The 60,948-nt window shown below is 42.3% G+C and overlaps 2 protein-coding genes and 1 long non-coding RNA gene across 3 annotated transcripts; 2 read left to right on the top strand and 1 right to left on the bottom strand.

Moving 5' to 3' along the window:
* Positions 1–3,397: 3,397 nt before the first annotated feature.
* On the top strand, positions 3,398–25,847 carry LOC124151734. Its single transcript, XM_048397307.1, has 6 exons — positions 3,398–3,712; positions 9,204–9,495; positions 9,911–11,482; positions 18,257–18,366; positions 23,140–23,431; positions 23,846–25,847. Exons 1-6 carry the CDS (start codon positions 3,650–3,652, stop codon positions 25,501–25,503), a joined length of 3,987 nt encoding a protein of 1,328 aa, XP_048253264.1. The 5' UTR covers positions 3,398–3,649; the 3' UTR covers positions 25,504–25,847.
* A 4,366-nt stretch (positions 25,848–30,213) lies between these two features.
* On the bottom strand, positions 30,214–34,754 carry LOC124115012. Its single transcript, XR_007221705.1, has 3 exons — positions 34,676–34,754; positions 31,015–31,105; positions 30,214–30,343 (listed from the first exon to the last, which is right to left on the bottom strand). It is a non-coding gene; the product is annotated as an uncharacterized LOC124115012 (long non-coding RNA).
* Positions 34,755–41,547: 6,793 nt separating this feature from the next.
* Positions 41,548–42,726, top strand: LOC125381097. The gene has a single exon (XM_048397306.1). The coding sequence runs from the start codon at positions 41,896–41,898 to the stop codon at positions 42,724–42,726; it is 831 nt and encodes a 276-aa protein (XP_048253263.1). The 5' UTR covers positions 41,548–41,895.
* The last annotated feature ends 18,222 nt before the right edge of the window (positions 42,727–60,948 follow it).

Below are 60,948 nucleotides of genomic sequence, written 5' to 3'. Positions count from 1 at the left end.
GTCTGCATGAAGTCAGGTCACTATGTATGCATGAATTCAGATTACTATGTATGCATGAAGTCAGGTCACTATGTATGCATGAAATCAGGTCACTATGTCTGCATGAAGTCAGATTACTATGTATGCATGAAGTCAGGTCACTATGTATGCATGAAGTCAGGTCCCTATGTCTGAATGAATTCAGATAACTATGTGTCTGTATGATGTCAGGTCACTATGACTGCATGAAGTCATGTCACTATGTCTGCATGATGTCAGGTCACTATGTCTGCATGAATTCAGATAACTATGTGTCTGTATGATGTCAGGTCACTATGACTGCATGAAGTCAGGTCACTATGACTGCATGAAGTCAGGTCACTAAGTCTGCATGATGTCAGGTCACTATGTCTGCATGAAGTCAGGTCACTATGTCTGAATGAAGTCAGGTCACTATGTCTGCATGAAGTCAGGTCACTATGTCTGCATGAAGTCAGGTCACTATATATGTATGAATTCAGATTACTATGACTGCATGAAGTCAGGTCACTATGTATGCATGAAGTCAGGTCACTATGTATGCATGCATTCAGATTACTATGTGTCTGTATGATGTCAGGTCACTATGTCTGCATGAAGACAGAGATAAGGCATCACAGAGAGAGAGAGAGAGAGAGAGAGAGAGAGAGAGAGAGAGAGAGAGAGAGAGAGAGAGAGAGAGATAAGGCATCACAAAGTAGATAGTTAAAACCGTAAGGGTTATAAACCTGTGTGGGAAATAAACGCGAAAACGAGAAACGCAATACGGATATTTTTGGCCATAAAAGCAAAATTAGCGGACCAAGAGGTGCAAAATGAAGTTATACTGTCAGTGACAAATTTCCCGGATCAAAATGATCACAATAAGGATCACAAGAGCCTGTCTACACAACAACAATGTTGATGTTCTCCCCTGGCCCACCAGATCCCCGGATTGAACCCGATAGAGCACCCTGTGGGATGAATTGGATAGACGGCTACGTCGACGTCAGTCACAGCCCTAGACGTTGCAGCAGTTGGATTTTGCGTTGCAGGCCGAGTGGGCTACCATTCCCCAGGATGTGATTCGCATACTCGTCTCTTCCATGAGCAGGAGATGTCAGGCCGTTTTCGATTCCAACAGGGGACACACGCGTTATCGATGGTAGCTGACCTTCACCTTCGACTTTTGCTATGTACCGATAACTGAGATTACTACAATCACCAAGTGTTCTTTCCAAAACATTCTGGCTCAATACCTTGTACGGTTCCTCGTATAAAAGTATTTTCCTACCTCACAAAATCTGGCTTTGCGTTTCTTTGTTTGAAGGGTAAACCCGACTCAGTACAAGACTATGGGTAATATAAAAAGATAGTTAAACATGTATTGGTAATATAAGAAGATAGATAACCCCGACTCGGTAATACAAGACTATAGTATATGAACTTGCCACAGTGGGGACACTGCAGCACGGATGTCTTCACCGAGACGCATTCTAGTCATGGTCATTGTGGATGGTACACTTTCTGAGGGAGTTGATTGTTCACGGCTGAGTAAGCCCCAGGGATTTGGCCTACATATATCAGGTACCCGCTACAACCAAGGTGTACGGTAGTCTATCAAGAAGACGGGTATGCTGCCCCACCTGTGTGACAGTGAGAATATTCACGCTGGTTATTTGTGGAAACATTTCATCACATACAGAGGTCAGTGGGAGTTTATGAATATGTGTACTATACGGCTATTTGTAATGCGTGAGAACGAAGCTTCGCTTTTGTGCTGTCTGTTGGCACGTCAATGATATTTCTGCGGGTAGTATTATGGAGCGGTATCTAGTGAGAGACATGAAACTATTGAAAAGATAGCTGCAGTCGACGCTATATATATATATATATATATATATATATATATATATATATATATATATATATATATATATATATATATAAATGAGTGAATGAGTGAGTTAGTGAGTATGGTTTTACGCCGCTTTGAGCGATATTCCAGCAATTTCACGTCAATATCGTCGTCACACCGGTCTCACAGTCACGACACACGTCATAATGTAATTCCTACAGTCCTATAGTTAACTTCCGTTGTGTTCATGGACTATTTACAGATAATACTGTTGGGGCAATGCCGAGTACAGTTGTTACACTTTAGAAAAGTTGGTTTGTTCATTATTTATTTCCTTACATATTTCCTTATTTATGCTTCACTGAACACCTTAGGAAACCCGTGAAGATCCGGGGTAGAATAGATCTTCCGCAAACCATGCTTGCTGTTAAAGGCGACAATGCGTGTCGTAAGAGGCGACTAACGGGACCGGGTGGTCAGGCTCGCTGACTTTGTTGATGCATGTCATCGTATCCCAATTTCGTTGATCAATGCTCATGATATTAAACAACAAACATACAAACACCTTATCCTATTTCCGTTTTACGTATATCTGATCAGATATTAGAATTTTCATCTGGTAAGGCATCCATTAAGTTTAATACACTCTCTAATATCGATATATTCCGTGAAGATCCAGGTCAGATTTGGTCTTCAGCAACCCATACGTGTCGTAAGAGGCGACTTAGGGGATCGGATGGCAAGCTGGATGTATATCATCGTATCACATTTGTATATATCGATGCTAATAATGTAAATCACTGGATTGTCAGATTGTTTACATATAGCTAGAACATTGCTGAGCACGGCGTTAAACAACAACAAACATAACAATACCAGGGATATACAAGTGTGACCGACCAATAAACTGTGTCTTACAAACGTAACGCAGAACAGTAAATGGGTGCCCTTAAGATGTTGTCATGTTCGTAATCACGGCGGATGTGAGGTAGCGCTCACTGAGTGAGACAGCTGAGATGGGTATACCCTTAATAAACATCTTAAAGAAGATAGCACATTGATTCTGTCTTGACAGTACTTTTTTGTCACCGGATACACGGTGTGCATATATGAGTAAGAGGTTACTGTTTTAACACCAGAACCGCAACTGTTGTGTAGTGGAAAGAGCGTCTACCCGGAGCGTGGATGGTCAGGGGTTTGGTCCCCTGACCCCGCCGTACCAAAAGACGTTACTTGTTGTTAACTTGCGAGGTGCTTTGCCTAAAGGGGAAAGGACGGCTCAGAGTCCGTATACTATGTCTGAGTGTGGCATCTATGTTAACCTGCGCATGGTATCTCAGTAGGCTAGCACTTGGGCATGTAAGTCTGGAATAGTACACGAAGCCACACACACATGTGCATGCACCCTGCAATATCAGTAAAATAGTTTTCATCGCAGCGTTAAACCCAATTTCACCTCCCCTCCCCCCTAAGATACACCATGGTTGATTTACAAGTGTAAAGCTATTGAATGGCCATATATACACGTAGAGGCATAATATATGATGTAACGTATCACATTTCAGATGGCGACCTCACAAAAGGGAAACGAAAATTGTCTGACATGTGTCATATGTCACGAGATGTTTGACAAGCCCTGTACACTTGTGTGCAATCACACCTTCTGTCGGAAATGTGTCATCAACTACACCAAGACCAGACCAGAAGCCATCAGTGCCAAGTCCCTCCTCTGTCCATTCTGCAACAAGATGACGAAAGTGTCTGCTCCTGAGAGACCAGTGGAGAAGTGGGCGGATGACGTCAAGTCTATCTTTGTCATCCAGGGACTCTTGGACTCGTTTGGTCCGGATTCTACAGGTAGATTATATACAGCCAATACTAAAACAAAATGTGTGTAAGGCATTGCCCAAAAATATACAAAACAAATTCCCATCATCATCTATATATATTTTGTGTACATTATTGTAAAATGAATCAGAGTGTGTCAAATGGGGTTTAATCCCGGGATGTTCTGGAGAGTTCACTGCGTATGCATGCTTTTAACTACAAGTATATTTTTTTCTCAAGCCCAGTTTGTTAACTACAAGTATATTTTTTCTCAATCCCACGTGTCACACAGCTCAGTGGAATGAGAACAACATCTGTCTAGGTTTTTATCCATATTGATTCTTTTGAGCTGGTGGTTCACGATCATGATCAATCATTTGTCACAGTAGAACATGCCTCACTTATTGTATCTATTCTGAGAGAAGCAAAGTAGTCACAGTAGTAGTAGAAGTAGTAGCAGCTGTAGTAGAAGTCGTAGTAGTAGTAGTAGCAGCAGCAGCAGTAGTAGTAGTAGCAGCAGCATTAGTAGTAGCAGTCGTAGTAGTAGTAGTAGCAGTCGTACTGGTAGTAGTAGCAGCAGCAGCAGCAGCAGCAGTAGTGGTAGCAGACGGTGTAGTAGTAGTAGCAGCAGCAGTAGTAGTAGCAGCAGCAGTAATAGAAGCAGTCGTAGTAGTAGTAGCAGAAGTAGTAGGAGTACTAGTAGTAGCAGCAGTATTAGTAGCAGTCGTAGTAGTAGTAGCAGCAGGAGTAGGAGTAGTAGTAGTAGCAGCAGCAGTAGCAGTAGTAGCAACAGTCGTCGTCGTCGTAGTAGTAGTAGTAGTAGTAGCAACAGTAGCAGCAGTAGTAGTAGTAGTGAGTTGGGTTTTAACGCCGCTTTGACCAGTAGGTTTCTGAACTGTAGATTCGATGTTAAAGTATAACTCACTCACGTTTCAAAGAAAATTCACATTTGACCGAACCGAGGTGCAAACGGAACACAACTACGTTATATTTGTAACACAGTCGATAGATCTGAATATATGTGATGATGATGAATAATGATTTTAGTATTACTATTCGTATTCGTAAATTCGTAAATTCGTAACTATATTGTAATCATTGCTTCTTACGGTTTTTAACAGCAAGTCCGTTTATTGCTTTTTCATTTCGATGTTTTCTCATGATCTTAATATAATCATTAAAAAAATATACTGCAAATAAATATAACAAATTCATATTTTGAGAGTTACATAATTTATCTGACGAGTTATGCCCCCTCTTGTTGTCACAACTACCTACTTTTAATGATAAATCTGGTTCAAGTCAGAGAGGAAACACAGTTGGGAACATTTTCATCATAATCCCTTTCCACATGAAGGGTATTTTATCCTAGTTTCGTAGAAGTCTCTTGGCTGTCATGAGCTGCTATGATGTCATCGTTGGAGTCGAAATGGGCTCCAGCTGGAGCTTTATTCAGATGGAGGTCTCAGAGCCAGATCAGGACAATAAGGTGGATGCTAAGGAGTTCAAAGCCACATTTGTGGATTGTTGCCATGGGAATGACTGATTTGTGCACAGGCGCAGTGTCCTGGTGGAAGAACACACCCTTCCACTGCGTTCCACGTCTCTTAGTCATAATTTCATCCCGCCATTGCCTAAACACGTAGCACGTTATACTTTGTTTATTGTTTGGCCTTTTGAAAGATAGTCCCTATGATGACCCTCAGCTTCCCAGAACACGGAGGTAATATGCGATGTAACAGTAGTGAGATAAACTCGTATGTTAAGTAGGGATACAGTTTCACTCAGCACTGTCAGCGGTTTGAAGTCACACGATAACTATACTCACCGCCAAAAGAAACGCGAGCCATAGAAACAGAACGAGAAGTATGTACATTGAGAAGAGATGTGAGACCTAGCGATATACCCTAGCTCCTCGATATAAGAGCTTTATATGTCTTGTTATCTGGCTTATATTTTATATATCATATAAATAATCAACAGATGGTAGCCGATTGTTTAAAATTGGCAAGCGTCATTGTCATTGACTCAGGTTCGATATGGCACACACGGAACACTAGAGTTTCAAGGTGAAGATCATCTGTTCTCAATATCTTGTATGGCCACCATGAGAGTCAAACACTGAGTAGCATTGTCGTCCCATGGAAGCAGTCAGATCCCGAAACCTTAGTTGTTTCTTTTAACCAAACATCATTGCATTGGAATTCCATTCGTTTGCAAGAGCATATGATTCTGGTGTATGCTTAGCTGTCATATCCGTAGTACTGCAACAAATTGTCAATTATTTGATGCCTAAAACTCTGTTAATGGACCATTCTAACAACCCTCCATCATCTACAACTTGGTCTGATCTGCTTGGTCTGAGTCCTCCTTTCCGTCGTTACGGTATTAGGATAGTAACGAGGTTTCCTTGCAGCGTATCGAAAAATAACCTTTGTAAAACAGTAAGTTTGATAGGGATCGGTTAAAGGGGTTAAGGGTCATAAACCCTTTTATGAAGCCTGAATACAACAACCAGGTGGTCGTTGTAGAGAGGAAATCTAAAAATGATTAGTCATTTGATCATCTAGACAAAGTAACGATCAATTAAATCTGCGAAGTTTCATGAAAATTCGATAAGTATTATTTTATAGTGATAACCCTTAATGTAATTTTTTTTATCTATCACTTTTTACATTAAGAGTTGTAACAAGGGTGAACCCACAACCCTTAATGTAAAACATTTTTACATTAAGAGTAATTTTTACATTACGGGTTGTAACAAGAGTAAGCACGTGACCCATAATGTAAAATTATTCACATTAAGAGTAATTTAACCAAGTCACCCGATCCCTTTAGTCGCCTCTAACGACAAGCACATTCGCCTTTTACGGCAAGCATGGGTTGCTGAAGACCTATTCTACCCCGGATCTTCACGGGTGGAAATACACGAAAACAGAATAAAAATTGCGATAGCGCCGAGAACAAGCGAAAACAGCCGAAATTTAATCCTGTATAGTGTTCCGTCCATTTTTCTGTTACTTCCTGCTCATCACGTCTCTGCTGGTTCCATCCACATCATCTAAAACAGAAAACTTTTCAAGACTGATATCCCTATAGAAAAAGAGAAAAATATCTGCACATGTAATTTATTTCGGTTAAGAATACAACTCATTCAAGAATGCGGTGATCCTACTAAGGTCTTCCAGGCTGAGGGCATCCATTGGCATCTTCCTTAAGAGCTCATGAGATAAACGCGACGACAAACAAGCATTTCCATAGTCATAGGAAATCTCAACTAAAAGTAAGCATGTGTTTATGAATCATTTACCCATAGTGACGATACCAGGTGTTTGCTAAAAGCTGAGTGTATCCTGCCCAACCGATGATACCCATCACAAACACATGCAAAGGTAAGTCAATTGTTCAACTTAACAAACACAGGAACATATGGTACAAGGCAAAATAGGGAATTGCAACAGACATGTTTTTTCCCATGGATGCGTCAAATTTGGAAATACCCTCCATTTGTCTACCGTAACCTCTTTATGGAAGCTTTTGTTGTTTAGCGCCGCACTCAGCAATATTTCAGCTACATGACGGCGGTCTGTAACTTATGGAGTCTCGACCAGACAGTCCAGTGATGGACATATGAGCATCAATCCACATAACTGAGATACGATGACATGCATCAACCAAGTCAGCGAGCCTGACAACCCGATCCCGTTATCCGCCTCTTACGACAAGCATAGTCGCCCGTTACAGTAAGGATGGGTTGCTGAAGACCCATTCTACCTCGGATGGTCACGGGTCTGTACGTTGTGGCCCTGATCAAACAACAAATGACGCTCTTTGAAATCTTCATAGAAAGAGCATGCTCGAGTATACCTCAAAATAAGTGTAATGTGGACACCAAAGACTTGAGCAGCTTAAATATTGCTTGACATAAAAGGGAAAGTTGGCCATTGGAAAGTTGAAGTCATCCCTCTTGTCATGCAGTACATACTACATATCATGTAATATTTGTTCAAGGAAGGACTATGAGAAGATTTGAGACTAGACCCACATGCTGCGGTATCAGTTGGGACGTACTGTAGCGAGAGTCTACGTTATTTCGCGTTCAATCAACGGAACTTGCACCTCATATGTTGTGAAATGTAGTAGGCTGGTGCTTCTGGCATATTGCTCGACATAAAGGAGAGTTAACTACTGGACAGTTGAAGTCATCCATTTAGTCTTTGTGGAAAATGTTTGCCACTTTGTCCGGATTAACGAGGTTTCACGGCATACAGTTACGTTGAAATGTGTGTGAATGTTGTTTTGCATCTCAGTCACCAATATTTAAAGTATATCCTGGCAGCCAGGAAACGCTCTCTCTACTAGACTATGGAGGCGGTATAATTCTTAAGTGTAGATATTGCACAGAAGTAGACTTTACCTGTCCAGATGGGGGATATTCTGTCACGGGTAAGCACTTTCCCTCTACACCGCCAGTGAGTGACACCCATACGGAGAGTGGAGGCTGTGCAGTGATGCTGTGGTAAGACAGTATATATCATTATACACTTATATCATAGAAACGAGGATTAACTAAGTTGTTGTGGTAGTTTTAATTTTCCTGTTTTTCGAAAGAGTAGCTTTATGCATTTGGCATAACAGACTTAGTAATGGGAGTATTAAGCAGCCCCGTCTGAGGTTTTGGAGTTTGACCACCGCTTGCTGGATGATCTCAAGGATATCCGATCTTGCACATTTTCATTATAGTCCTGGGAATATGTTTATTAACACACCGCCTAACTCGAGAAAGAAATAGTTAAGGGTGACCCTCGTATATAAGGCCAAGTTATATAAGGTTATTCGTAAGGTTTCTTTGTCATTGTAACTAATTCCGCTATGTATTTAACTAAAAGCAACAAAACACTTTCCAAAGCCACAATAAATTTCTGACAAAAGCAGCGTCCACTGTACGGTTCCGACTGTATTATGAACAGTTGTTTATGAATCACTATCAGATAGGGAGGATTCCAGATGTGCGCGGGAAGGTGATAATGTCCTACACCACTGGTAACATCACAAACACATGCAAAAGCAAGTAAATTGTTTACCTGAAATAAATACAGGAACTTTTGGTAAAGTCAAAATAGGGAATTGCATCTGACAGTCTTGTCACTGATGCATAACATTTTGAAATGTCATCCAAATGTGTACTGTAAAACTTTCTGAAAGCTCTACTGAGGCTTAGAATGTTGTAACCTTCATTAAACCACTTTTGAGCAAGAATCGTATGACGTGAATATACTTGGATATATATTCATGTCATGAGGGTCATTTATAAGGGGGCGGTCGGGGAGCCTAGTGGTCAAAGCGTTCGCTCGTCACGCTGAAGACCCAGGTTCGATTCCCGACATGGGTACAATGTGTGAAGCCCATTTCTGGTGACCCCGCTGTGATATTGCTGGAATATTGCTAAAAGCGGCGTAAAACCATTCTCACACATTTATAAGGTATATGTATTGTGTAAACTGTTCTTCAAATGTTTCAGATGGGGACCTCTCAGAAGCTAACAGAACATTTCCTGACCTGTACAATATGCACAGAGGTGTTTGATAATCCCTGTACGCTTGTGTGTAATCACACCTTCTGTCGAAAATGTGTCGTCAACTACACCAAGACCAGACCAGAAGCCATCAGTGCCAAGTCCCTCCTCTGTCCATTCTGCAACAAGATGACGAAAGTGTCTGCCCCTGAGAGACCAGTGGAGGAGTGGGCGGATGACGTCGAGCCAATCTTTATCATCCAGGGACTCTTGGACTCGTTTGGTCCTGGATCTAAAGGTACAGTAGTAGTTGTGTCTCAACAGGCTGCAATCTAATTACCTGAGATTTGATATACAAAAAGTAAATTTAACTGAGAACTGTACCTATATGTATTTCTGCACAGGAAGAACAGTATGTTTTAATGTGATACTTGTTATTATTGTTGCTTCACGTTTGTCCATGGTGTTTTTGGTGTATTTGCCGAAATACATCCTCATCTTACATGGTGGCAATGTCTGCAGTAACAATATCATCTAGTTCACATGAGCTGTGTAAATATTGGAGAAGAACTTGGACAGATGTAGATTCAACAAATAACATAGAAAATACATTGTAGTGAAAATAGAATAATTGTTGAAATACACCACATATAGATGGCTCCTCTTCTCCTCTCACTACACACACCACATTGAAGATTAATATACATTTGCAGATACAGCCTCCTGCAGCTACTGTAGGGAGGAAGAGGAGACAACTCCAGCTGTTGTTTGGTGCTCGGTCTGTGATGAGGCACTCTGTGACAAATGTACTGGAGCTCACAACCGGATCCCCTCATTACGGAAACACAAAGTCATTGACCTCTCCGGCGAGGTCAAGGTCAGAAGAAGAAACAATGTGACATGTAAAGAGCACAAGGACGAAACTATCAAATATTTGTGTAAAGATTGTAATAAAGCTGTTTGTCAGACATGCTGCACTATCTACCACAGGAAATGTGACTCGGTCGTCACACTCGAGTCGGAAATGATGGCTGTGAAGACAGAGCTGGTGAAGATGAAAGATACTTTGTCAAGGAGAAGACACAAACGAAACACACAGGTGCAGAAAAAGAAATCAGTGATGGCAGAAGAAATACGTCAACATTCACAGACGGAATCCGATATCAAGTCTGCAAGTCTGAAGGCAATACAAGGGATAAAACTCAAGGAACAGAAACTTTTGGATGAACTGAAAGAGATGTCAGACAAACACATCGGACAACTGGAGGCAGACATTAAGTCAGGGGAGATGTCAGTACAGATGTACCAACAACAGGCGGAGCTGATAGACCAGGCTCTACAATCTGAGTGTGACATGGATGTGTATGAGATGTATCAGGGATGTGAGGCGGATGATGTGGAGGCTGTCAGAGACGCAGATGTGAAGGAGAGAAGAAGAATAACCGGGGTCACATTCAGACAGGACACGGACAAGCTGAGTAAATCTCTGGACGGTCTACAGCTGGGTGAGATAGACATCCTGTATGAGGATGAGCTGGACCTGAAGGCTACTCCTGTGTTACACGACACCATTAACGTCAGAGTAGCAGGCGACAGTACCCAATCATCCCCGCGTGACGTGACAGTGATGGTGGTGAATGACACGGATACAGTTGTAGTCACCGACCACAACAACCAGAGTGTGAAGTCCTTCTACATCAGGAATAACCAGACACGTCACAGTAAACTCAGTCTGCGTGGTCGACCATGGAATCTGACAAAGTTGACACACAACCAGGTGGCCGTCATTGTCAGTAAAATCAATCAGATCGTAACAGTAGAAGTCAACCCTGACCTGGTGCTGCTGTCAACCATCACAGCCAGCAAACGGTACATGGGGATAACGTCCCTGACACCATCAACACTAGCAGCTAGTTCCCAGTCTCCTCCCTGTGTTGATATCCTGGATATGGCGGGAAACGTGCTGAGGTCAATCAGTCCATGCCACAACCGTAACAACATCTTACAATATCCCAACTTCCTCTGTACCACGAGGACAGGAAACATCCTGGTGTCTGACGGTGGAACCAAGTGTGTCGCGTGTCTGACCCCCGAGGGAGATGTGGTGTTCACCTACAGCCCTACAGGATACACAGCACTGAAGTCTCCCCAGGGTATCACAAGTACCAGCACAGGTGACATCCTGGTGACAGACTACCTTCTACACAGAGTCATCCATCTGACGGAGTCAGGACAGTTTGTCAGAAGCATACCGCCCCCAAAGGACGGTATCAAAAACCCCAGGGGTGTGTGTGTAGACGGACATGGCCACGTGTATGTTTGTCTAAATAGCGGAGTTATTAAGGTGTTTACATGTAAACGCTGACAACGTGTGTTTGTGACATATATATGTGTATAGAACTCTCTCAGGTTCCTGTCGTCTTTAGGAAGGAATTCATAAAAGCCCAAACTGTATGATACTGATTATCCGCAAGTTGCCTTATGGATAACGAGATGTAATTTAGTCTATCTCAGAGCTGTTTTTTGTGTTAACCTGTGTGGGGTGTGTCAGAACCTAGAAAATTTGAAACATTGCAAACCCAAAGTCATGGCATAATGAAACGATGTATTTTTTTGTGTGAAAATAACTTAATGTCTGTAGTATTCTTTTCCCCGTTGACGGTCATACATGTTTTGATTTTACTTGTATGTGTTATAAAAATTTATGTTGATAGACCTGAAATTGGATCTGTATCAATATATTTTTAAAGTTCTGAAAGTTCTGTTTTGGACTTTCCATGTTTCTCTCAAAATACATCAACATAGTGAAGTAATCAGGATTGCCGAGACGCGTGGTGGACGGTCATTCATTTTTTAATTTTACTTTTACGTGCTATTAATCAATGTCGATAGACCTGAAATTTGATCTGTGCATATATTTTTAAAGTTCTGCAGGTTCTGTTTTTGACATCTGGTAATTTTAGAAACGGCTTCTATTGACATCCACAATGATTCATACTTCCATACTGTAAGAAGTGAGTCAGTATGATTTTACGCCACTTTAAACAGTTGTTCAGTTATATTACGGCATGTTATCTTCATGTGGAATAAGAGCCAGAAGTGATAGAGACCTGAGACATTTATTAAGTTTGTCAAACCCACCAACCCATGATCGTATGATTCCAGTACGCTTTGCACAGACAACCCCTGTCTTCCCCTCGCATTATCTTCTCCTCCTCACTGACAGACACCCCTGTCTTCACCTCGCATCACCATCTCTCCTCACTGACAGACACACCTGTCTTCCCCTCGCATCACCTGTCTCCCCCTCACTGAAGAGACACCCCTGTCTTCCCTCGCATCACCATCTCCCCCTCACTGAAGAGACACCCCTGTCTTCCCTCGCATCACCATCTCCTCCTCACTGACAGACACCCCTGTCTTCCCCTCGCATCACCTTCTCCTCCTCACTGACAGACACCCCTGTCTTCCCTCGCATCACCATCTCCTCCTCACTGACAGACACCCCTGTCTTCCCCTCGCATCACCATCTCCTCCTCACTGACATACACACCTGTCTTCGCCTCGCTTCACCTTCTCCTCCTCACTGACAGACACCCCTGTCTTCCCCTCGTATCACCATCTCCTCCTCACTGAAGAGACACCCCTGTCTTCCCCTCACATCACCTTCTCCTCCTCACTGAAGAGACACCCCTGTCTTCCCCTCGCATCACCTTCTCCTCCTCACTGAAGAGACACCCCTGTTTTTCCCCACGCATCACCTTCTCCTCCCCACTGAAGAGACACCCTTGTCTTCCCCTCGCATCACCTTCTCCTCCTCACTGAAGAGACACCCTTGTCTTCCCCTCGCATCACCTTCTCCTCCTCACTGACAGACACACCTGTCTTCCCCTCGCATCCACTTCTCCTCCTCACCGACAGACACCCCTGTCTTCCCCTCACATCATCTCCTCCTCCTCACTGACTGACACACCTGTCTTCCCCTCGCATCCCCTTCTCCTCCTCACTGACAGACACCCCTGTCTTCCCCTCGCATCACCTTCTCCTCCTCACTGACAGACACCCCTGTCTTCCCCTCGCACCACCTTCTCCTCCTCACTGAAGAGACACCTGTCTCCCCTCGCATCCCTTTCTCCTCATCCATGACTGACAACCCTGTCTTCCCCTCGCACCACCATCTCCTCCTCACTGAAGAGACACACCTGTCTTCCCCTCGCATCACCTTCTCCTCCTCACTGACAGACAACCCTGTCTTCCCCTTCCCCTTCCTCGCATCACCTTCTCCTATCACTATCTCCTCACCACTGTCAGACACTCCTCGCCTCTATGCCTCCATCTCCCATCTGGGATTTGAAGCCACGATAATAGGATCCTGATAGGCACTCCTGACTTACGCAGCTCTGCATATTGTGTTTAGTAACTGTATTTACAGTGTTTGAGTGTTTGAGTGGTGATGTGATGTCCATGGATTATGATTTCTGCTGCTGTTGCACGTGCGCCAAGCTTCGTCGAGAGCTGATCGTAACGATACGAGGTTCACGACTCTATCCAATTACGTGGGGACCTAAGCGTGTACTTTTGAAATCGCTTGCAAGTTTTAAATACACGATAACTAGAATTTATATTGAACACACAATGCCATTTACAAATGTAACATATTTGGAAAAACACTTTCTTAATTAAAGTATAGATTCTCATACTTTTTTTAGTTGAGTCCCGTCCGGGATTCCAACCCACACTGCCAGTGTTATCCCAAATATATTTGGTACAAGGATTTATATGTTTAACCGATCCTTAGTTTCTTCTCGTCAAAGGTTTATCTAGCTTTTTTAAACGCGAACATTGTTACAGGTAACAGGCTGTAACAGGACATAATGCATATCACGTTCTGAGCTTTTAAGGATTTTGGATATTGGAAATGATAAAATAGCTAATTTCACTGTGACGTGTCGCCGTATCCGAGGTCAACTATTACACGTCATCAAATCATACTAATCGGATTCTAGCCACGCTGGAGACACATGCTCCGATAACATTAGTAATCATTCTCTTGATTGTCAAATAAGAACTTTAGATCAGTCTATTCCGAGTAACAATGAACCGAAATGTTGATTCAAGATAAAGTGTAATTGATAGCCAGCTACATTCTTAAACAATAATGGAGCTCTTAAACAATGGAGGACGTCACAGATATTTTTGAACCCGTGGATCGATTACACTGAACCAGGTTCTATCTGGATTAACAGGGTATTACGGTTTACAATTACTGCCTGAATGTTGTTTTACGGCTCAGTCCGCAATATTTCAACTGCATCTTGGCAGCCTGGGCCAGAGAAATCAGTGATTGACAGCATGAGCAACGATGCATGCTGTTTGGACACGGTGCCACACGATTGGCAATGTCAAACGTCATACCCCCCTCCACCCCCCACCCCACCCCCACCCCCCATCTTCAGTAGTCGGCTGGTACAAGAATGGTGCACTAGAGATCTACTCAAACTGTGGAAGATCAAATTTACTCTCATGATCGCACAAAGTGTACTTCGTTATAATAACCGAAGAAGTATTTATTGTAGTAGGACGACAGTACATATCAACCTGGTAAGGCAAGGTTGGGCAAAAAAAATTCCTCTCCACATCTCTCCGAAGAGTCCCACAAATGTTCGATTGGCTTCATGTCAGGACTTTTGGTTGGTCGGTTTGTTGTTTAACGCCGCACTCAGCAATATTCCAGCTTTATGACGGCAGTCTGTAAATAATCGAGTCTTGACCAGAAAACCCAGTGATTGATATCATGAGCATCGATCCACGCAATTAGGATCAATGACATTCATCAACCAAGTCAGCGTGCCTGACCACCCAGGCGACAAGCAAAGTCGCCTTTACGGCAAGCATAGGTTGCTGAAGCCCTATTCTACCCCGGATATTCACGGTCCGGACGTTTAGCCGGCCAAGGCATAACATCCACTTTGTTAGCTTGCAGGAAGTGCCGTGTGATGCGTGCGGTGTGATTTGTGGCATTGCCATGCTGAAACGTCATGTTGGCGTTGGCGTTGAGGTAAGGGACACCATGCTGAGCAGGAATCTCGCCCCTGTAGCGCATCGCATTCATATTGTTACTAATAGGAACAAGAGCTGTGCTATGACCGTGTGCAGTTCCAGCCCAAACCATTCCGATCCAGTTCCTTAAAAACGATCTCTGTCAGAAACACAAGCGCCAGCATAACGTTCATTCATCCGTCTATACACCCAACGTCGACCGTCACCTCTGGAGAGTGTAAAACAGGATCCGTCACTACAGAGCACTCCCTGCCATTAACGTCGAGTCTAACGCAGACGTGCACTAGCCCACTCTCGACGTTGGCTAGAAACTGGCCCAACGTATGGCCCCTGGCTCTCAGACCATATTGTCACAGCCGATTGCGAACAGTTTGTTAAGTGCAGTCACAGTTGATGGGAGAAAACGATTGCGTAAATGTGACGTCCCAATATAGCGGTTTATAGCTGGCGTTGTTAGACGTGGACGTCAACTCTCGGACTCCAGTTGCATTGTAACGTTCCCTCGGACGTTGTACTGGCCTCACGGACGCACCAACATGTAATGCAACGTCTGCAGTACGCATGCCTACTTGCAACATTCCGATGGCTCTGTCACGAGTGTATCTGGGGATTCTTGGCATTTGTTTTAAAGATAAACGTAGGAAAAAGAATGTGTTTTCCGGTGTTTTCTCGTGTGTTCTAATAAGGCACCCTAACATTCATGCATACGTATTTTACTCGTGCGACGATCGTGCGTTTCGCATGTTTACAGGATTTGGGTTGTTATTGTAATAATGCCGTTATTTCAAGGGAACTGTTCCATGAAGAAATTATAGGTTTGCATAATATTAGCTAGATCATAATTTTGTTGGTAGGTGTGACTGTGGCAACGGTATGGCCATGTCAACGCGAACTGAGTCCAAATGTTTGCATGTTACTGCCTGGGCGAGAGAGAAAATGGAGCTGAACCTTTGGGTTTCGTAACTCAACATGAAAGATTCTCAGTAAAGTTCACCAACATACAGTTGACGCTCCTGGAAGTCAGCTTGGCAGGCCCATAAGACGATAACGAACCACTTCATAAGTATGTTCCTTCTTTACTGATGATAATAACTATAACCATAGTAAATTTTGCTGCATAGATTAATATTGACATATCCTTATCATTGTACTGCATCAGATATTCTTCTAAACTGTCAGCGAGTGAATAAAGTGTGATCAGTTCCAAAGACCTGCAATCAAATTAACAAATAACTAGCACAAAACTGAAGGTGAAAATATTTAATTTGCATACCATTTCTTAACATACAAAAGTGCTCAATTAATACAATGTGTACACGGACTTCACAGAGACGTGCTGGCCATAATAACCAAGATCGAGGAGCAATGAATTATGACATCTGAACATAATTTATTCCGGTATGGTAACAAATTTATACAATTTCATATCACCGATTAAGAACACTAGTCATGTGGCATACAACCGATTTACCAGATGGATCCATGGAAGGCTAATAAACATTATCGTCGTCCTATACCATCATGTGTGGTAACTGCAATTAGGGAATACTTTCCATCTGAAGAAGTGGCAGAATTCAAGTACCTTTGACCACCTAAATACATCAATCACTTATGATTCTAGGTCACACATTAGACACTTATGATTTCAGTTCATACATCAGACTTATGGTTCTACTGACAGATAATGTCTGAATGCGTCTTGTGAGATATAATTTTGCCTTAGGAACTGCCACTATAGTTAAGAAGAAATGTCAAAATTATTTATAAATACATGCACAAGATTATGTGTCGACATATTTAAACGAGGATAGTCCAGGTCAGAGCTGTGGACATATTCTCACAATGTTATTTATTAGATTCCCTGAATCATAAATCTCATAATATCCCATCAAGATCCAGGCTATTGCATGTCCATTCGATTGCGATAAGTACCATGGATCAACTGGACATGATTGCTTTGATTAACAGGATTACGTCAGCAAGGTTTTTGTCCAATCAAAAGGTCAGCATGTAATTTATTTCGCAAAACTGGATTTGTCTCCAGATATGTATGTGCAGCAGTGCAGAGTGAGAAGGAAGCCATCAATCATATTGAGTTGATACGGTATCCTTCCATCAGCCATACAGGCCATGTGCCATACAGCTTATAACAACATAGGATATGCATGACAGGACCACAAATCCCCTGCCTTCTACCTATCAATATGGACTGTTCCACACAGATCATTAACTGTGTTTATGTTTAAGTTTGAATTATAGGGAACACCAGGATTATAATTATGAATGATCTTGTGCTAATTCATTTCAGATTGTAAGAAAACAAATTGTAAATCAGAAAAGTAATTAATAAATGAGTATGGTTTATTCAACATAATATTATAAATAAGAAACATGTTTAACAAGAATTAATAACATAATTCAACATTCAACGCATTAATGAGTTTCCAAGCTTCAATACGTGACCTGCAGCATCAAGGAACTGGATTGGACTTGTCCTTCCTTGGGTCAGTTGATCTTTCAGTCTCTGGAGACTATTGTCAACCTCACGGTAGACCAGCTTTCTACTTGGTTCAGGTGCACCAAGGTTGATCTGCGCCAATTTCACCTTGTCAGCTTTCTCAAGTATCTCAAGATACAGGGTGTTTATCATAATAGAATGGAGATATGATGGCCTTGATAATTGGAAGAAGAGTATCTGTTAATATTTGTCTGAAATGATTATCCAAAGATCACTATGAAACCTAAAATGGTTACAATTACGGAATTAATAAATTAAAATTTGATTCTGACCAGAACAAATATATTGAATGTTAGAATAGAACACATTCATGACACCTGATACTTCAGATTTAGTATACATTCGTGTTTAAATGGCATTATGTAAGGATAATGCTCAATTCGTATCCTTTTTAAAAACCCTTTAACAAACTTTTGACCCAAGATAACATATGACTGCCGACGCACATAGACATGTCATGGACTTTGTACTTTGTGCACAGTGTCCCACCCAACTAGCGGGGATCACACAGGTTGTCATTATGTCCACGTGAAACACGAGATATTCAGACAGTTCTCGGACTACGGTTACCAGAATCTCATCACAAGCAAGGTAATGTTGTGTGCAGGTGTATTTGCCTCGTGTTTTCCTGGCTGGGGCTGGGTATCCAGTGTGTCAGATCTGTCTGTAATGTGCTTTGTTAGGTAAATGCGATCTAACTTACACATTACACCCTGAGTTGACTTCATATTGGGTAACATGTTTCTTGATATATGCCTGCAGTATAAGCACATGTGTATCTTGTCAACTAGATCAGGCCATGCCACCTTGATAGCAGTGACAGTATTGTTGTGTTATATGTCATGTAGAGATGTGTCTGTGTACACGTCTGTGGGGTACATGGCAAACCCGGAAGTTAAACCTGGGTATGGATATAGAATAACTGGGTCATGATAGCGCGTTAATGATTGTTCTGGTTAAAACACGACCACTGCTTGAGTGGTAATACAAATATCATGGGAACGTATTTACTGCCATGAAATGTTTGTTAGTGTATGTAATGTTGTGAAACTATTTGTTTGGCCAAGCAAAGAGTTCAAACCGAAACCTGCTGTAATTAAAACTGAACAATTGGAATTTACAGGAATCAAATCTTCGTGCAAAACCTCTTTATTCATAATCACGTTGATATTAAATGACTCATATATCAGGTAAAACATCATCTATGCCTTGCTTGGACTATTGTAACGGTCCCACAAACAAGTTCAATTGATACTGCAGACGTGAAATTGATGTAGCTCTCGGTATACCATCCTATAGTAATGCTGTTTTTCGTGGGATTATCTGTTGAATAGACATCGTCACAGCAGTTCCGGGTAAAACTGTTCCCCAGCAACTCATGTTTCTTGTAACATGCGATTGAATGGATTGGGTGGTCAGACTCAGTGTCTGCGTCACCGTACCCCGACGTGATATCAACCACTGTCTGATCCAGAATGAATAGATCTCCAGGATAGAACTCGGATATTTTACTGACTGTTGTTAAGAAAACAACAACCAAGAAACAATGTTTGAAATTGCCTGGCCATCGGGTTTGAGAAAGTTGTGCTTTCAAATATATATTTTTTACTTATTATTGATACTGAAAAGCCAGTAGAATGCAAGATTTTTACAATGTAATGGAAGAATGTTTGCTTACGGAAAAAGTAACTGTGCTTCATAAAGTTTAGTAGAATAGTTTTATTCTGAAATTTAATCATATCTTTCAACACATACTCATGAAGGTCTTGATTCAATTTAAGTACGGCGCACAATTTGGGATGTTTCTGTGTTTGTTAGGAGTATGATACTAACACAAGTGATTTTTTGGTAATTATGACAGCTTATTATGAATGTTTAGCTATCGGGTGGTCATAAAAACACTTTTGTTCAACCGTAAATAACACTTACGCAATGCCACGCCTTGCTGAAAATCACCGTCTACACGCCGTGTGTATGCTGCAAACAGGAATGAAGAATAACGAAGTTGTCAGACACTTTAGTGTCATTCGAAACACAATAACCCCTCTTTGGAGATGTTATCTACAGTAGGGCAACATTTATGACTTGCTACGGGCGGGTTGTCCACGTGTGACGCCACCTCAACAAGACACCACAATCGGTTGGTGCATCTAAGGAATCGACACCAAACTGCCCCATTCAGAACACGGAAAATACTTGGTTTGAGATTAAGTAGTGGCAGATCCGTAAGCAATAGGTTGAGGGAGCACAACGTGCAGCGACACGCTTGATTTTGCTTCCACGTCACCGTCAGGCACGCCTTGGTGTAGATAGCATCTGAAGTTCAGACAACAAGACTGAGACAGTATTCAATATTATCACAGTTATATCTCCAAATGTCAGCTTTTGTGGGAGAAAATCGTGAAGTTATACATGTTTTAGACGTTTACCAAACCCACGATCACGGGTATGTTGTTGACAAACCTAGAAACACACTCAGGACCAAACTGGGATTCCTACGATCATACGACATAAGGGACACATCTCCCGCACGGCGAATTGCGGCACCTAACACGACTGGGCCATGTTCCACTAAACAATCAAGTTTAAAGTCCAGATATTATCATACCTAGACGACTTCACATGTATAAACATGGACATCATTTTCACCACAGGAATCCTATTTTGTGAAATATACATCAACTTTCCTTTTAACTGAGTGCTGTTGTATTAGCCGAATGCCTTCGTGTCCATGGTATATTGCCCCAAAATATACAAAACAAATCTCTATATATTTTGTGTACATTATTGTAAAATGAATCCGAGTGTGTCAAATGGGGTTTAATCCCGGAAATGTTCTGGAGTGTTCACTGCGTATGCATGATTTAATTATTTATTGTTTTCTCAATCCCAGTTTGTTAACTACAAGTATATTGTTTTCTCAAGCTCAGTTTTTTAACTACAAGTATATTTTTTCTCAATCCCACGTGTCACGCAGCTCAGCGAAATGAGAACAACATCTGTCTAGGTTTTTCTCTACATTGATTCTTTTGAGTTGGTGGTTCACGATCATGATCGATCAAGTGTCACAGTAGAACGTGCCTCATTTATTGTATCTTTTCTGAGAGAGGCAAAGTAGTCGCAGTAGTAGTAGTAGTAGCAGTACTAGGGGTAGCAGCTGTAGCAGCAGTCGTAGTAGTAGCAGGAGCAGCAACAACATCAGTAGTAGTAGTAGCAGCAGCAGTAGTGGTAGCAGTTGTCGTTGTGGTAGCAGTGGTACTAACAGCAGCAGTAGTAGTAGCAGCTGCAGTAGCAGTAGTAGTAGCAGCAGCAGTAGTAGTAACAGTCGTCGACGTCGTCGTAGTAGTAGTAGTAGGAGCAGCAGCAGTAGTAGTAGTATTAGTGAGTTGGGTTTAACGCCGCTTTGACCTGTAGGTTTCTGAACAGTAGATTCGATGTTAAAGTATAACTTGAGCTGCTGAAGTATTGCTTGACATAAAAGCTAAAGTTGGCCATTGGAAAGTTGAAGTCATCCCTCTTGTCGTGCATTACATACTACATATCATGTAATATTTGTTCAAGGAAGGACTATCATAAGATTTGAGGCTAGACCTAGGCCTACATGCTGCGGTATCAGTTTGGACGTACTGTAACGCGAGTTTGCGTTATTTCGCGAGTTCAATCAGCGAAATTTGTACCTCATATGTTGTGAAATGTAGTAGGCTGATGCTTCTGGAATATTGCTAGACATAAAGGAGAGTTAACTACTGGACAGTTGAAGCCATCCATTTAGTCTTTGTTGAAAATGTTTGCCACTTTGTCCGGATTAACGAGGTTTCACGGCATACAGTAACGTCAAACGTGTGTGAATGTTGTTTTGCGTCTCACCAATATTGAAACTATATCCTGGCAGCCAGCAAACGCTCTCTCTACTAAATCATGGATGCGGTATAATTCTTAAGTGTAGATATTGCACAGAAGTAGACTTTACCTGTCCAGATGGGGGATATTCTGTCACGGGTATGCACTTTCCCTCTACACCGCCAGTGAGTGACACCCACACGGTGAGAGAATGCTGTGCAGTGACGCTGTGGTAAGACAGTATATAGCATTATACACTGAATGCTGAATGGTTTATCTGGGTATTGATGCGTATAGAAACACGAGCACATTGCAACTAGTCATCTTATTTATCAAGTATTCCCTGTTGAGGTTATTTACAACTCTCTGTCCAAGATCACAACCGTAGGTCGTGTGTGGTTTGTTAGATTCATTCATATACAGATCATGACGAGTCAACGTTAATCGATAATTAAGTGTATTTGTTGTCAACAATGTGTGTGTATTAATACCCTGTACTGGTTCATAGTCACCACAATCTCCAGTGTGTCACCTGCATACCTACATTCTGTTTACAACACGGAAGTCAGTCGTCTACGTTCGTTATGGTAATGAGGGCCAGTGACCCAGTAGGAATATGGCGGAAGATATTTAAACGTGTTTCGGGGCGGTCGGGTAGCCTGGTGGTTAAAGCGTTCGCTCGTCACGCCGAAGACCCTGGTTCGATTCCCGACATGGGTACAATGTGTGAAGACCATTTCTGGTGTCCCCCGCCGTGATATTGCTGGAATATTGCTAAAAGCGGCGTAAAACCATACTCACTCACTCACTCACTCAAACGTGTTTCAGGGCCTAGACGAGTCAAGAGAATGTCTCAAAAACCGGTTATGATATCAAACCGTTACACACTTAAGAATAATTAAGACTTTGCAGTTGAAAACTGTACGATTTTCACTTATATCATAGAAACGAAGATTAATTAAGTTGTTGTGGTAGTTTTAATTTTCTTGTGTTTTGAAAGAGTAGCTTTATGCATTTGGAATAACAGACTTAGCATGTGGAGTATTAAGCAGCCCCATCTGAGGTTTTGGAGTTTGACCACCGCTTGCTGGGACATCTCAAGGATATCCGATCTTGCACATCTTCATTATAGTCCTTGGAATATACCCTTGAAATGACCCTCGTATATAAGGCCAAGTTATATAAGGTCATTCGTAAGGGTTCTTTGTCATTTTAACTAATTCCGATATGTATCTAACTAAAAGCAACGAAACACTTTCCAAAGCCACAATAAATATCTGACAAAAGCAGCGTCCACTGTACGGTTCCGACTGTATTATGAGCAGTTGTTTATGAATCACTGTCAGCTTTCGCTCGTCACGCCGAAGACCCGAGTTCAATTCCTGACACGGGTACAATGTGTTGAGCCAATGTATGGTGTCCCCCACCGTGATATTGCTGGAATATGGCTAAATTCAGCTTAAAATCACACTCACTCATGAATAAGGTATATGTATTGTGTAAAATGTTCTTCAAATGTTTCAGATGGCGACCTCTCAGAAGCTAACGGAACATTTCCTGACCTGTACAATATGCACAGAGGTGTTTGATAATCCCTGTACGCTTGTGTGTAATCACACCTTCTGTCGAAAATGTGTCGTCAACTACACCAAGACCAGACCAGAAGCCATCAGTGCCAAGTCCCTCCTCTGTCCATTCTGCAACAAGATGACGAAAGTGTCTGCACCAGAGAGACCAGTGGAGGAGTGGGCGGATGACGTCAAGCCGATCTTTATCATCCAGGGACTCTTAGACTCGTTTGGTCCTGGATCTAAAGGTACAGTAGAAGTTGTGTCTCAACAGGCTCGATCTAATTTTCTGAGATTTGATATACAAAAAGTAAATTTAACTGAGATCTGTACCTATATGTATTTCTGCACAGGAAGAACAGTATGTTTTAATGTGATACTTGTTATTATTGTTGCTTCACGTTTGTCCATGGTGTTTTTGGTGTATTTGCCGAAATACATCCTCATCTTACATGTTGGCAATGTCTGCAGTAACAATATCATCTAGTTCACATGAGCTGTGTGAATATTGGAGAAGAACTTGGACAGATGTAGATTCAACAAATAACATAGAAAATACATTGTACTGAAAATAGAATAATGGTTGAAATACACCACATATAGATGGCTCCTCTTCTCCTCTCAATACACACACCACATTGAAGATTAATATACATTTGCAGATACAGCCTCCTGCTGCTACTGTAGAGAGGAAGGGGAGACAACTCCAGCTGTTGTTTGGTGCTCGGTCTGTGATGAGGCACTCTGTGACAAATGTACTGGAGCTCACAACCGCATCCCGTCATTACGGAAACACAAAGTCATTGACCTCTCCGGCGAGGTCACGGTCGGAAGAAGACACAAGGTAACATGTAAAGAGCACAAGGACGAAACTATCAAATATTTGTGTAAAGATTGTAAGAAAGCTGTTTGTCAGACATGCTGCACTATCTACCACAGGAAATGTGACTCGGTCGTCACACTCGAGTCGGAAATGATGGCTGTGAAGACAGAGCTGGTGAAGATGAAAGAGACTTTGTCAAGGAGAAGACACAATCGAAACACAGAGGTGCAGAAAAAGAAATCAGTGATGGCAGAAGAAATACGTCAACATTCACAGACGGAATCCGACATCAAGTCTGCAAGTCTGAAGGCAATACAAGGGATAAAACTCAAGGAACAGAAACTTCTGGACGAACTGAAAGAGATGTCAGACAAACAGATGAGACAACTGAAGGCAGACATTAAGTCAGGGGAGATGTCAGTACAGATGTACCAACAACAGGCTGAGCTGATAGACCAGGCTCTACAATCTGAGTGTGACATGGATGTGTATGAGATGTATCAGGGATGTGAGGCCGGTGATGTGGAGGCTGTCGGAGACCCAGATGTGAAGGAGGGAGGAAGAATAACCGGGGTCACATTCAGACAGGACACAGACAAGCTAAGTAAATCTCTGGACGATCTACAGCTGGGTAAGATAGACGTCATGTATGAGGGTGTGCTGGACCTGAAGGCTACTCCTGTGTTACAGGACACCATTGATGTCAGAGTAACAGGCGACAGTACCACATCATCCCCAAGTAACGTGACAGTGAGGGTGGTGAATGACACAGATACAGTTGTAGTCACCGACTACAAAAACAAGAGTGTGAAGTCCTTCTACACCAGGAATAACAAGACACGTCACAGTAAACTCAGTCTGCGTGGTCAACCATGGGGTCTGACAAAGTTGACACACAACCATGTGGCCGTCACTGTCCTGGACATCAATCAGATTGTAACAGTAGAAGTCAACCCTGACCTGGTGCTTCTGTCAACCATCACAACCAGCAAACAGTACTTGGGCATAACGTCCCTGACACCATCAACACTAGCATCTAGTTCCCGGTCTCCTCCCTGTGTTGATATCCTGGATATGACGGGAAACGTTCTGAGGTCAATCAGTCCACTCCAAAATGGTAACAACATCTTACAATGTCCCGACTTCCTCTGTACCACAAGGACAGGAAACATCCTGGTGTCTGACGGTGGAACCAAGCGTGTCGTGTGTCTGACCCCTGAGGGAGATGTGGTGTTCACCTACTACAGCCCTACAGGAGACACAGCACTGAAGGATCCCCAGGGTATCACAAGTACCAGCACAGGTGACATCCTTGTGACAGACTACCTTCAACACAGCGTCATCCATCTGACGGAGACGGGACAGTTTGTCAGAAACATACTGACACAACAGGACGGTATCAAGGACCCCGAGGGTGTGTGTGTAGACGGACATGGCCACGTGTATGTTTGTCTCAGTTGGAAAGGAGTTATTAAGGTGTTCACATGTAACCACTGACAACGTGTGTTTGTGACATATATATGTGTATAGAACTCTCTCAGGTTGCTGTCGTCTTTAGGAAGGAATTCATAAAAGCCCAAACTGTATGATACTGATTATCCGCAAGTTGCCTTATGGATGACGGTGTACTATTCAGGATATCTCAGTCACATGCATGTCTCACAGTACACGATACATCAACTGTGTTTTAAAGACATCTCCGATACGAGACCTGTCCATGTTACTCTCTAATACATCAACATACTGAAGTAATCAGGATTACCAAGACGTGTGGTGGACGTCATACATTTATTGATTTTATGTGTACATGTTATTAATAAATGTCGACAGACCTGAAATTTGATCTGTGCATATATTTTTAAAGTTCTGCAAGTTCTGTTTTAGAAACGGACTTTGTTGAAGTTAAGTAAAACAGTGAATCAAAAGCTTGAAACCCTTTCCATATTCACAAGAAATCTCTTCCGAAAGCATTTCTTATAAGTCAAGGTAAATAATCAAGAAATGAACTGAATTCAAAAGTTACTTCACCTCAAACTCAACAAGAAGAAGAAATAAAACTGTTATCAAAAATATAATTTATTTTTAAGTTTTTGAAAAGTTAATAGCCACCAATCTTGCTGCGGACAGCCACTGTTCGTCACACCAAGCATGTTAATTCTGCAAGCAAACACAACGACCACTTTTGCAACGTATTAGGTATCCAAGCCACAATGGCTGAGAGCTCTGTTGTAATTGTTGGATTTATTATTATCATTATTTCCCCCCGATTTTTTGTTGTACAAGGGACATGTCAACAGTCAGAGTTATTTCTATTATCACCATATACAATCAGCTCACTACGTACAAGGGGTAATCTATTCTCACTATAACATTTATATTGATGTGAATTTCAACTTAAAATCCTGTGTTTGAATTACAACAATGATAAACTGCAGATGTAAAACGTTTAACAAATCAATTCTAAAACTGTACAATAAGATGACATGTATTTACACAATATATAAAAGAGACAAAGCTGAGTACAAAAGGAGGAAACATGACATCAATAATGTGACTGCAGGTGTATAACAACACAAAACCCACATTTTCTCTGTGTGACCAGGAACATTGTTTTATTTCATCTAGCTCCTAGACCCGGAGGTAGAGTCCCTGAGTTATTATTTCAGGGTGACGATGTTACAGATTTATTTTCTTCTTTTCTTCGTACCAGGCAAAGGTCAGTTGAATCAGATATGCCCGATGGTTATTGGGGATCTGGCACTATGTACAGCCCCAGTGCTTATTTTCATTGACCTGTTTAAGTCCGTACATTTACACGAGGCCTGCGTTAAGTCTCAACTCTCACTGAGAGGAAGTATGTTACTTCAGAACTACACAGGTACAGCATGGTCTTGAAGCACGACTACATATACTACAGCATACCACGGTACTCGTTGCTAGAGATGTTCTCGAGGGAAACAAAAACACAATGTCAGCTGTTAAATATCGAGCAGTTATTCTCCTCTGGACCCTTCCTACAGATCTGAAACTGTGTTTGTATATGTGCAACACTGAGACAGAAATATGTCAACATCAAAGTTGTGTATCACATCACATGGTTACATTATGCATTCAATATTATCCGACTTATAATATCTCTATTCTGTGATGATAAACACCCCAGAGACATTTGCCGCCACAGCTTCGTTTCAGTTGTGACATGCCCGTCCACAAAGACTCCTAGGCACATACTCTGTACAGGACATAAAGGCACAGTGGCGATTTAGATAAAAGATTGCCTTGTCTCTAGCTCACCTGATCTGTAGCTCACCTGGATATGTAGTCAACAGTTTAAAATGTTAGCAACGAAGATTTGGGAGAATTTAGGAGGATCACATTTAGCAGTAACAAGAACAAAGATCTGATGTTCATGAGATATCCTGCGAACCGCGATTCCAACCCCAAATCATGCGCAGCAACACTACACACGAATTCCGGCACCTGCGATGATTGCGACGCATCCCCCCCCCCCCCCCCCCCCCCCTCCCCCCCAACGTGCCCCGACAGCCTCCCACCCCTGGTGAAATATGTGTGACTTTCATAGAGGTTTATGTGTAGCACCCACGAGAAATATATACATTAGTATATAAATATAGTTTTGGAAATCCTCAAGAGGAATTTAGCAATATTCCAGCAATATCACGGCAGGGGACACCAGAACAAGTTGCCTAGCCTAAGTGAGTGAGTGAGTATGGTTTTATGCCGCTTTTAGCAATATTCCAGCAATATCACGGCAGGGGACACCAGAACAAGTTGCCTAGCGTGAGTGAGTGAGTGAGTGAGTATGGTTTTATGCCGCTTTTAGCAATATTCCAGCAATATCACGGCAGGGGACACCAGAACAAGTTGCCTAGCGTGAGTGAGTGAGTGAGTGAGTATGGTTTTATGCCGCGTTTAGCAATATTCCAGCAATATCACGGCGGGGGACACCAGAACAAGTTGCCTAGCGTGAGTGAGTGAGTGAGTGAGTATGGTTTTATGCCGCGTTTAGCAATATTCCAGCAATATCACGGCGGGGGACACCAGAACAAGTTGCCTAGAGGTCAAGTAAGAGATGACACAGTTGACTAAACAGACCAGCTTCATCACACTTTGTCAACAATAGTCAAGCTGTAAAACTTGCGTCAATGAAGGATGGAATCTTGAAGGTTGAAGAGTGGCCACCTTCATCAAGTGTCACACTTTCACAAGAAGGACATGATAGTTTAACTGTTAACTACATTATCACAAGTATATAGGAAATAATTTAAAATTGCCGACAACCAACAAAACCATGAACATGTAGATACGAGACATGATACTGTAAATAGTGTTTCTTCTTGCACAGGCGAAACCAGCTCATATGCATTAAAAGATAAATAAAAACAGATATTCCGATAAACAAGAATCAATGTATATACATATTAAAAGAATACTAATACCTTAAAAGAACTACATAACCCATCCTACTTAATATTATATTAAAAAAGATATTCACTTATTGATAATAATATTTCAATCTTATGTTTCATACTTTGTCCTATCCTATCAAATAAAACATGTTTGATGCTCAGATCCTTCACTAGGGGGATGTGTCAAAAGTTCTCACACTATTTCCAAATCTGAATGTTAGTATAACAATATATATACCCTCTATGAACTGAAGAAGACGTATATTTACCTCGAGAATCGATAGAATTGGATATAACACATGAGAATGACTGAATACAGCAGAACAAAAGGACACATTGTGATAATGAAGGTCTCACTGAAACAATAAGGTTCATGTTTGGAAATGATGAGCATGCTTTTGACACCCCCATTTATTATTTACAAATGTTTCATAAAATATCACATGCTTCAGTGGGGAATGAAGCCTTAAATATGGACAGCTCTTGCACAAATAGTCTTAAAAAAAATCCTGTACAATAGTTAGGATCTTCATCGAGACAGACGGCGATCTTGTGGAGCGTCACCTTTTCTTGCTCGTCCGGGGGCCTTTCTTGTCCTCCTGGAACCCAAGGAATAGATTCATATGAAGCACATGACGCAGGTTGTGTGGGGACAGGCTGTGTTCATGTTTACTCTGCTGCAAAGTAGGTCTGGGACGGGTAACTCGGGTACTCGGGTCAGGTGGGTAGTGAGGAGGACCCGGGTACCCACAGGACTCCCCGGACCTGTTGTTAGTCCTGGATATATTGTTTAATGACAAAAATCTCTACAACTCTATGTTTAAACTACAAGTCACACATGTTCGCAGTTCTTCCTGACTACACCCATTCCTTCTAACTTTTATATGTTTGAATAAAGATAAAACTTCAATCAACTTCAGTGTATATCGTTTCATACGTGTATCTAAACACATTTTACCAGAGCTACAGTCAAACTTTTCCCAATCTTGAGACCTACAGCGGGTACCTGGGAAGGGTCGGGTAATAGGGGATGGGTACCCGAGTAGTCAATTTGGACTCGTCCCAGCCCTCCTGCAAAGTGTGGGAGACATCACCAGTGTAAGCAAGACCTGCTTTGAGTTTTTACTTTTGAAGTATATCATTTAATTTGCATCTAATTTTGATTTTTGACTGGTTAAAAGGTCAGGATTTGATGAAGTAAAGATTCACTGAGCCACCAGGGCAGGTGATGAAGTAAAGATTCACTGAGTTACCAGGGCAGGTGATGAAGTAAAGATTCACTGAGCCACCATGGCAGGTGATGAAGTAAAGATTTACTGAGACTACAGACAGGTGTTGAGGTAAAGATTCACTGAGCCACCAGGGCAGGTGATGAAGTAAAGATTCACTGAGTTACCAGGACAGATGATGAAGTAAAGATTCACTGAACCACCAGGGCGGGTGATGAAGTAAAGATTCACTGAGACACCGGGGAAGGTGATGAAGTAAAGATTCACTGAGACACCAGGGCAGGTGTTGAAGTAAAGATTCACTGAGATACCGGGGCAGGTGATGAAGTGAAGATTCACTAAGATACCGGGGCAGGTGATGAAGTAAAGATTCACTGAGGTAAATAAGGTTTACTGTGCACATGGTTTGTGACAGTGTGCATCACCCTTCAGTTAGTTGATACATGTGCAATGCCATTCCTGCACATCCTAGGGCACTAATGGCGAGCCCAGGGTATAGGTATCAAATACATACAACCCCTCCCCCACCCCTACTCCCCTCACCTCCTCCTTGACGTAGCCGTGCTCCAGCAGGATTTCCCTGGAGAGGTTATTGATGTGCTTGAATCTGTCTGGGCCGAGATGGATGCCACCGTACCACCGAGTCACCACCACCATCACGTTCTCCGCATTCAGAATCTAGAGGAAGAGGCGTCACTATATTGACAATCACCTCATTCAAGATATTTCCCTCCCAGACGGGGTACACAGTATTTTATCAAGATCATGTGCGCCAATCAGATCTCAACATTCTGGAGGTGAGATGATCATAACCTGTACACTACAAAATATCATTGTTGGAACTTGCAAAATATACGTCCATCCTTTGATCTTCTTGAGGCTAACAATAACTGTCAACATTACATGGAACTATTAAAAAAAATGTTTTAATTTCTCTCAGCTCTCTATTTATGCCATATAATATATTATATTATATTATATAATATTTTAGATAATGTATCTCAGTGAGTGTACCACTAGGCTACAGATATACTGATAAATCACAATGCTTGAACCATGTCTTTTTCAAGCACCATATGCCTGCAACAAATATTGTACACCCGATTCCTAATGTTCATGGAAAGCATGTTTGAAATATAAAAATGTTGATAAACGTTGTCTTAAGTTTTTGTTGTTGGATAAAACACTTCTCCTTGGGTTTTTATGATATTTAAAACCCTTGTCCTTGGAATAAAACCTCATATACCGGTAAACCTAAAATATCCTAAAAACCCTCGGGCGGGCTTTATCCTACACGTATAACATCCCCAGCTGAAACAGTTCTCTGTTACATCCCTCGCTGCCCTTACATTGAGGAGATGCAGCATTCTCTGTCCAGCTCCGAACTCTCCGTCGTCCTCACAGCTCTGGTACATGATGTCCGAGTTGGGGACTCGGATCCTGAAACACGAGTGAAGTAATCAGACAACAATCACTGAACAGGCACCTGGTGTCCTGGAGTATTCTCCTGACTTCTTATGCAAGTCCAGGACTCTCAGAAATCATTAGCATACAAATCTGACGACCGCAACATGAGACAGGTGCAGGTGGATTACAGCATCACTTGTACAAGGTGAGTGAGTGAGTGAGTCGGGTTCTACACCGCTTTTAACAGTGTTCCAGTTATATCACGGCGTGTCAGCTTAATGTGGGAGGAAAGCCCGAAGTGATGCAGGTCTCAGACGTTTACCACTTCGGTGAAACCCCCGAGGACGGGTATGGTGCTGACAACCTAGAAACATAATCGAGGTGAACCGGGATTCGAACCCACAATCACTTGTACAAGGGGTGGCAGGGGGTTCCGAGTCAACTATGATGAACTGTGTTGCTAATAGGGCTGGGACAAGTCCAGATTTACTCCCGACCCCCTATTACCCGACCCCCTATTACCCGACCCTACCCACTGTAGGACTCAAGGAGTTGGGAACAAAATGTCCGATTGGAATTGTTTTACCGCTGTCCTGGCAAAAACAGTTTAGATTCATGTATCAAACGATCAGATCATGTGTACACTGAAGCTTTATCTTTACTCAAACATATACAAGTCGAAAGGAATGTATGCATTGTCAGAAAGAAATGCGAACATTAGCGACTTGTAGTGTAACCACTGAGCCATGCTCAGTGTTTGTCATTAAATATATCAGGCGACTAACCACAGGTCTGAGTAGTACTGTGGGTGCCCGGGTCCTACTCAGGATCCATCCGGCCCGAGTACCCAAGTTACCCATCCCAGCCCTTGCTGCTAATCAGTTTTCAACATAATCCCCTCCGAGGTCCCCACACTTTCATCAACGAGTGTTGATATATTTCATATCAAAAGACACAGGGGTGAGATTTTATTTATCATCCAACATTTTTCTTCCGACTATTTTCTGTTTGTAGACAGTAATAAGCAGTGTCTTAGTGTAAAAAGTACTGCTAACAGCTTTAGTAGCAGATCCAATAGTGATGTCATTTGATTGTGACGTCATGGTAACCAATGACGTCACAATGGTCTGCAAAGCATTGTGATGCAATTTCATTGCAGCAATATCTACAATGTTGATATCGCTTGATCTCACCCAGCAATATCTACTGTCGAAGCCAGTTTGAGATGATAAATAGAGATTACTACACGAGTGTCTGTCAGATACCATTTATCTTACGAGTTGTTTCAAAACGTATCTAACGAGCGAAAGCGAGTTAGCTACGCTTTGAAACAATGAGTTGTAAGATAAATGGTATCTGACAGGCACGAGTGCAGTACTGTTTCTTACACACCCTAAAATCGCACCTTTTTAGCATCGACTCGATGCATTTTGTCTGTTCTCATGATCGCAGTAGCGCAATAATACATAACACACCGGTAATGAGTGACATCATCAGACGTACTGCTTACTATTCATAAATAATGTGATCCTACACCTAAACCTAAAAACGTTTCCGCCATCTGTGGATTACAAAGGCGATGATGATAGTGCAAATTGGATAAGATCAAAGAACCCACTTAAAAAAATTCACCTCAAAGAAATTACCAAATATGTACAACTATGTTTACTACCGTATGACATCACTGCCGGTGACCGACGTCTACAACATCGCGTGTTCACTGACACCAGTACGCAGGATTTTCAGAGGACGATTTTCGTTGATTGAGGGATGGTAAATACATAAATGTGTAATGTAAGTAATCAGAAACAATCAGACAATTTGCGTACTGTTATTTGTATTTATGTTTTCCAATGTAACAAAGAGAATTTGTCAGAAATGCAGATAACTACTGTCGTCGTTGTGCGTGTCTTTGCGTCAGTCATGGTGTCACACAGGACGGGAACTTTTACGATTTCTGTTGAATTTCACTGACCATTGTAATGTATATAATTTTAATTCCATAATTCGTGCTTCGATACTCTTCCCACGAATATTCTCAAACGTGTCAGCCAATGTATGCAACAATTAGACGAATTGATCTCTCAAAATGGGAGAGTGTAAAATCTGAATTTTGCTTTGTTTACATTTCATCAAGTACAGTTTTCTGAGCACAGTGTTTGTTTCCACACCTAATTTATTTTGCTTGATGTCATCTCGATAATTTGTATTGGTGACTTTTGTCACTTGATTCTTAAATGTAGGAGGAATTCAGGGATGCAGGTATCGCAGCTGAGTTTGAAATGTACGTGATCTAACAGGCGTTTCATAACCCGCACACTTGAAATGTGATTTTTGTCAACACTATCCAATACGGCGGAAAGTGCTCTTCGGCGTTCGTGTTAGGGTATTTTCCAAAACACTCTAAACGATTCCAGGCTCCTCGGCGACGTCATTGGTGTTTTGGTGAAAAACAGATTCATGTGATCACTAATGTGCTATTTTTGAAATACAATCCTTCGACTAAATATCCGATATTTAGATTTTTAAACACACAGTAATTTTGCTTTGCCTAAAATGACAGTGGATATTTTCACAGAAGAGGCAATTTCCAACAGAATTCAAAGCTTTTAGTGTATGTGATGCATTTCGAATTTTAGTTGACTTCGAAGTGAGGGTTGAGGAGGATAGACATATATATCGTCGGATCATATGTTTTCGGACATCAAACGTTTTCAGTAATCAAACATTTTCAGATGGCAACGTTTATCGCGAATTACACCCGCTATAACGGGGGAGTTATGGAGTAGCCAATCACTGGCCTCGAATTTGATCTCACACATGTTTGATACCAGTTATCTCAAATGGGTTTCTCACCCACAGGTGTTTAAGAAAGTTCTTTCCGCACTCCGACGCAGCGGTGACTTAGCATCACACCACTGACCCTGACTAATTTGCATATCACGAGACCACACTTTTCTCTTGTTTGAAACAAATGTGCTTATTCTCCTATCAGGACTGACCTAATGCAAGCCTTTCAGTGCACGTTACATATTGTTTTGGCATAATTACATAGATATGCTACTACAACTGCGACAGTGATATGCATGACAATATATCTTTATACATGAAAGTGACCGTATTGCTAGCTCTCTGCAGGGCTTCGATGACAGCACATGAAGCGGTACAACCAATGTCAACATAGGATAAATAGTTTTTCACATTTTAGGATATTTTCTCAATGAAAGTTCTATATAATCTATGACATATGTTTATCTAAATGTGTTGACTCATAAAAAAAAAAACAGACGAAAATATGCAATATCTTGAATGGATTGTGTATGATGTGTCGAAATTAGCATCGATTTTAAAGGCTTGTACAGGGGGGTCGTCTTATACGTGGGGTCACTTTATAAACGGCAATATACGGTACTATGGCCGCATGGAACTCTGGGTAGGGGAGGGTGTTTTTTCTTCTTAGGAAGAGGTGGAAATAATGAAGTAAGTTTTTAATCATTGCAGTCCACCTTAAAAAAACAGTGTCAACATCAATTAAACAAAAACAAATAAACAAATAAACACTGTCAACTTGTGCGCTCCTGTCCCCGAGACTCCTGTACACACCTGTAGGCCACGATGTTGTGGGTAGCTGCTGCTATCTTCCTGTTCTCCAGTAACTTATTCCTCACAAGCTCTATCTGAAACACAAAACATCTTATGCAGACAGTATGTTAAGTGCATGTTTGTGTATTCAGTGCATGTTTGTGAAAAGGGGTGTATGTGTTTGTTTGTTTGTTTGTTTGTTTGTTTGTTGTTTAACACTGCACTCATTAATATTCCAGCTATATGAGGGTGATGTGTAAATTATCCCGTCTGGACCAGACAATCCAGTGATTGATATGAGCATCGATCCACGCAATTGGGATACGATGACATGCATCAACCAAGTCAGTGAGCCTGACCACCCGATCCTGTTAGTCACCTCTTACGACAAGCATAATCACCTCTACGACAAGCATGAGTTGCTGAGGACCTTTTCCACCTGGGTTTTCACGTGCGTGTGTGTGTACGGGGATGTATGTGTGTGTCTGTGTGCCAGGATGTATGTGTGTGTACAGGGATGTATGTGTGTGCGTGCAGGGGTGTATGTGTACAGGGGTGTATGTGTGTGTGCAGGTGTGTATGTATGTGTGTACAGGGCTGTATGTGTGTACAGGGGTGTATGTGTGTGTACAGGGGTGTATGTGTGTGTACAGGGGTGTATGTGTGTATGTACAGGGCTGTATGTGTGTGTACAGGGGTGTATGTGTGTGTACAGGGTGTGTGTGTGTGTGTGTGTGTACAGGGATGTGTGTGTGTATAGGGGTGTGTGTGTGTACAGGGATGTATGTGTGTACAGGGGTGTGTGTGTGTGTGCAGGGGTGTATGTGTGTACAGGGGTGTATGTACGTGTACAGGGGTGTATGTGTGTGTACAGGGGTGTTTGTGTGTGTACAGGTGTGCATGTGTGTGTACAGGGGTGTATGTGTGTGTGTACAGGGGTGTATGTACTTGTGTACAGGGGTGTATGTGTGTGTACAGGGGTGTATGTACGTGTACAGGGATGTATGTGTTTGTACAGGGGTGTATGTGTGTGTGTACAGGTGTGTATGTGTGTGTACAGGGGTTTATGTGTGTGTACAGGGGTGTATGTGTGCATGCAGTGGTGTATGTGTGCAGGGGTGTATGTGTGTGTACAGGGGTGTATGTGTGTGTACAGGGATGTGTGTGTGTGTGTACAGGGTTGTATGTGTGTGTACAGGGGTGTATGTGTGTGTACAGGGATGTATGTGTGTACAGGGGTGTATGTGTGTGTACAGGGGTGTATGTGTGTGTACAGGGGTGTATGTGTGCATGCAGTGGTGTATGTGTGCAGGGGTGTATGTGTGTGTACAGGGGTGTATGTGTGTGTACAGGGATGTGTGTGTGTGTACAGGGTTGTATGTGTGTGTACAGGAGTGTATGTGTGTGTACAGGGGTGTATGTGTGCATGCAGTGGTGTATGTGTGCAGGGGTGTATGTGTGTGTGTACAGGGGTGTATGTGTGTGTACAGGGATGTGTGTGTGTGTACAGGGGTGTATGTGTGTACAGGGGTGTATGTGTGTACAGGGGTGCATGTGTGTGTACAGGGGTGTTTGTGTGTGTACAGGTGTGCATGTGTGTGTAAAGGGGTGTATGTGTGTGTACAGGGGTGTATGTGTGCATGCAGGGGTGTATGTGTGCAGGGGTGTATGTGTGTGTACAGGGGTGTATGTGTGTGTACAGGTGTGCATGCGTGTGTACAGGGGTGTATGTGAGGTGAGGTGAAATTGGGTTTAACGTCGCGTCCAAGATTATTGCACTTATATAGCGACGTGCATGCACGTGTATGTGTGTGTGTGGCTGCTTGTACTAGTCCGGACTGATGCCGTTTTATAGTGCTAGCTCACTGAGATACCATGCCGCAGTTTAACATGAATACCCCACTCAGACACAGTATACTGACTCCGAGCCGACCAGTCCTTGTTTTAGCCCCTTAATGTCGAGCGCCAGACAGGGTAACAACAAGTACCATCCTTCAACGTCTTTTGGCATGACGCGGCCCGGGATCGAACCCCGGACCTTCCGCTCTCCGGTCGGACGCTCTACCACAAGACCACGCAGGGGTGTATGTGTGTGTACAGGGATGTGTGTGTGTGTACAGGGGTGTATGTGTGTACAGGGGTGTATGTGTGTACAGGGGTGCATGTGTGTGTACAGGGGTGTTTGTGTGTGTACAGGTGTGCATGTGTGTGTAAAGGGGTGTATGTGTGTGTACAGGGGTGTATGTGTGCATGCAGGGGTGTATGTGTGCAGGGGTGTATGTGTGTGTACAGGGGTGTATGTTTGTGTACAGGTGTGCATGCGTGTGTACAGGGGTGTATGTGAGGTGAGGTGAAATTGGGTTTAACGTCGCGTCCAAGATTATTGCACTTATAGGCAAGAGGAGGCTATGCAGTGACGCTGTGGTAAGACACTATATATCATTATACATTGAATGCTGAATGGTTTATTCCGGTATTGATGCGTATAGAAACACGAGCACATTGCAACTAGCCATCTTATTTATCAAGTATTCCCTGTTGAGGTTATTTATAACTCTCTATCCAAGATCACAGCCGTAGGTCGTGTGTTGTTTGTTGGATTCATTCATATACAGATCATGACGAGTCAACGTTAATCGATAATTAAGTGTTTATGTTGTCAACAATGTGTGTGTATTAATATCCTGTACTGTTTTAGTCCATGATCACCACAATCTCCAGTGTGTTACCTGCATACCTACATACTGTTTACAACACGGAAGTCAGTCATCTACTTTCGTTATGGTAATGAGGACCAGTGACCCACTAGGAATATGGCGGGAGATATTCAAACGTGTTTCGGCTCCCAGTACAGTTTCGAGTCAAGAGAATGTCTCAAATCCAAGCTACCATATCCACAATTGCAGGCTTAACATTTCAATGGAGATGTTTCAGTTGAAAACTGTTTTAATTTTATCATAGAAAGGAAGAATCATTTATAATTATGGTCAGGTGGTTGTTTAACATCTCGCTAAGACAGGTTGTTATTGTATTTTACTGTTTCCTTTTTCAGAAAACTAAGAACAATTCTTTACATATAGCAAATAGACACTATCCGGTGTATGGTTAAGCAGCCCCGTGTAAGCTTTCCCTGAATTTGATAACTGGGTGCATGGACATCTGAAATATATCATATCTTTCATTTCTCAATCATATGGCAGTATGTTTCTTGTACACTTGATATGTCAAGTCAAGGGTTAAGGTCATCCTCAAGGTCATAACCCGAAGCCTGTTCAATTGAGACGAAATATTTTTGAGTGTTCCTTGAATACAAGGTCAAGTTTACTATGAAGGTCATTCGTAATCTGTGTTTGCCAATTTAACTTATGCCGATATGTATTTAAGTGTTATGCATGTACTTGTTATGTTATTTGAAAACACATGTATGACAAGTGGTGACAGGTCACAGTGACCTACTTTCATTTAGCAGCACACGCTGTACTTGTGTTGCCACATTGAATTCTATTAAGGACCAACACGTGTTGTTAATATGCAATCTGGATCGTCCCATGGAGTCGTCTTGAACATTGAGACGATAGTGAAGGTCAAATTGGACCTGAATGTCATACAGTCAAAAATGTTCTTTGTTCACAATAACTCAAGCAGTGTTTACTACAGTAGGAGGAAGGTTTGTATATATCATCTTTGGGGTGGGGCATTTGAGTGGCAAGGTTGTGCACTACCTTTGAATGAAGTTCAAGCTTATTTACTTTCTTATTGAGGTAGCTAGAGGCATCAAACTTTTATTAGTTTCTAAGTTCTCATATTTTCACAACCATTTTGCTCTTCGCTAGTTGAAATCTGTCTTGGCAGAAAAAGTAGACTCAGTTGACTGATTATTCTCTTGAATATTCCCTAACAGGACGTGATGTCATATGACTTACAATGATGTCATTACAATAGACATGCCTTCAGGTTCGCCAGTACTGTCAAGGGTGACTTCTGGAAATGGCGGTGAGGGGGGACTGTAGTCTAGTCTTCTAGTTTCAACAGAATATGTTTAGAACAAAGAAGGCGTCTGCACCATGTCCAAAGTTCAACAAAAACAGTCCTTTATATATACTATGGAATCCTAGAAGGGTCATTGTCGCGATGTTGGCTTGTCACATTGTCACTCTTGCAAAAATAAGCAGTGTCACAGCGTGGGAATGCGACAATGCCACAACACTACACTTTGACCATTTGTCCAATTGTCGCGCTTTGAATAAAACAATTATTATGACGTCAAGCCAATCTTTATCATCCAGGGACTCTTGAACTCGTTTGGTCCGGGATCTAAAGGTAGATACATGTGATTTTCTCCCAGACGGATTAACTACTAACGACAGACATTTTTGATTTTCCCTCAACACCAGAGTATACATCGACACTATGTGCATGAAGCTCCAAACTCGCTGAACTATTGACATACTTGAGTTTTTGCACAATCGTTTCATCTATCATAGGACTCACGAACAAAGACGTTTGAAATAGTGAGTGTTTACAGACTTGCACTTTTGGAAGTATTTCAGGCATTCCATTCATTTCAAACCGTATCTAACTCGCTATGATCAGCACTGGCCTAGGGTGGTTTATGCCTTTGATAATGTTTAGATTTACATAATGTAGGCACATGGTTGTCGTCTTTGCACTGTGCATGAATATCAATAAAATCACTGCAGATATTGGAACTGATAAATAGAATGGGATTATTTAGGACAGGATTTCTCCTCCCCTGTATCGCCCAGCCCTGCAGTCCCACACACTTGTCCCACCAATTCCTGCAGTCCCATACACCTGGCTGCCATGTCCACCCCGTCCCGCAGTCCCATGTCCCTGTCCCGCTCTGTCCTACCCATCCCTACAGTCACATTCCCCTGTCCCGCACTGTCCTACCCAGCCCCGCAGCCCCACACACCTGTCCCACCAATTCCTGATCCCATTCCCCTGTTCCCCCCTGTCCCACCCTCGCCTGCAGTCTCATACACCTGTCCGCCCTATCCCACCCTCGCCTGCAGTCTCATACACCTGTCCGCCCTATCCCACCCGACCCTGCAGTCTCATACACCTGTCGCCCTATCCCACCCTCGCGTGCAGTCTCATACACCTGTCCGCCCTATCCCACCCACCCCTGCAGTCTCATACACCTGTCCGCCCTATCCCACCCTCGCGTGCAGTCTCATACACCTGTCCGCCCTATCCCACCCGACCCTGCAGTCTCATACACCTGTCCGCCCTATCCCAACCACCCCTGCAGTCTCATACACCTGTCCGACTTATCCCTCACATCCCTGCAGTCTCATACACCTGTCCCTCCTTGTCCCTCACATCCCTGCAGTCCCATTCCCTTGTCCATCCCACCCCTGTAGTCCCATACACCTGTCCGTCATGTCCACCCCACCCCTGCAGTCTCATACACCATCCCACCTTGTCCCTCCCACCCCTGCAGTCCAATTCCCCTGTCCCGCCCTGTTTCTCCCAACCCTGCAGTCCCGTTCCCATGTCCCGCCCTGTCCCAACCAACCCTGCAGTCCGATTCCCCTGTCCCACCCACCCCTGTAGTCCCATTCCCCTGTCCCGCCCTGCCCCCCCCCCCTCCTCCCCTGCAGTCCCATTCCCCTGTCCCGTCCTGTCTCTCCCAACCCTGCAGCAGTCCCATTGCCCTGCCCCTCCCTGTCCCTCCCAACCCTGTAGCCCCATTCCCCTGCCTCCCCCCCCCCCCCCCAACCCCTGCAGTCCCGTTCGACTGTCCCGCGTTGTCCCAACCAGCCCTGCAGTCCCATTCCCCTGTCCCGTCCTGTCCCTCCCTACCCTGCAGTCCTATTCCCTTGTTCCGCCCACCCCTGCAGTCCCATCCCCCCGTCCCTCCCACCCCTGCAGTCCCATCCTGTCCTACCCACCCCTGCAGTCCAAATCCCGTCCCCCAACCCCTGCAGTCCCATTCCCCTGTCCCGCCCATCCTTGCAGTCCAAATCCCCTGTCCCCCAACCCCTGCAGTCCCATTCCCCTGTCCCGCCCTGTCCACCACCCCTGCAGTCACATTTCCCTGTCCCGTCCTGTCCCGCCAACCCCTGTAGTCCCATTCCCCTGTCCCACCCTGTCTCCCACCCCTGCAGTCCCTTTCGACTGTCCCACCCTGTCCCTCAAACAAACATGTATTGAAGGGTCTAAGAGTTCAGGACATAAAGTGACCAGCTACTGTGCACACACGAACTGGGGACTAAATAGATTTCCATTAGTGATAACCTGTATACCAAATGCTAAAGTAAGAAGGTTTTATTTAATTGTTCCATCTCCTGGAGCTGATAGTGTTTCCGTTGCTAGAAAGATATAAGGAGATATAAACACATGTAAATAGTTTAAGTGGGTGAAATGTTATTATGCAACTGTAATGTGTTTACAGAGACGACCTACTGTACCTACTGCCAAGAAGATGGGGAGACAACTCCGGCTGTTGTTTGGTGCTCGGTCTGTGATGAGGCACTCTGTGACAAATGTACTGGAGCTCACAACCGCATCCCATCATTTCGTCAGCATGACGTCACTGACCTGTCTGGAGAGGTAAAGGCTAAGGGAAGACGAAAGGTCAAGGTCATGTGCAGAGAGCACAGACAGGAGTCGCTAGAATTTCTCTGTAAGGATTGCAAGAAGGCAGCGTGTCAGAAATGTTGCATCATTTACCACAGGAAATGTAACGCCGTTGTCACGATCACGTCACAGATAACGACAATGAAAAAACAGCTGAGAAAAGTGAAGAAGGCATTATCAAAGAAAGAAGATGAAATGAAACTACGTGTGAATGAAAAGAAGTTGAAAGAGAAATTAGGGAGAGATCATTATTCACTGATGAAATCGAACATTCAGTCCGCAAAGTTATAAATCAGGCCAAGGAGAAGGAGAGGAAGCTGTTAGATCAGATGGAAGACATTTCATATAAACACATCGGGCAACTGAAAGCAGACATTAAGTCAGGTGAGATGTCAGTACAGATGTACCAACAACAGGCGGAGCTGATAGACCAGGCTCTACAATCTGAGTGCGACATGGATGTGTATGAGATGTATCAGGGATGTGAGGCAGGTGATGTGGAGGCTGTCTGAGACGCAGATGTGAAGGAGAGAGGAAGAATAACTAAGGTCACATTCAGACAGGGCACGGACAAGCTGAGTAAATCTCTGGACGATCTACAGCTGGGAGAGATAGACGTCCTGTATGAGGGTGTGATGGACCTGAGGGCTACTCCTGTGTTACAGGACACCATTGATGTCAGAGTAGCAGGCGACAGTAACGTATCGTACCCGACTGACGTGACAGTGATGGTGGTGAATGACACAGATACAGTTGTAGTCACAGACTGGAACAACAACAGTGTGAAGTCCTTCTACACCAGGGATAACCAGACACGTCACGGTAAACTCAGTCTGGGTTGTAAACCATGGGGTCTGACAAAGTTGACACACAACCAGGTGGCCGTCACTGTCAGGAACATCAATCAGATTGTAACAGTAGAAGTCAACCCTGACCTGGTGCTGCTGTCAACCATCACAACCAGCAAAAAGTACTGGGGCATAACGTCCCTGACACCATCAACACTAGCAGCTAGTTCCCAGTCTCCTCCCTGTGTTGATATCCTGGATATGACTGGAAACGTTCTGAGGTTAATCAGTCCACTCCACAATGGTAACAACATCTTACAATATCCCAGCTTCCTCTGTACCACGAGGACAGGAAACATCCTGGTGTCTGACTTTGGAACCAAGCGTGTCATGTGTCTGACCCCCGAGGGAGATGTGGTGTTCAACTACAGCCCGACAGGAGACACAGCACTGGAGTTTCCCCAGGGTATCACAAGTACCAGCACAGGTGACATCCTGGTGACAGACTACTCTCTACACAGCGTCATCCATCTGACGGAATCAGGACAGTTTGTCAGAAACATACTGACACAACAGGACGGTATCAACTATCCCCGGGGTGTGTGTGTAGACGGACGTGGCCACATGTATGTTTGTCTTATTAGCGGAGTTATTAAGGTGTTCACATGTAAACACTGACAACGTGTGTTTGTGACATATATATGTGTATAGAACTCTCTAAGATTCCTGTCGTCTTTAGGAAGGAATTCATAAAAGCCCAAACTGTATGATACTGATTATCCGCAAGTTGCCTTATGCATGACGAGATGTATTCAGGCTATCTCAGAGCTGTTGTTTGTGTCAACCTGTGTGGGGTGTGTCAGTACCTAGAAAATTTGAAACATTGCAAACCCAAAGTGACGGCATAATGAAACGATGTATTTTTTGTGTGAAAATAACTAAATGCCTGTAGTATTCTTTTCCCCGTTGACGGTCATACATGTGTTGTTGATTTTACTTGTATGTGTTATAAAAAGATATGTTGATAGACCTAAAATTGGATCTGTATCAATATATTTTTAAAGTTCTGTAAGTGCTGTTTTGGACTGTCCATGTTTCTCTCAAAATACATCAACATAGTGAAGTAATCAGGATTGCCGAGACGCGTGGTGGACGGTCATTCATTTTTTAATTTTACTTTTACGTGCTATTAATCAATGTCGATAGACCTGAAATTTGATCTGTGCATATATTTTTAAAGTTCTGCAGGCTCTGTTTTTGACAACTGGTACTTTTAGAAACGGCTTCTATTGACATCCACAATGATTCTTTACTTCCATATTTTAAGAAGTGAGTCAGTATGATTTTACGCCACTTTAAACAGTAGTTCAGTTATATTACAGCATGTTATCTTCATGTGGGAGGAGAGCCAGAAGTGATAGAGACCTGAGACATTTATTAAGTTTGTGAAACCCACCAACCAACGATCGTATGATTTCAGCACGCTTTGCACAGACACCCCTGTCTTCGCCTCGCATCACCTTCTCCTCCTCACTGAAAAGAAACCCCTGTCTTCGCCTCGCATCACCTTCTCCTCCTCACTGAAGAGACACCCCTGTCTTCGCCTCGCATCACCTTCTCCTCCTCACTGAAGAGACACCCCTGTCTTCGCCTCGCATCATCTTCTCCTCCTCACTGACAGACACCCCTGTCTTCGCCTCGCATCACCTTCTCCTCCTCACTGACAGACACCCCTGTCTTCCCCTCGCATCACCTTCTCCTCCTCACTGACAGACACCCCTGTCTTCCACACACATCACTATCTCCTCACTGACAGACACCCCTGTCTTCCCATCGCATCACCATCTCCTCACTAACAGACAACCCTGTCTTCACCTCGCATCACCTTCTCCTCCTCACTGACAGACAATCCTGTCTTCCCCTCGCATCACCTTCTCCTCCTCACTGACAGACACCCCTGTCTTCGCCTCGCATCACCTTCTCCTCCTCACTGACAGACAACCCTGTCTTCCCCTCGCATCACCTTCTCCTCCTCACTGACAGACACCCCTGTCTTCCCCTCGCATCACCTTCTCATCCTCACTGACAGACACCCCTGTCTTCCCCTCGCATCACCTTCTCCTCCTCACTGACAGACACCCCTGTCTTCCCCTCGCATCATCTTCTCCTCCTCACTGACAGACACCCCTGTCTTCCACACGGATCACTATCTCCTCCTCCATGACTGACACCCCTGTCTTCCCCTCGCATCACCTTCTCCTCCTCACTGACAGACACCCCTGTCTTCCCCTCGCATCACCTTCTCCTCCTCACTGACAGACACCCCTGTCTTCCACACGGATCACTATCTCCTCCTCACTGACAGACACCCCTGTCTTCGCCTCGCATCACCTTCTCCTCCTCACTGACAGACACCCATGTCTTCCCCTCGCATCACCTTCTCCTCCTCACTGACAGACACCCCTGTCTTCCCCTCGCATCACCTTCTCATCCTCACTGACAGAGACCCCTGTCTTCCTCTCGCATCACCTTCTCCTCCTCACTGACAGACACCCATGTCTTCCCCTCGCATCACCTTCTCCTCCTCACTGACAGACACCCCTGTCTTCCCCTCGCATCACCTTCTCCTCCTCACTGACAGACATCCCTGTCTTCCTCTCACATCACCATCTCCTCCTCACTGACAGACACCCCTGTCTTCCCCTCGCATCACCTTCTCCTCCTCACTGACAGACACCCCTGTCTTCCCCTCGCATCACCTTCTCCTCCTTACTGACAGACATTCCTGTCTTCCCCTCACATCACCTTCTCCTATCACTGAAGCGACACCACAGTCTTCCCCTCACATCACCTTCTCCTATCACCATCTCCTCAGACACATCTCTCCTCTATGCCTCCATCTCCCATCTGGGATTTGAACCCACGACAATAGGATCCAGGCACTCCTGACTTACGCAGCTCTGCACATGGTGTTTAGTAACTCTTCAATCCTTGAAAATATTGGACCTTTGACTACATAGGCTATTCTTCTCCTTAAAACACACCGTTACCGTTAATACTTTGACAGAACTTTCTCAAACAAATTATTTGAAAACTTAACCAGAAATGTTTGTCGCCTGTATTTACAGTGTTTGAGTCGTGATGTGATGTACGTGGATTATGATTTCTGCTGCTGTTGCACGTGCGCCAAGCTTCGTCGAGAGCTGATCGTAACGATACGAGGTTCACGACTCTATCCAATTACGTGGGGACCTAAGCGTGAACTTTTGAAATCGCTTGCACGTTTTAAATACACGGTAACTAGAATTAATGGGCCCTGACAAGGATATATATTGAACACACAATGCCATTTAGAAAGTGTTACAAATGTAACATATTTGGGATAACACTTTCTTTATTAAAGTATAGATTCTCATACTTTTTTTAGTTGAGTCCCGTCCGGGATTCCAACCCACACTGCCAGTGTTATCCCAAATATATTTAGTGCAAGGATTTATATGTTTATCTGATCCTTAGTTTCTTCTCGTCAAAGGTTTATCTAGCTTTTTTAAACGCGAACATTGTTACAGGTAACAGGCTGTAACACGACATTATGCATATCACGTTCTGAGCTTTTAAGGATTTTGGATATTGGAAATTATAAAAAAAACTAATTTAACTGTGATGTGTCGCCGTATCCGAGGTCAACTATCACACGTCATCAAATCATACAAATCGGATTCTAGCCACGCTGGAGACACATGCTCCGATAACATTAGTAATCATTCACTTGATTGTCAAACTACAACTACGAACTATAGATCAGTCTGTTCCGAGTGACAATCAACCGAAATGTCTGTTCAAGTTAAAGTGTAATTGATAGCCAACTACATTCTTAAAAAAATAATGGAGCTCTTAAACAATGGAGGACGTTACATATATCTTTAAAAACGAACCCGTGGATCGATTACACTGAACCAGGTTCTATCTGGATTAACAGGGTATTACGGTTTACAATAACTGCCTGAATGTTGTTTTACGGCTCAGTCCGCAATATTTCAACTGCATCTTGCCCCCCCCCCCCCCCCACACACACACACACACCCCACCCCCCCATCTTCAGTAGTCGGCTAGTACAAGAATGGTGCACTACACATCTACTCAAACTGTTGAAGATCAAACTTACCCTCAAGATCGCACAAAATGTACTTCGTTCACACAATAACCTAAGAAGTGTTTTTAGTAGTAGGACGGACCGCCTCCATGGTCTTGTGGTAGAGCGTCCGACCGGAGAGCGGAAGGTCCAGGGTTCGATCCCGGGCCGTGTCATACAAAAAGACGTTGAAAGATTGTACTTGTTGTTACCCTGTCTGGCGCTCGGCATTAAGGGGCTAAAACAAGGACTGGTCGGCTCGGAGTCAGTATACTGTGTCTGAGTGGGGTATTCATGTTAAACTGCGGCATGGTATCTCAGTGAGCTAGCACTATAAATCGGCATCAGTCCGGACTAGTACAAGCAGCCACACACAAACATACATGTGCATGCACGTCGCTATATAAGTGCAATAATCTTGGACGCGACGTTAAACCCAATTTCACCTCACCTCACCTAGTAGTAGGACGACAGCACATATCACCCTCAGGGTGGGAAATTTGTAAGGCAAGGTTGTGAAAAATGTTTGCGTGAAGGTCAGGCCATTAAACCGGAAGTGCCTCTTTCGTATTAAGGTTGCTAGAGGCGTGGGATTTATGTTGTAACTTTGCAGTTCGAATGTGTAATGTTGTTGAAGTAAATATGAAACAGTCTTATCACACATGTCTGTGCTGTACTGTAGGAATGCCAGTTTTAAAGGATTTACTACCAAATAAAATAGCAGTAAGCATCTTGGAAAACCAAGCTCATCTTACGAGAATCCCAACGGCCAAACATAATTATAAAAACACTGCGACTTGTTGTTTGTGGACACAAAGTGTGACGAGATTTGTATGTAAACACACATTCTGTTGTGTAAACTAGTCACGTGTCATTGGAATTGAGATGTGGGTTTTTCATTAGAGGAGAGTCTGACTCGTCACCGTCCTACTTAAGGAGATCGCTCAGGTGTGTCATTGTGTCCACGCTAAACACGAGATATTCGGACAGTTCTCGGGCTTCGTTTACCAGAATCTAATTACCAGCGAGGTAATGTTGCGTGTGTATTTGTCTCGTGTTTCCCTGGCCGGTGCTCTGGTATTCAGTGTGTCAGGGAGGAATGAGGTGCATGTAATGCATTTTCGATAGGTAAATGATCTAACTTAGGTGACGCCGATATGTGCTGTACACGTTGCACCAACGGTTGACTTCACATTGGGTGAACACGTTTCTTGTTATATGCCTGCAGCACATGTACTCTCCAAACAAAGTAGGGGGTATTCGGGAATAACAGATGATTACAGAAAAACAAGAGATATCGAGTATTGTCTCACAAGAATATACGGATGAAGTGTGTTTGATGAAACACAAGAGGGCGAATATCCTCGCTGTTCACATCCACTAAGTGGCTACAGCTCCAGAGATCTGAAGTTCTCAGTTTCAGTCTTGAACACGACCACCAAGAACACGATGTTTCACAAAACAAGTTCCTACGATTCATGTATTCGTGTATCCTCACATGTTCTCGATGCCTATCTATCTATGACAGTCTATCTATAGTAACCTTTTTTAATATTCCTCTAAATATAGATAGATGTATAGATAGGTACATAGATAGATAGATAGACAGATAGATAGACAGATAGACGTCTGACCAGAAGTACATTATTTCCATCTGCTGTTTCAGGAGATAACCGTGGACTAGCAGGACATGTGTATCTGTAGAGGCAGTCATATAAAGTATGAATACAGTGAATACAGGCTTTACACCAATATATATGTAGTATTACAGGTTATGTTGGGTGGAGAGGCCCTTATGAGGTAATCTTCCCAAGACAGGGTTCCATACATCTTAATCACATCATTTCCGATACATGGTGGATAAAAGGTGACAATTTTAACACTTCCAATACCAATAAAAGATCCCTTTCCCATTCTCTGATAAAATATGGTTGTTTGATTATATATACATGTTCTTGATTCATGATATGTTGTGCTTCAAGTTATGGACACTGAAGTTCATTTTGTAAGTAAAATATTATGGAACGGATGTTTTTTTCCCAGACATTACCAACTGCAGTTATTGTAGAGAGGAAGGGGAGACAACTCCCGCCGTTGTTTGGTGTTCTGTCTGCGATGATGCACTGTGCGAGCGGTGTGCCCGTTTACACAGACGTAATCCATCCTCCAGACACCATGACGTCGATGACCTGTCAGGGAAGCTAAAGGTCAAGAGGAAGCGAAAGGTCATGTGCAGGGAACATATGGCAGACTGCATAGAGTTTCTCTGTGAAGATTGTAAATTGGCAGCCTGTCACAAATGTTGCACCCTCTACCACAGAACATGTAACTCAGTTGTCACGATCGAGTCAAATATACCAGCAATGAAAACAGAGCTGACAAAGAAAAAAGAGATTTTCGAAAAGCAGCGAAATAGGATTGAATCACAGCTGCAGAAACAAAAGTTAAAAGTGGATGAAGAAACTGTACGGTATTCCGAAATTGAATCCAGCATCACGACCACGAGCAAGAAGGCAAGAGAACAGATGAAGGTGAAGGAAAGAAAACTGCTGGAAGAACTGAAAGAGATGTCAGACAAACACATCGGACAACTGAAATCAGACATTAAGTTAGGGGAGATGTCAGTACAGATGTACCAACAACAGGCTGAACTGATAGACCAGGCTCTACAATCTGAGTGTGACATGGATGTGTATGAGATGTATCAGGGATGTGGGGCGGGTGATGTGGAGGCTGTCGGAGTCGCAGACCTGAAGGAGAGTGGAAGAATAACCAGGGTCACACTCAAGCTGAGTAAAACACTAGGCGATCTACAGCCGGGTGAGATCGACGTCTTGTATGAGGCTGCGCAGGACCCGAAGGCAACTCCTGTGTTACAAGACACTACTAACGTGTTGGACCTGAAGGCTACTCCGATGTTACAAGACACTACTAACGTGTTGGACCTGAAGGCAAATCGATGTTACAAGAAACTACTAAAGTGTTGGACCTGAAGGCTACTCCTGTGTTACAAGGCACGATTAACGTCAGAGTAGCAGGCGACAGTCACATACCAGCCTGTGTCATAGAATGCTACAAGATGTAGTTCAATTCACAATTATTCTCATTATCCCCATTAAATCTCAGATCGTTCGACTCATTTCAATTGTCACCCACTTGTTTAAAAGGCAATATGTTTATACACTTCTGGTTAACCGAATATGATCTGTTTCTTCTTTCTGTTTGATCGACTCACCATATATTTAAAGTTGATATAGATGGGTGTAAGGCACACTTATATCCTTGCAAGTTAATTATGATTGTTATGTGTTCTTCATTCTTGAATTTTTAATTGTATTTTTATAATGATCAGCTTTTCGTAGTTTCTCTGTATGTAGATTTTCTGTTTGATGCATTGATAACCCCGACTAGTGCAGTTCGTTATAGTCACGTGTGTGTCTGCAGATTGGAACATTTCACTTAAACAATATCAATGGAGTGAGTATGGTTTTACGCCGCTTTTGGCAATATCCCAGCATTTTCATGGTGGGAATCGAACACGGGTCTTCGGCGTGACGAGCGACCACTAGGCTACCAGACCGCTCCTAAACAAATGAGAGGTAAAGGTATTGGATAGAGTAGGATCCTCTTCCCACTTCTTACGGATAGTCAAGAAGAGCAATATACCTGGCATGGTAGTTATTTTTAGAAAGTAACATCCAAGTTTGGCGGCCCTTTCCACGAGTGATGATTCGACATGTTACTTAAATTATGCCTGCAATAACAGACATTGTGGAGAATCCTCGGTGATGTCGGTCAAAGTACCCCCAAAAAACTAAATGAAAGAAAAGGTATATTTTCAGAAATTGAACCTTTGCCGAAACTCGTTGTGTTGTGTACAGTAAGATGCACGCTTGTGGATCAAACTCATCAAAATATCGTACCGTCACAGCCTACGGGTAATTACGACGTCATGATTCATTACATTGCACATATTATGTCACAACTGAAACTTTTCACAATCCTGCAGTTGCCACAATGACGAAATTCGGATTGGTAGTATATTTGGTTGCTTGTCACGATGACAGATTAGGACAGAACCCCTGTTAGTTTGTTCCCCTCTGTGAGGAACACATACCCTGTAACTGCGCCTCGTGTAAACATGACGAAGGGAACTATCCGAACTGTTTGACGAAGTGTCAGGAACCCGGCTCAGTGCCCAGACACGTGTTGTCATCATGTCATTGAAACCTTGACAACAGCCACATTACAGTGTCAGATAAATGATTGCAATAAAATAAAGTGTATCCTTAATTTCATTCATATATTCTGTCTTGCAACATGATAACGTAAATACATTTATTAGACACACGTGATGGTGACCGCATTATCAGGTCAACATATTTCAGATATTCAGGTCAAGAATCAGGTCAAGGGTCCCACTATGGTCATGATACAGTTGGCCCTAGAAACGGTCCTGTTATTACATAAGTACCTCTACATTGATCATATGGGGATTCTGGTCCTGAGAGGTGTCCAGAACTGCATGCTTGTCGTAAGGGCCGACTAAAGGTGGATCGAGTGGACAGGAGTCCCCGATCACGTTGATTGTTGTTCAGTCTCAGCCCCCGGATATTTAAAGACGAGAGCACATGTAACAGAGACCGGTGGAGTGACACTACTTTACGATAGTAAACTGGTTCAGCTGAACAAATAATGTTCTCGCATCGATTCCTTCATGTCCTGGTTCTGTCACGAGTTCTCTGACTGTCCTTGAGCAGAATCAACTACTCGAGTGAATAACACGCACGTGTGTTAGTGAACAGCTCGCGAAACGCCACTTTGATATTCCACTGAAGACTGTCATATGGCAGTCTATTGTATTGTTTCACAATGGTTGTAACTGTGTTACATTGTTTCAATTGAGGTTCGGTAGACGCTCATTGCATTGTGTTTTGGCAGTGATTAGTCGTCCTAGACTGGTTATTCTCTTGCATTGGCAATTTATATTGCAAGATTATAGCTTCCGTAGGTACAGGTCTGTTGAATTGGCTTACCATGTTCTGGTGCTGTCCTATATCAAATCTTTGAAAACAGTACAATGCTCGAGTGAAAACATATACGTGTAGCGATAGTCCACTAAAACCCAAGATGTATGGGTAATATAAAAAGATAGATAAACATTTATGGGTAATATAAAAAGATAGTTAAACATGTATGGGTAATATAAGAAGATAGTTAAACATGTATGGGTAATATAAGAAGATAGTTAAACATGTATGGGTAATTTTAGAAGACAGTTAAACGTGTATGGGTAATATAAGAAGATAATAAACATGTATGGGTAATATAATAAGATAGTTAAACATGTATGCGTAATATTAGAAGACAGTTAAACATGTATGGGTAATATAAGAAGATAATTAAACATGTATTGGTAATATAAGAAGATAATTAAACATGTATGGGTAATATAAGAAGATAGTTAACATGTATGGGTAATATAATAAGATAATTTAACATGTATTGGTAATATAAGAAGATAGTTAAACATGTATGGGTAATATAAGAAGATAGTTAAACATGTATGCGTAATATTAGAAGACAGTTAAACATGTATGGGTAATATAAGAAGATAATTAAACATGTATTGGTAATATAAGAAGATAATTAAACATGTATGGGTAATATAAGAAGATAGTTAAACATGTATGGGTAATATAAGAAGATAGTTAAACATGTATGGGTAATTTTAGAAGACAGTTAAACATGTATGGGTAATATAATAAGATATTTAAACACGTATTTGTAATAGAAGAAGATAGTTAAACATGTATGGATAGTATTAGAAGACAGTTAAACATGTATGGCTAATATAAGAAGATAGTTAAACATGTATGGGTAATATAAGAAGATAGTTAAACATGTATGGGTAATTTTAGAAGACAGTGAAACGTGTATGGGTAATATAAGAAGATAATAAACATGTATGGGTAATATAATAAGATAGTTAAACATGTATGCGTAATATTAGAAGACAGTTAAACATGTATGGGTAATATAAGAAGATAATTAAACATGTATTGGTAATATAAGAAGATAATTAAACATGTATGGGTAATATAAGAAGATAGTTAAACATGTATGGGTAATATAATAAGATAATTTAACATGTATTGGTAATATAAGAAGATAGTTAAACAATGTATGGGTAATATAAGAAGATAGTTAAACATGTATGGGTAATATAATAAGATATTTAAACACGTATTGGTAATATAAGAAGATAGTTAAACATGTATGGATAGTATTAGAAGACAGTTAAACATGTATGGCTAATATAAGAAGATAGTTAAACATGTATGGGTAATATAAGAAGATAGTTAAACATGTATGGGTAATATAAGAAGATAGTTAAACGTGTATGGGTAATATAAGAAGATAGTTAAACATGTATGCGTAATATAATAAGATATTTAAACACGTATTTGTAATATAAGAAGATAGTTAAACATGTATGGATAGTATTAGAAGACAGTTAAACATGTATGGCTAATATAAGAAGATAGTTAAACATGTATGGGTAATATAAGAAGACAGTTAAACATGTATGGGTAATATAAGAAGATAATTAAATATGTATGGGTAATATAAGAAGATAGTTAAACATGTATGGGTAATATAAGAAGACAGTTAAACATGTATGGGTTATATAAGAAGATAGTTAAACATGTATGGGTTATATAAGAGTGAGTGAGTGAGGTTTAACGCCGCATTTAACAGTATTCAAGTTATATCGCAACGTGTCAGCTTAATGTGGGAGTAAAGCCCCAAGTGATGCAGGTCTCAGACGTTTACCACTTCGGTGAAACCCACGAGCACGGGTATGGTGCTGACAAACCTAGAAACATAATCGGGGCGAACCAGGATTCGAACCAGCAATCATAGGTTTCTGGCGTGCCCAAGGGACTCAACTCTGCACAGCGAATCGCGGCGCCTTAGACGACTGGGCCACCCGTGCCCCCGGGTTATATAAGAAGATGGTTAACCATGTATGGGTAATAAAAGAAGAAAGTTAAACATGTATGGGTAATATAAAAAGATAGATAACCCCGACTCGGTAATACAAGACTATAGTATATGAACTTACAACAGTGGGGACACTGCAGTACGGATGTCTTCACCATGTGACATGATAGTTGTACGTCATTGTAGAGGGTACACTTTCTGAGGGAGTGGAGTTTGAATGTCAATTCTTCAAAGACGAATATGTTACTTAATAAATATGTAGAAAATATATCTGAATATAATTAATTGCTTGACTTCATGACTTGCAGTAATAATTTGTTTGTGCTGTTTAATATAGAAACGACCCTGCTGTTTGATATAACAACATATTTGTGTTTCACAGCTACACTATTTACTGCTTGCCCCAACAACATAACTATATTCTACAGTGACAATGTTTAGAACTTGACCTTATCACATAACTATATTCTACAGTGACAATGTGTACTTCTTGACCTTATCACATAACTATATTCTACAGTGACAATGTTTACTTCTTGACCTGATCACATAACTATATTCCACAGAGACAATGTCTCCTGCTTGACTGTTTCCTCATAAATATCACAAAATGTGACAGTGTTTACTACTTGATCTTATTACATAAATATATTCCACATAGGCAATGTTTACTGCTTGCCCTAACAACATAACTATATTCCACAGAGACAATGTTTCCTGCTTGCCCTAACAACATAACTATATTCCACAGAGACAATGTCTCCTGCTTGCCCTAACAACATAACTATATTCCACAGAGACAATGTTTACTGCTTGCCCTAACAACATAACTATATTCCACAGAGACAATGTTTACTGCTTGCCCTAACAACATAACTATATTCCACAGAGACAATGTCTCCTGCTTGACCTGACATTGGGCAGGATACTCTCACCCTCATCATCACCTGGTATCCTCACTATTTGAGTGATTCATAAACACATGCTAAAGGAATCGTAGTATGGACGTTAAGCGCAGACTTATGCTTATGGAAGAAGTTGTGTATCTCTGTGCCTCATAATGTGTTTTAAGGGATCAATCACTTTATTCCTTCTTGCCTGGTAGACAGATTACTCCTCTATGGTTTGATCTTACAGGACGACATCCTATCCTTGCCCCTACACTGTAGCATAACAGTACAGCATATTGGTTTCAAGTCCAATAGGATCAACAAAGGTGCAACATTCGTGTTCACGGCTGAGTAAGCCCAAGGGATTTGGCTTACATAGATCAGGTACCCGCTACAACCAAGGTGTACGGTAGTCTATCAAGAAGACGGGTATGCTGCCCCACCTGTGTGATAGTGAGAATATTCACGCTAGTTGTTTGTGGAAACATTTCATCACATACAGAGGTCAGTGGGAGTTTATGAATATGTGTACTATACGGCTATTTGAAATGCGTGAGAACGTAGCTTCGCTTGTGTGCTGTCTGTTGGCACGACAGAGCTATTTCTGCGGGTAGTATTATGGAGCGGTATCTAGTGACAGACATGAAACTATTGAATAGATAGCTTCAGTCGACGCGAAATATATATATGAGTGAGTACGCCGCTTTGAGCAATATCACGGCAATATCACGGCAATATCGTCGTCACACAAACCAATGTCACAGTCACGACACACGTCTTAATGTAATTCCTATAGTCCTATAGTTTACTTCCGTTGTGTTCATGGACTATTTAATAGAAACACAGATAATACAGTGGAGGCAATGCCGAGTACAGTTGTAACACTTACGAAAAGTTGGTTTGTTCATTATTTATTTCCTGACATACAATGTATTAACGTATTTATGCTTCACTGAACACCTTAGGAAACCCGTGAAGATCAGGTTTAGAATAGATCTTCTGCAAACCATGCTTGCTGTTAAAGGCGACTATGCTTGTCGTAAGAGGCGACTAACGGGACCGGGTGGTCAGGCTCGCTGACTTGGAACTGCGTGGTTCGATGCTCATGATATTAAACAACAAACATACAAACACCTTATCCTATTTCCGTTTTACGTATATCTGATCAGATATTAAAATTTGCATCTGGTAAGGTATGCATTAAGTTTAATACAATCTCTGATATCGATATATTCCGTGAAGATCCAGGTCAGATTTGGTCTTCAGCAACCCATACGTATCATAAGAGGCGACTTAGGGGATCGGATGGCAAGCTGGATGTATATCATCGTATCCCATTTGTATAGATCGATGCTAATAATGTCAATCACTAGATTGTCAGATTGTTTTCATATAGCTAGAACATTGCTGAGCGCGGCGTTAAACAACAACAAACATATCAGTGCCAGGGATATACAAGTGTGACCGACCAATAAACTGTGTCTTACAAACGTAACGCAGAACAGTAAATGGGTGCCCTTAAGATGTTGTCATGTTCATAATCACGGCGGATGTGAGGTAGCGCTCACTGAGTGATACAGCTGAGGTGGGTATAGCCTTAATAAACATCTCAAAGAAGAAAGCACATTGATTCTGTCTTGACAGTACTTTTTTGTCACCGGATACACGGTGTGCATATATGAGTAAGAGGTTACTGTTTTAACACCAGAACCGCAACTGTTGTGTAGTGGAAAGAGCGTCTACCCGGAGCGTGGATGGTCAGGGGTTTGGTCCCCTGACCCCGCCGTACCAAAAGACGTTACTTGTTGTTAACTTGCGAGGTGCTTTGCCTAAATGGGAAAGGACGGCTCAGAGTCCGTATGCTGTGTCTGAGTGGGGCATCTATGTTAACCTGCGCATGGTATCTCAGTGGGCTAGCACTTGGGCATGTAAGTCTGGACTAGTACACGAAGCCACACACACATGTGCATGCACCCTGCAATATCAGTAAAATAGTCTTCATCACATTGTTAAACCCAATTTCACCTCCCCTCCCCCATAAGATACACCATGGTTGATTTACAAGTGTAAAGCTTTTGAATGGCCATATATACACGTAGAGGCACACAAATGATGTAACGTATCACATTTCAGATGGCGACCTCACAAAAGGGAATCGAAAATTGTCTGACATGTGTCATATGTCACGAGATGTTTGACAAGCCCTGTACACTTGTGTGCAATCATACCTTCTGTCGGAAACGTGTCATCAACTACACCAAGACCAGACCAGAAGCCATCAGTGCCAAGTCCCTCCTCTGTCCATTCTGCAACAAGATGACGAAAGTGTCTGCTCCTGAGAGACCAGTGGAGGAGTGGGCGGATGACGTCAAGCCTATCTTTGTCATCCAAGGACTCTTGGACTCCTTTAGTCCGGATTCTACAGGTAGATTATATACAGCCAATACTAAAACAAAAGGTGTGTAAGGCATTGCCCAAAAATATACAAAACAAATTCCCATCATCATCTATATATATTTTGTGTACATTATTGTAAAATGAATCAGAGTGTGTCAAATGGGGTTTAATCCCGGAAATGTTCTGGAGTGTTCACTGCGTATGCATGCTTTTAACTACAAGTATATTTTTTTCTCAAGCCCAGTTTGTTAACTACAAGTATATTTCTTCTCAATCCCATGTGTCACACAGCTCAGTGGAATGAGAACAACATCTGTCTAGGTTTTTATCCATATTGATTCTTTTGAGCTGGTGGTTCACGATCATGATCAATCATTTGTCACAGTAGAACATGCGTCACTTATTGTATCTATTCTGAGAGACGCAAAGTAGTCGCAGTCGCAGTAGTAGTAGTAGTAGCAGCTGTAGTAGAAGTCGTAGTAGTAGTAGTAGTACTAGCAGCAGCAGTAGTAGTAGTAGCAGCAGCAGTAGTAGTAGCAGTCGTCGTAGTAGTAGCAGCAGTAGTAGTAGCAGTCGTACTGGTAGTAGCAGCAGCAGTAGTGGTAGCAGTCGGTGTAGTAGTAGTAGCAGCAGCAGTAGTAGTAGCAGTCGTCGTAGTAGTAGCAGCAGTAGTAATAGTAGCAGCAGTAGTAGTAGCAGTCGTACTGGTAGTAGCAGCAGCAGCAGTAGTGGTAGCAGTCGGTGTAGTAGTAGTAGCAGCAGCAGTAGTAGTAGCAGCAGCAGTAATAGAAGCAGTCGTAGTAGTAGTAGCAGAAGTAGTAGGAGTACTAGTAGTAGCAGCAGTATTAGTAGCAGTCGTAGTAGTAGTAGCAGCAGGAGTAGGAGTAGTAGTAGTAGCAGCAGCAGTAGCAGTAGTAGCAACAGTCGTCGTCGTCGTCGTAGTATTATTATTAGTAGTAGTAGCAGCAGTAGTAGTAGTAGTGAGTTGGGTTTTAACGCCGCTTTGACCAGTAGGTTTCTGAACAGTAGATTCGATGTTAAAGTATAACTCACTCACGTTTCAAAGAAAATTCACATTTGACCGAACCGAGGTGCAAACGGAACACAACTACGTTATATTTGTAACACAGTCGATAAGATCTGAATATATGTGATGATGATGAATAATGATTTAAGTATTACTATTCGTATTTGTAAATTCGTAACTATATTGTAATCATTGCTTCTTACGGTTTTTAACAGCAAGTCCGTTTATTGCTTTTTCATTTCGATGTTTTCTCATCATCTTAATATAATCATTAAAAAAAATATACTGCAAATAAATATAACAAATTCATATTTTGCTAGGAGAGTTACATAATTTATCTGACGAGTTATGCCCCCTCTTGTTGTCACAACTACCTACTTTTAATGATAAATCTGGTTCACGTTAGAGAGGAAACAAAGTTGGGAACATTTTCAATATAATCCCTTTTCACATGAAGGGTATTTTATCCTAGTTTCGTAGAAGTCTCTTGGCTGTCATGAGCTGCTATGATGTCATCGTTGGAGTCGAAATGGGCTCCAGCTGGAGCTTTATTCAGATGGAGGTCTCAGAGCCAGATCAGGACAATGAGGTGGATGCTAAGGAGTTCAAAGCCACATTTGTGGATTGTTGCCATGGCAATGACTGATTTGTGCACAGGCGCAGTGTCCTGGTGGAAGAACACACCCTTCCTCTGTGTTCCACGTCTCTTAGTCATAATTTCATCCCGCCATTGCCTAAACACGTAGCACGTTATGCTCTGTTTATTGTCTGGCCTTTTGAAAGATAGTCCCTATGATGACCCTCAGCTTCCCAGAACACGGAGGTAATATGCGATGTTACAGTAGTGAGATAAACTCGTATGTTAAGTAGGGATACAGTTTCACTCAGCACTGTCAGCGGTTTGAAGTCACACGATAACTATACTCACCGCCAAAAGAAACGGGAGCCATAGAAACAGAACGAGAAGTATGTACATTGAGAAGAGTGAGTATGGTTTTACGCCGCTTTTTGCAATATTCCAGCAATATCACAGCGGGGACACCAGAATTGGGCTTTACACATTGTACCCATGTCGGGAATCGACCCGGGTCTTCGGCGTGATGAGCGAACGCTTTAAGCACTAGGCTACCCGACCGCCCCACATTGAGAAGAGAAGTGAGACCTAGCGATATACCCTAGCTCCTCGATATAAGAGTTTTATATGTATTGTTATCTGGCTTATATTTTATATATCATATAAATAGTCAACAGATGGTAACCGATTGTTTAAAATTGGTAAACGTCATTGTCATTGACCCAGGTTCGATGTGGCACAACCGGAACAGTAGATTTTCAAGGTGAAGATCATGTGTTCTCAATATCTTGTATGACCACCATGAGAGTCAAACACTGACTAGCATCGTCGTCCCATGATAGCAGTCAGATTCCGAATTGTAGCCTGGGGAATGTTCACTCTCTCCGCCCGCAGTTCTTGTGCCGTTCTTGAACTGTCGGGGGTTCAGTGACAAAGAACCCAGTCTGGCAAATGTTCTTTTCAGCCGCTCGCTGTTTTGAAATGTGTCAAATATTGGCTGTATCTTTATAATATGCAGGAATCTCGTTTACCATCAAAAGATGTTATAATATGTTGCGGTTGTATATGGAATACTTCAAGTGACATTGTCGGAATGTTGCATTGTCGCATTGTCGTATTAACGCCCTTGCAAACACAAGCAAAAAGTGTCAAAATTATCCAAAGCGCGACATTGCGACAACGCAACATTTTGGTAATTTGTCGCATTGTCGCGTTGTCGCATTGAAAGATGTCCGAAACGCTTATGTGACGTTTTGCCATCAGTCTTTGTACGGCGTGCGTAATCTGTTGTGCGAAATCTATGCACAATACGATATATACCTATAATATGTCGAAACATAGCATTTACAGCTCACCTGGTACGAAGTTCCGTGGTGAACATATGTCAGCTCCCACAGAAGATCGAATGGTCGGTTCCTAACTGACGTGAAAAACTCTACAGGCCGTATGCCTAATGTTCTTTTTCGCGATTTTCAATCAATAATGATCTTACTACAGGATATGCTAAGCTGCTATAGAAAAGGACTAGACTTCATATCCGAAACATATAAACTATTTGAATCGGCACGGTACTTGGGAAACCTACGTTGTTGTTTTTTAAAAAAACATCATTGCATTGGAATTCCTCTCGTTTGTAATAGCATATGATTCTGGTGTATGCTTAGCTGTCATATCCGTAATACTGCAACAAAATGTCCATTATTTTACGTCTAAAACTCTGTTGATGGACCATTCTAACAACCCACCATCATCTACAACTTGGTCTGATATGCTTGGTCTGAGTCCTCCTTTCCGTCGTTACGGTATTAGGATAGTAACGAGGTCGTCTTGCAGAGTATCGAAAATAACCTTTGTAAAACAGTAAGTTTGATAAAAATCGGTTAAAGGGGTTAAGGGTTATAAACCCTTTTATGAAGCCTGAATATAACAACCAGGTGGACGTTGTAGAGAGGAAATCTAAAAATGATTAGACATTTGCACATCTAGACAAAGTAACAATCAATTAAATCTGCGAAGTTTCATGAAAGTTCGATAAGTATTATTTCATAGGGATAACCCTTAATGTAATTTTTTTTATGTATCACTTCAACCCTTAATGTAAAATGTTTTTACATTAAGAGTATTTTTTACATTAAGAGTTGTAACAAGGGTGAACCCGCAACCCTTAATGTTAAATAGTTTTACATTAAGAGTAATTTTTACATTAAGGGTTGTAATAAGAGTTAACACGTGGCCCTTAATGTAAAATGATTTACATTAGAGTAATTTAACCAAGTCGCCCGATCCCTTTAGTCGCCTCTAACGACAAGCATATTCGCCTTTTACGACAAGCATGGGTTGCTGAAGACCAATCCTACCCCGGATCTTCACGGGTGGAAATACACGAAAACAGAATCAAAATCGTGATAGCGCCGAGAACATGCAAAAAACAGCCGAAATTTAATCCTGTATAGTGTTCCGTCCATTTTTCTGTTACTTCCTGCTTATCACGTCTCTGCTGGTTCCATTCACATCATCTAAAACAGAAAACTTTTCAAGACTGATATCACCAGAAAAATGAGAAAAATATCTGTACGTCATTTATTTCGGTTAAGAATACAACTCATTTAAGAATGCAGTGATCCCACTTAAGGTCTTCCAGGCTTAGGGCATCCATTGGCGTCTTCCTTAAGAGCTCATGAGATAAACGCGACTACAAACAAGCATTTCCATAGTCATAGGACATCTTAACTAAAAGTAAGCATGCCCCACCGATGATACCCATCACAAACACATGCAAAGGCAAGTCAATTGTTCACCCTAACAAACACAGGAACATATGGTACAAGGCAAAAAAGGGAATTGCAACGGACAAAGTTTTTCCCATGGATGC

The sequence above is a fragment of the Haliotis rufescens genome, unplaced genomic scaffold (genome assembly GCF_023055435.1).
Source record: "Haliotis rufescens isolate VD_foot unplaced genomic scaffold, xgHalRufe1.0.p SCAF_17, whole genome shotgun sequence".
In the NCBI taxonomy this organism is placed as follows: domain Eukaryota; kingdom Metazoa; phylum Mollusca; class Gastropoda; order Lepetellida; family Haliotidae; genus Haliotis; species Haliotis rufescens.
This window is presented reverse-complemented; position numbering and strand designations above follow the sequence as displayed.

Bases quoted from the DNA above. Each gene is read 5' to 3' on its own strand.
- LOC124151734 (XM_048397307.1), top strand. From the start codon at position 3,650: ATGACGTCAAGTCTATCTTTGTCATCCAGGGACTCTTGGACTCGTTTG. The intron at 11,483-18,256 runs GTGTGTGTGTAG...CTTTGTGCACAG, and splicing joins CGGTATCAAAAACCCCAGGG to TGTCCCACCCAACTAGCGGG. The intron at 18,367-23,139 runs GTAATGTTGTGT...CAAATGTTTCAG, and splicing joins AGAATCTCATCACAAGCAAG to ATGGCGACCTCTCAGAAGCT.
- LOC125381097 (XM_048397306.1), top strand. From the start codon at position 41,896: ATGGACCTGAGGGCTACTCCTGTGTTACAGGACACCATTGATGTCAGA.